This window comes from Apium graveolens, chromosome 11 (assembly GCF_009905375.1).
Source record: "Apium graveolens cultivar Ventura chromosome 11, ASM990537v1, whole genome shotgun sequence".
NCBI classification, from domain to species: domain Eukaryota; kingdom Viridiplantae; phylum Streptophyta; class Magnoliopsida; order Apiales; family Apiaceae; genus Apium; species Apium graveolens.
Window position 1 is genome coordinate 170,028 of NC_133657.1, and position 54,742 is coordinate 224,769.

At 34.7% G+C, this 54,742-nt stretch overlaps 5 protein-coding genes and 1 pseudogene across 8 annotated transcripts; 4 read left to right on the forward strand and 2 right to left on the reverse strand.

Moving 5' to 3' along the window:
• Positions 1–10,865: 10,865 nt before the first annotated feature.
• LOC141697499 (secreted RxLR effector protein 161-like) lies at positions 10,866–11,768 on the forward strand. The gene is made up of 2 exons (XM_074501905.1): positions 10,866–11,234; positions 11,700–11,768. Exons 1-2 carry the CDS (start codon positions 10,866–10,868, stop codon positions 11,766–11,768), a joined length of 438 nt encoding a protein of 145 aa, XP_074358006.1.
• A 1,700-nt stretch (positions 11,769–13,468) lies between these two features.
• On the forward strand, positions 13,469–18,046 carry LOC141698040 (mediator of RNA polymerase II transcription subunit 19a-like). Of its 2 annotated transcripts, XM_074502642.1 has the most exons (7): positions 13,471–13,729; positions 15,402–15,468; positions 15,792–16,081; positions 16,288–16,485; positions 16,789–16,848; positions 17,037–17,175; positions 17,700–18,046. In XM_074502642.1, exons 2-6 carry the CDS (start codon positions 15,438–15,440, stop codon positions 17,085–17,087), a joined length of 630 nt encoding a protein of 209 aa, XP_074358743.1. In that variant the 5' UTR covers positions 13,471–13,729; positions 15,402–15,437; the 3' UTR covers positions 17,088–17,175; positions 17,700–18,046. The 2 variants fall into 2 exon arrangements, with proteins under 2 accessions (XP_074358744.1, XP_074358743.1); XM_074502643.1 differs by lacking the exon at positions 17,700–18,046 and having other exon boundaries at positions 13,469–13,729; positions 16,982–17,175.
• A 2,729-nt stretch (positions 18,047–20,775) lies between these two features.
• LOC141696865 (formin-like protein 1) lies at positions 20,776–25,895 on the forward strand. 3 transcript variants are annotated; one of them, XR_012564516.1, is made up of 5 exons: positions 20,776–22,858; positions 22,956–23,161; positions 23,489–23,733; positions 24,190–25,053; positions 25,133–25,173. XR_012564516.1 is itself a non-coding variant. In XM_074500998.1 (4 exons), the coding sequence occupies exons 1-4, from the start codon at positions 21,243–21,245 to the stop codon at positions 24,991–24,993; spliced, it is 2,871 nt and encodes a 956-aa protein (XP_074357099.1). In that variant the 5' UTR covers positions 20,779–21,242; the 3' UTR covers positions 24,994–25,173. The 3 variants fall into 3 exon arrangements, 1 of the variants encoding a protein (XP_074357099.1); XR_012564515.1 differs by lacking the exon at positions 25,133–25,173 and adding an exon at positions 25,447–25,895 and having other exon boundaries at positions 20,777–22,858; XM_074500998.1 differs by having other exon boundaries at positions 20,779–22,858; positions 24,190–25,173.
• A 1,362-nt stretch (positions 25,896–27,257) lies between these two features.
• LOC141697993 (acyl-coenzyme A thioesterase 2, chloroplastic) lies at positions 27,258–30,675 on the reverse strand. The gene is made up of 5 exons (XM_074502583.1): positions 30,119–30,675; positions 29,789–29,966; positions 28,488–28,951; positions 27,795–27,923; positions 27,258–27,640 (listed from the first exon to the last, which is right to left on the reverse strand). Exons 1-5 carry the CDS (start codon positions 30,485–30,487, stop codon positions 27,455–27,457), a joined length of 1,326 nt encoding a protein of 441 aa, XP_074358684.1. The 5' UTR covers positions 30,488–30,675; the 3' UTR covers positions 27,258–27,454.
• Positions 30,676–36,973: 6,298 nt separating this feature from the next.
• On the forward strand, positions 36,974–38,191 carry LOC141697500 (F-box protein At3g07870-like). Its single transcript, XM_074501906.1, has one exon. It carries the CDS (start codon positions 36,974–36,976, stop codon positions 38,189–38,191), a length of 1,218 nt encoding a protein of 405 aa, XP_074358007.1.
• Positions 38,192–40,251: 2,060 nt separating this feature from the next.
• On the reverse strand, positions 40,252–45,564 carry LOC141698183 (probably inactive leucine-rich repeat receptor-like protein kinase At5g48380; annotated as a pseudogene).
• Between the last annotated feature and the right edge of the window lie 9,178 nt (positions 45,565–54,742).

Genomic DNA, 54,742 nt, shown 5'->3' on the forward strand with positions numbered 1-54,742 from the left:
TTTATGTACTTGTTTCATGTTGTTGTTTAATGTACTCGGTTTATTTTTAATAAAGATGTTTTTCATTTATATATGTATAGAGATGGAAGATATATGCATTGTTGACTGCGCAACCACACATACTATTTTACAGAGTCCTAAATACTTCTCACGGTTGACTAAAACCAACTCACATGTCTGGACGGTATCGGGTACATCAAATATAATAGAAGGTTTTGGGAAAGCTAGTTTTCTTCTACCAAATAAGACACACATACACATACAAGAGGCTCTATACTCTAGCAAGTCAACTAGAAACCTACTGAGTTTTAAAGATATCCGTCTTAACGGGTTTCACGTTAAAACTATTAATGAGAATGAAAAAGAATACCTTCTCATCACCTCAAACACCGTTGACAATAAAAGGGTCCTAGAAAAATTCCACTCGATTTCTTCATGATTATATGTTACAAGTATACGAGTTCTTGAATCTCATAGTGTCAACATCCCCAAAGTCATAGACCCAAAACTATTTTCCCTTTGGCACGAAAGACTCGGTCATCCAGGAGTATCTATGATGCGTCGTATCATTGAAAATTCTGTGGGACATCCTCTTAAAACTCAAAAGATAATATCCCAAGATGAACTTCATTGTTCAGCATGTTCTTTAGGAAAACTTATTGTCCGACCATCCCCAGTTAAGCTTCAAACCGAGTCTCCGAAATTCTTAGAAAGAATTCAAGGAGACATTTGTGGTCCTATACATCCATCTTCTGGCCAATTTAGGTACTTTATGGTTTTAATTGATGCGTCAACTAGATGGTCTCATGTATGTCTACTTACAACCCGAAATACAGCCTTTGCCAAATTACTTGCCCAAATAATTAAACTTCGGGCTCAATTTCCTGACCATCCCATTAAATCAATCTGACTAGATAATGCTGCTGAATTTACATCTGCAAATTTTAATGAATATTGTATGTCAGTAGGAATCTCAGTCGAACACCCGGTGGCTCACGTACATACATAAAATGGTTTAGCAGAATCCTTAATTAAAAGATTTCAACTTATTGCCCGTCCCTTACTCCTAAGGGCAAAGTTACCTATATCTGTTTGGGGTCATGCAATACTTCATGGTGCAAATATAATTAGAATAAGGTCTTCTGCTTACCACAAACAATCCCCTCAAGAATTAGTTCTTGGTTAAGTACCTAATATATCTCATTTAAAAGTATTTGGTTGTGCTGTGTATGTTCCTATTGAAGGTATTTACGGATGAGCGGAAGCGTGAAATAACATTTATTCCGTAAAAACCATATACCGCACATATAGAAAAACGTATAAAAGGGAAAAAAAACTGAGGAATCGAAATCATACCTCGTGAATCGAAGCTTTATAAAAATGGAGTACTAGCAGTTGCTCCTCAATGTGTGAAGCACTCTACCGGTATCCACCAAGAACGATCCTCTTCGATGAACCTTTTTATAAAACTGAGCTTTTATAAAAATGGAGTTTTTGGGAGAGAGAGAGAGAAGAAGAAGATGGAGGCTAGGGTTTTCACAAAACCAAAATTATGTGTTATATCAAAAAGAGCCATCCATCTCATTCTATTTATAGGGTTCTCCTAGGGTTTTATAATATATCTTTATATATATATATATATTAACCCCACATTTTATCTTCATAAAATGCTTTAATAATAATTAAAACTATTTTAATCATTATTTCTTTTTCTTAACTATTTAGAAAATAATTCTCTCTCTCATTATTTCATCAAAGAAAATATTCTTTTATGGTGTGACCCTGTAGGTTCAATATTATGCCGGTAGTAAAAATAAATAATTATTTACATGAATACTAAAATTCACTAAATATAATTAACTGATTAATTATATTTATTCTACATCGTGAGTGATGCTTCTCAACATATCGCGACTATCCGGATAATATGAATTCACTGCTTAGAATACCAAGAACCTATCAGTGAATAGTTACCATACAATCAATTCCTTCTACCCTCCAATGTCCTGATTAAATACAAGACATGGATCTTGTGTCAAGCCTATCTAATTTAATCATTTGTTTTCTCATTCACTATGCTCAGTTCTATGTAAATTAGAAACTCCTTTCTAATTTCATTCACTCTGGCCAGAGATTCCTGAACTAGCATAAGTGGATCAGCTTTGAACATTCTCTTCCTTCACTGGAAGGGGTAGATCCTTTATTGATCATACACTATCTTCGTGTACAAATTCCTATACCCAGTAGAGCCCTAATAATTGTCCCTGGAGACTAAGAACTAAACCAAAGCATAGTTCAGTGTACACAAAATGACTATGATAACCTCAAGTCTAAGGATACTTGTACAACTATCACTATGTGAACAACTGCTGACACGTGAGTGAACTCCATCAGTTGTTCAGCTGTGCAAGTCATGTTCGGTGAACTTATTCTATAATAAGCACCTACATACTAGCTATAGTGTCACCACACAAATATCTATGAGAACAGACATCCTTCAGAATGAAGCAAGCATAGTATGTACTGATCTTTGCGGATTATTAATTACCAGTTAGTAATCCTATGACCGGGAACTATTTAAGTTTAGAGTTATCATCTTTTAGGTCTCACTATTATGATCTCATCATAATCCATAAAAAGCTTTACTCTAAACTATGGTATATCTTATTTAAACATTTAAATAGATAGAGCCCGTAATAAAAACAAAACAAGTCTTTTATTAATTATCAATGAAATCAAAACAAATAACATAAAAGTTATTCCTAAATCCTCATACGTGATTGGACTTAGGACATATCTCTTTCAATCTCCCACTTGTACTAAAGCCAATCACTCTGGTATCTAATACCCATCTTGTCTTTATGATGATCAAAGTGACTTTCAGAAAGTGGCTTTATGAGTGGGTCTGCTATGTTGTTATGTGTGTCAACTCTCTTTCAATACAATACAAGAAATGTTACCGCGCTCCCACTAACCCTTTTGTAGACACATGGTTCATCTACGTTTTTGATAAAACCAAACTCTTTGATTGTCTCATCAAAACGGATGTTCCATCTACGAGAAGCTTGCTTTAAACCACATATGGTTCGCAGCAGCTTACACACTAGGTTTTCATTTCCCTTGGAAAGAAAACCATCTGGCCATTTTCCAGATCTCATAGTCGTAGTAAGCAGCAATCGCAAGCAAAATCCGAACTGATTTTAACAGGGCTACAGGTAAAAGGTTTCATCAAAGTCAATCCATTGCCTTTCTTTGAATCCTTTTGCCACAAGCCTGGCTTTAAAGGTCTCCACCTGACCATCTGCTCTAATCTTTCTTTTGTATACCATATACATAGATTCCATTTCGGATTTTATGGCACTTTGCCATTTCTCTGAGTCAACACTACTCATAGCCTCATTATAGGTCACAGGGTTGTCATCATCAATGATTGACAACTCATTGTCATTCTCAATGACAAGGCCATAATACCTCTCAGGTTGGCGAGACACACTCTCTGACCTACAAACGGGCTGTTCCACGGAAGGTTGTTCAGTCTGAACAGGTGTTTCCACTTGATCCGTAGTAGTTTGTGCTTCTTGAACTTCATCAAGTTCAATTTTGCTCCCACTGTTTCCTTCAAGGATAAACTGCTTTTCCAAGAAAGTAGCATGTCTGGAGACAAACACCCTATGATCGGTGTAAAAGTAATACCCTAAAGTCTCTTTAGGATATCCCACAAAACTACATTTTACGGATCGAGATTCCAGCTTATCTGGGTCAACTTTCTTGACATAAGCTGGACATCCCCAAATCTTAACGTGTTTAAGACTCGGTTTCCTTTCTTTCCATATCTCATATGGAGTTTGAGGAACAGATTTGGAAGGCACCTTATTCAGTAAATATGCTGAGGTTTCCAATGCATAACCCCATAGGAATACTGGAAGATTCGCATAACTCATCATGGACCGAACCATGTCTAACAAAGTTCGATTTCTCCTTTCAGATACCAATCTGAAGGAGTCCACTGGGAGACTATACCCTTTTCTTTGAGATAATCCAGAAACTCTCCATTCAAGTATTCACCACCTCGATCTGATCGAAGAGTTATAATACCATTTTTGGTTTGTTTCTCCACTTCATACTTATACTCTTTGAACTTTTCAAAGGCATCAGACTTGTGTTTCATCAAACACATATCCGAATCTAGATCTATCATCTATGAAAGTAATGAAGTATGAAAATCCACCCATGGCTTGCGTAAACATTGGTCCACATACATTTGTGTGTACCAATCCTAGCAAATCTGCAGCACTCTCTCCATGTCCACTAAATGGAGATTTGGTCATTTTACCCAATAGACAAGACTCGCATGTAGGATATGATTCAAAATCAAAAGGGGTCAAGTAACCCTTCCTTATGCAATGTCCGCAGTCTATTTTCACTAATATGACCAAGTCTGCAGTGCCAAAAGAAAGTGAAATTTTCATCATCCCTTTTCTTTTATTAGTTTGTTCAATCTGAAGTAAATTATGTCACATACATACAGACCATTATTTAAAATACCACGTCAATAAAGAATATTATCTCTAAGGATAGAACATTCATTATTCTTAATAATAAAATGAAAAACCATCCAAATCCAACATAGGAATAGAAACAATATTCCTTACAATCGAGGAAATAAAATAACAATTATTTCAAATAATAGTCTTGCCCGTAGGCATATGTAAATGAAATGATCCTACATCTTCAGCAGCAACTCTTGCTCCATTTCCCATCAGTAGAATCACCTCCTCTTCCTCAAGAGTCCTACTTCTCCTTAGTCCCTGCAACGAATTACAGATGTAAGAACCACAGGCGGTATCTAATACCCAAGTAGAAATTTGACTTAATGACATATTCATTTCTATCATGAACATACCTGAATCAGAAGCGGTAGTCTCACTCCCCTTCTTCTTCTTCAACTCTGCAAGGTAAACCTTGCAGTTCCTCTTCCAGTGCCCCACCTTGTTACAGTGAAAGCAAACAACTTTGCTCTTGGGGTCTTCAGCTTTCGGTGGAACCGGCTTTTCTTCACCTACTTTCTTCTTCTTGGAAGGGTTCCTCTTCCTTTTCTTAGGATTGGAACCTTCACCAATTAGAAGAACAAAACTCTTCTTAAGGGGAAAATTCGATTCCGCAGTCTTCAACATGTTGTGGAGTTCAGGCAGGCTGACATCCAACTTATTCATGTGAAAGTTCACAACAAACTGCGAGAACGAACTCGGAAGCGATTGCAAGACCAAGTCTTGGCTCAACTCCCCATCCATGGCAAAACCAAGTTGTCCAAGACGTTCAATCAAATTGATCATCTTAAGTACATGGTCATTCACAGATGATCCCTCGGACATCCTACAACCGAACAGCTCCTTCAATATCTCATATCGAGCTGTCCTCCCTGCCACATCATACAACTCTTGTAGATGCATAAGGATAGTGTGAGCATCCATATGCTCATGCTGCTTCTGTAGCTCAATGTTCATGGAAGCTAGCATGATGCATTGAGCAACATTTGCATCATCTATCCACTTACGATACACAACATGTTCATCATTATGTGCATTGTTAGCAGGTTCAGTAGGCTTAGGTGAGTCAAGCACATATTCCAGCTTCTCAACCCTGAGAACAATTCTCAAGTTTCGAAGCCAGTCCGCAAAATTAGGACCAGTCAACTTGTGAGCATCTAGTATACTCCGGAGTGATAGTGTAGAAGACATAACGAATATAGTAAATATGTAAATGATAAACACATAACAACACTTAGCAAATATTCAATTTCATTTCAAAATACTATATGAATCGGGTCTTTATTCATAAGTGGCTCCCACTAGTTTATCTAATTTATACACCCCCTAAGTCAAAATTAGGCATTCATAATGCTAGTGGGAATAGGGATCCTACATTTCATTAAACAACCTCGGCTGTAGCACGAAACGTCATGTGATGTTCAATAGGCAGACAACTCTTGTCAATTACATCTTATGTTATTCCCTAATATAATTTTAGCCTCTTGAATAATTGAGTCACGGCTGTAGCACGACAAACTCAATATTCTAAGTCAAGTCTAACCCAACATTTCGTACAATTGAATCAGTCTCCAACGGCCCACGGCTGTAGCACGTAACGACCTTTAGATTCTAATTCAATGTACACATCTCTATGTAATAGACAAGTATTTCTTATTTCGAAATCAAAGCCCTCGACTGTAGCACGAAACGACAATGATTTAAAAATAAGAACCACTTTCTATCATGTTGGAAGGCTATGACCGACACAAGCCCGTTGTGTCATTGGCCAATTACTACTTGATATTATTTAATTTTAGAGGGATTATATTACGTTACAATCATAATCATATTATAAAGAGATTCTTCCTTTTAAATTAAATATTTCAAATCAATAATCGATAATCAGATGATTCCCAGATCGGGTGGAGCATTGTCAAGAGGCGTCACTTAATAACCCTTTCTTACAGATAGCTTTCTCTCAAAATTGAAAATTCATATTTAATTACGTGTTTCATAAACACAAGAATCTCATGATTATATTCATAATATTATTGTCAAGGCAAGAAACGATTCCTATTCTAGATTTTCTAGAGCACGCCTTATATTGATTTTAGTTCACCTAAATCTATCATCGCATGGTAAACACAAGAATATATCTCATATATAAAAATAAATAAACAAGTAAGCATGCAAGTAATATCATGTCACACATTGATATAATGATGTATGGATTTATTATAGCATTTAAAAGCAATTAAAACAATTAAAACATGCTTTAAAACACTTTCGGGAATATAAACAGTTCAAAACTTTTATATAAAAATTATTTGACCACTCCATTAGATTCGTCTCGGAAAAACGAATCCAACGATATATTGCACGCCCAAAACGGAGTTACGAAACTCCCAAAAATTAAATTTTAAAAAGACAGATTGGCTGTAATGCGTTACTGTAATGCGTTACAAGGTCTATAACGCATTCACGTAATGCGTTACAACACTGTTGAGCCATTTACGTGTGTAACGCATTCCGTAAATACGCAACAGTGTGTAACGCATTCACGGAATGCGCAACACACCCCCCACCCCACGTGCGCTGCACGCGCCTGTAGCAGCCGATAACAGGTTTTTTTTTTCCTGTTGTTTCCTCCTTCTCCTGCGACCTGTCTGCTTCCAGCCGTTACTATTTGCTGCTGTTACAAACAAAAAGGTAACCCCCTTTTTCTTTTACTCCCTTCCTTAATAACTCTTTATTAATTTATTATTTTAATTTTATTATTAATAAATTAATTAACATTTAATTAATGAATTAATATAAATCAAAATAATATGATTTCTCAAATCAGGGAGTAGCAGAAAAATACCAAATCGGCCATGGGTCCTTGTGCAAATTTTAATCATAATTATTCACATGCATAATTATTTCATGAATTTTAATTAAAACAATTTCAAAAAATTCATAACAAATAATCTACACATCACAAAATTATGAAAAAATACATATATGATCTACAACACTTGTAGAACCCAGATCAGTAGTCAAAATCTCATGCAAAAATTATTTCGAATTAATTCATAATTAAATCTAAATAAACTTGCAAAAATCATAATAAATCCATACATGCATAAAAAAATCTGATTTTTTTTATATGAATCTCTATATGCAGAACCTAGCTCTGATGCCAATGAAGGTATTTACGGATGAGCGGAAGCGTGAAATAATATTTATTCCGTAAAAACCATATACCGCACATATAAAAAAACGTATAAAAGGAAAAAAAAACTGAGAAATCGAAATCATACCTCGTGAATCGAAGCTTTATAAAAATGGAGTGCTAGCAGTTGCTCCTCAATGTGTGAAGCACTCTACCGGTATCCACCAAGAACGATCATCTTCGATGAACCTTTTTATAAAACTGAGCTTTTATAAAAATGGAGTTTTTGGGAGAGAGAGAGAGAGAGAAGAAAAAGATGGAGGCTAGGGTTTTCACAAAACCAAAATTGTGTGTTATATAAAAAAGAGTCATCCATCTCATTCTATTTATAGGGCTCTCATAGGAATTTATAATATATCTTTATATATATATTAACCCCCACATTTTATCTTCATAAAATGCTTTAATAATAATTAAAACTTTTTTAATCATTATTTTTTTTCTTAACTATTTAGAAAATAATTCTCTCTCTCATTATTTCATCAAAGAAAATATTCTTTTATGGTGTGACCTTGTAGGTTCAATATTATGCCGATAGTAGAAATAAATAATTATTTACATGAATACTAAAATTCACTAAATATAATTAACTGATTAATTATATTTATTCTACATCGTGAGTGATGCTTCTCAACATATCCCGACTATCCGGATAATATGAATTCACTGCTTAGAATACCAAGAACTTGTCAGTGAATAGTTACCATACAATCAATTCCTTCTACCCTCCAATGTCCTGATTAAATACAAGGCATGAATCTTGTGTCAAGCCTATCTAATTTAATCATTTGCTTTTCCATTCACTATGTTCAGTTCTATGTAAATTAGAAACTCCTTTCTAATTTCATTCACTCTGGCCAGAGATTCCTGAACTAGCATAAGTGGATCAGCTTTGAACATTCTCTTCCTTCACTGGAAGGGGTAGATCCTTTATTGATCATACACTATCTTCGTGTACAAATTCCTATACCCAGTAGAGCCCTAATAATTGTCCATGGAGACTAAGAACTAAACCAAAGCATAGTTCAATGTACACAAGATGACTATGATGACCTCAAGTCTAAGGATACTTGTACAACTATCACTATGTGAACAACTGCTGACACGTGAGTGAACTCCATCAGTTGTTCAGCTGTGCGAGTCATGTTCAGTGAACTTATTCTATAATAAGCACCTACATACAAGATATAGTGTCACCACACAAATATCTATGAGAACAGACATCCTTCAGAATGAAGCAAGCATAGTATGTACCGATCTTTGCGGATTATTAATTACCAGTTAGTAATCCTATGACCGAGAACTATTTAAATTTAGAGTTATCATCTTTTAGGTCTCACTATTATGATCTCATCATAATCCATAAAAAGCTTTACTCTAAACTATGGTATATCTTATTTAAACATTTAAATAGATAGAGCCCGTAATAAAAACAAAACAAGTCTTTTATCAATTATCAATGAAATCAAAACATATTACATAAAAGTTATTCCTAAATCCTCATACGTGATTGGACTTAGGACATATCTCTTTCACCTATATCACCACCACAAAGAAATAAAATGGGACCTCAAAGAAGAATTGGTATATATGTTGGTTTTGATTCTCCATTTATTATAAGATATCTAGAACCATTAACTGGTTATGTTTTTACTGCGCGCTATGCGGATTGTCATTTTGATGAAATCATGTTCCCTAAATTAGGGGGAGATAATGATTTGCATAAATTAAATTCCGAAATATCATGAAATGCATCAGGATTAAATTCTATTGATTCACGTACTAATCAATGTGAATCTGAAGTTCAAAGAATTATTCATATGCAAAATATTGCTAATCAAATGCCGACCTTTAGTGACTCTAGACATATTATAAGGTCACATATACCTGCTGTTAATGCTCCGGCACGAGTTAAAATCCCTACTAAGAAATCAATTCCTGGAGAATTGATTGGTGATTCAAAGCCACGCCAGAAGCGTGGTAGACCTATTGGTGCAAAAGATATTGTACCACGAAAACAGAAATTGATTGGAATTGCCCCAGAAGTGACAAAAGTTTCAGAAAATACCCCAGAAGTGGTATTTCCTCCTGAAGAGGTTCAAGCCCCTGAAGTGGCTGTAACAAAACTCCTAGACGTGGGATTGCCTCCAGAAGAGAATGTTGCCCCATAAGTGGCAAATGCTTCCACGGAAGCAAATGTACCTGAAAATTATGAGATCTCAATGAATTATGTCCATAACGCGAAATTACTGGATCGTGGGAGTATTGAGGTTGATGATGTATATGCTTTTTCTGTGGCATCTGATATTATTATGAACTCCGATCCTGAACCACAAAGTGTGGAAGAGTGTCGACACCGAGATGATTGGCTAAAATGGAAAATTGTGATTCAAGAAGAATTGCAATCATTACGCAAGAGAAATGTATTTGGACCTGCAGTCCAAACACCAGCTGGTGTAGTCCCTGACGGGAATAGATGGGTGTTTATACGAAAACGAAATGAAAGGAATGAAATTGTGAGATATAAGGCCCGACTAGTAGCCCAGGGATTCTCTCAAAGACCTGGTTTTGATTACCAAGAAACATACTCTCCTGTGATGGATGAAGTTACTTTTCGTTTTCTAATGGGTATGGCTTGTATGGAAAAACTGGAAACACGTTTGATGGACGTTGTGACAACATACCTATATGGATCACTTGATAGTGATATTTATATGAAAATTCCTGAAGGGTTAAATATTGAGGACACTAAGCCTCAATATTTATATTCTGTTAAATTACAACGATCATTGTATGGTTTGAAACAATTTGGTCGTATGTGATACAACAGGCTTAGTGAGTACTTATTGAATGATGGATATGTTAATAATCAAGTGTGTCCTTGCATTTTTATTAAACAATCATCAACTGGTTTTGTTATTATTGCTGTATATGTGGATGATTTGAATATTATCGGTACTACTGAAGATATTACTAATGCTGCTAACTATTTGAAAAATGAGTTTGAAATGAAAGATCTTGGAAGGACAAGATTTTGTTTAGGTATACAGGTGGAGCACTTATCTTCAGGAATATTTGTTCATCAATCAAACTACACTGAAAAGATTCTTGATCGGTTCTACATGGACAAAGCTCATCCACTAACCACACCAATGGTTGTTCGATCACTCGAGGTTGAAAAAGATCCTTTATGTCCTAGAAAACAAGATGAAGAGACTCTTGGACCTGAAGTTCCATATCTCAGTTCAATTGGCGCTCTCATGTATCTTGCAAACAACACACGGCCTGATATTGCATTTGCAGTGAACTTGTTGGCAAGGTTTAGTTCTGACCCTACTAAAAGGCATCTGGATGAAATAAAACATATATTCAGATATCTTCGAGGGACAATCGATCTTGGACTATTCTTCCCAAACAATTCAAGATCACGGCTAGTTGGATATGCAGATGCTGGTACATGTCAGATCCTCATGTTGGGCGATCACAAACAGGTTACCTATTTACATATTGTGATACTGCTATCTCTTGGAAGTCTACAAAACAGACAATGGCCGCAACTTCATCAAACCACGCAGAGTTACTAGCAATTCATGAAGCAAGCAGATAATGTATTTGGCTAAGGTCGGTCATTCAAAATATTCGAGAATCATGTGGATTATCAAGTATTTCAGACAGTCCTACAGTTTTATTCGAGGATAACTCGGCCTGCATCAAACAACTTAAGGAAGGATATATTAAAGGGGATCGAACAAAACACATATTGCCAAAATTCTTCTAGAACTTCAAGAAAATGGTGATATTGATATTTAACAAGTTCGCTCATGCGATAATCTAGCGGATATACTTACAAAGTCACTACCTACATCAACATTTGAGAAGCTAAGAAATAATATGGGTATGCGGAGGTTAAAAAGTTTGCTACATTAAAATGTCAAAATGTGGGACATTTTATTCAGGGGGAGGCTGTACTCTTTTTCCTTCGTGAAGGTTTTTATCCTACTGGGTTTTTCCTGGCAAGGTTTTAACGAGGCAGTCAATCTTTGCAATAACTCGCATTTGACAATCAAGGGGGAGTGTTAAAATATTTGAATAAAAAATAAAGTGATTGTCAAAGCGTATCGAGGAAGTCTCTCAAATCTTACCAAGGAAAACTTGTAAAGCTTATCGAGGAAGTTTTGTAATACTTAATGAAGAAGATTTGAATAGCTTACTTAGTAAGCCTTATAAACCACTACTATAAATAGCTCATTTAGCTAATGAAATACAACACAACTTTCTCTCCATCTTCTATTCTCCTATACTTCCTCTACATTAAACATAACTAATCAGTCAAGGTTTATAACAATAATAATTATTTTAGGTATCCATTCAAAACACATTGGCGTAGGGCTGTAGTGAATCGGAAATCCAGTCCAAAATTCGAAAGCTAATGGAACGGATATGGATCATTAAAAAAGAAATCCAATTCGGAAAAAATTTGATCCGATAATAATCCGATCCGATAAGTAATGGATATGGATTTCGGCCGATCCGATTCGATAAATTTATTATATGTAAAAATATATTTTTTAAATTTATTTTTAGAAAAATAGAATTTTCAAATATTTTACAGAAATATTTTTTTTTCACCAATCGATGCACGCTAGAAGGGTTTCAACAAGTAAATGCAACCAAAACCAATCTCGAATGCACCGAAAAAGCTAGATGCTATTATTCTTAAATCTAATTGATTTTTTTTTTGCAAATATTATTAAATAAATATTAAAACTGGAAAAGAAAAATTTAGAGAAAATTGTATTTTTTTGGTAATTTATCTTTTTAGAATACTATTATTCTCATTAAAAAAATTACATTTTTTACTTCAACAATTATTAAAACCTCTCGAAATTATAGAAATATGGTGTATAAATTTATGATTATTGCTCTTATTCTAATTTAATGATATCATAAAAAAGCAACTTTTATATAACTAAATCCTCTTATAATCATAAGAATAAGATATACTCCATAAATTACGATGTCGAATTGGTTTATATTATTTTTATTACATTTTTCATCTTGAAATTAATTATATTCAGTGTTCCAGAAATCGCTAGACGTGCCAGGGCGGTGAGGGTACCTTCGAGAGATTAATCGGCAAGTCGGAGATTAATCGGACCGATTAATCGGAACATTAATCGGAAGAATATAAATATTATTTATAATTTTTATAATTATATAATGATCAACATGTCAAATATTTGTTTAAAAAAAGAAATTAGAATGGTATCAAACAATATCTACAAATTTGACATGCGTTACGTAATAATTATTGAGTTTACAATATTAACTATATTTTAATTCAAACTTTTAAATTAATTATAAGATGTTATTTTTTTATTTTAAGTAAGAAAATAAATATATTAGATTACTTGTTATTTATTACCAATACTTTATATTAGAAATTGACATAATATTGTGTGAAATTATAAAATTAATAAATTAAAATTATAAAAACGTAAAAAAATATATTTTTTTTAATTATTTTCCGCCTAGACCGCCTAGGACCAATTTTTGACCGCCTAGCCCGCCTAATCCCGATTTTGACCCGATTTTTTGAAAAAACGCCTAAATCACCGCCTAGATCCGAGTCGGACCGATTTTTAGAAACTGATTATATTATATCTCAACCGCATAAATTTTTAAAAACAATAAATCCTTTATAATTATTATTTACATAAAGGAAAAAGTGAAACAAAGAGAAAAGAGGGGAGAAGGGTGAATTTCTTCGTGTTATGAGCTGCTGCTGCTTCCACTTCCAAACCTCCAACTCCCCGACAAGACGCCGACGACGATATTAATTAGGGTTTACAAAACAGCTCAACACGACGACGTTTCGTATCCTCCTCTCTTCCAAATATATTTGTACTCTAATTACTCCCCTCGCCACTCTAATTTCGTAATTTAGGGCTACAGTATCAATCAATCAATCAATCTCCTCGATCTGGTAACTCTTTTCTATTAAATCCTCCTACTTTATTCTTCATTTCTCTATTCATGTTAATTTCAACATCACCACTTTCTTATGCTTTATTCAATTAGGATACTATTCCGTTTATTTACATTATCGTTATTGTATGATTTTGTTACATTTTAGACTCGTAAACTACATCCCCCCTTAAGTATACACAATTTTGGTGTCCGTAAATACGAGATCATGTCTTTCACCTTTTCCCCATAAATGTCGAACTGTTAATTAGTTGGTACTAACTGTAGTAATTAGTTGGTAACTTACCCTACAGTCGAATTCTTATCTTCAATGCTGTTTCTCTCCCCCTCGTTGTCATAAATGTCGAACTGTTAATTAGTTGGTACTAACTGTAGTAATTAGTTGGTAACTTACCCTACAGTCGAATTCTTATCTTCAATGCTGTTTCTCTCCCCCTCGTTGTCCGTTTATCTTTACTCTATTAACTAATATCTTATATCTTATTTCTTTTTTGGATGTTCTGTTTTGCTAGTGTTGTAGTTATAGCTCTTCTTCAATTAAATGAAGATTCTAAGAATAGTTAGATTCAATATTTCAAATTTTCAATGTGTATTTAATCGAACTTGTCTACCATTACCCGACTTGCTCCAAAGCTATGATGGCATTAACCTTTCATTTTAAATTTGATCATTAATGCAGGACAAACTTTAAGGATAGGAAATCAAGAAAGAATAATTCTGAAAATAAGGAAGTGACTTGCATGGTCTTACTTATTAGATGTATATAGCTTATTCATAAATTGTTAACACCTATTATACTTTTAACATTCCAAATTAATAGGTAATAAAGAAAAGAGACTCGTGTATATGTATGTAAATACTATTACTTTACAAAGAACAAGAGATTGTTAAATTTATGTAAATTACTAAAACTAGAACTAAAATTGAAAAATTTATGTAGATATTATCATATTAGTCAAGGTCCCTACTGGTCTTATTCAGGTCTTACAGGTCCGTTCTGGGCCTAAGACCAGATATAACAGGTCCGGTCATAAATTCCGGTCTTTGTTTGGTCCGGTTAATATTTTGTAGCTTTTGTGCAGCCTTATTAAATATAGTAGTCCCTATTTAATTTTGTAAGTTGGTATTAGATGCTTGAACATTATACATGGAAGCTGGTGTGTTTCAGATGCAAAACACACTCACTCACACACACATACATGCATACACACTCACACACACACATTATATATATATATATATATGTAGAGATCCACATGCAGAAAACATCATAGACGATAATGAACCTTATATACTGTGGAATATTAAATCACAATTTGATATGATTTACTAATATGAAGCTTTGTCATATGTTGCATCTTGGAACCTTTTCACCCATACCATCAAATTAAATGCATGGGCGTCTTCTTGCCTACGTCCTTCTATCTTATATAAAAATTAATTGTAAAATAATGCAATTGAGATGTGCTCAAGTAAAATCCCCTGTTGCCATCTTACATTTGAGGACTTTGATGTGTCTTTTTGTGATTGAGAATACATGTTCCATCAGTTCCATACTCTAATTAACAATTTGTGAGAGAGAAAAGCAATACTTTTGTTGTATTTGAAGTATTTCTGCTGCATTACATTGAAAAAGTATTAAATATTCTGCTTTCTATGGCCATTGTCAGGAAATAATGATCTACCCTTGTATAATTTACTGACTGATGGATCACGAGAGCAAGAACTTTGGAAAAGGTAAGGCTTTTTAAGTTGCATTTGGCAGTGTATTCGTTTTGTCAGAATTTCTCTCTCCTGTCTGTAAAACTAATTATTTGGTAAGATAATTTTCGGAAACCTAAATCCAAGGCTTGCAAAATTTTACCCTTTTTATGTTTTTCCTATGAAGATACTTATAAAAGCCAACCTATTTAAGAATTATCCAACGGATTTACAAAGTTATCAAAATGCTAAGAAGCATAATAGCACTAGTATTTGAAGGTTTACTTCTCTGTTTTAAGTTTCCCTGGCCAGTAAGTTTCTGTTCATAATGTGGTCGATTTACCTTATTTGGAAATTAGGGCCAAGAGAACTTACAGGGGCTGTGGATCTTATAAATCATTACAAATTACTGCCTCATCACGAGTTCTTCTGCAAGAGGTCACTTCCTTTGTCAATTTCCGATACACACTATCTTTACAATGTGGTGGGCGACACAGAAATTAGAAAGGGAGAGGGAATGCAATTGGATCAGCTCATTCAAAGTGCATCATATCCAAGGGATTCAAATGTACGCATCCAGCCTTTTGACATTGATGTCCTTAGAGAAGCATTTCAATTAAGAGAAACTGGTCCACTTGATCTGCCTGCTGTAAGAAATCTACTTTCCGGAAGTATTAATTCATTTTTGTAGTCTTTTAATTCTTGCTGGATAATTTTATTGTTATCGTTTAATTTTCTAGTTCTTGCTGGATCATGTTACCTTATGGCTAACCTTTTGTAGTTCTATTGAATTGACTAAGTACTTCTGTTTTCCTGAGCCGAGGTAACTCATTTGGATAATATGATTGTTGATAGTCTGACAAAGGAACTCCCACCATTGCTGGAAAGTCCAGAAGTGAGTCCAAGGACAAAGAGAAAAAACATAAAAAACACAAAGATAAAGACAGAGAGAAGGACAAAGAGCATAAGAAACACAAACATCGTCATAAAGATCGAAGTAAAGACAAGGACAAGGAGAAGAAAAAAGATAAAAGCAGTCAGCACCATGAAAAGGTATTACTATTTTCTCCTTGCAAATATTTTGGCATCAGTACAAAATTACACTTCACACAAAATCGCTACTTTTGACTTGTGAACCTTCTGCTTATTCGCTAAGCGTGAAAAAGTTTACTTTCACAGCACTGGTTTATATTTTATAAGCACAGCATTGATTGGAGACTGGACTGTTATTATTCTCTTTACAGCATCAATACAAGCTTGAACATTTGTTTAAGATTCTAGTTTGTTAGACTGCTTTGTAATGGCTTTCCATCATCTTAGACGGTGAATTAGTACAAGTTTGTTTTTTTAATACAGAAAAGGAAGCATGACGGAGACGAAGATATTAATGATATTCACAGGCACAAGAAAAGTAAGGTAATTTAGTTTACCAATCCATTTCAGTTTTAGTTCAGTAAACAAATGGAGCCAGCCTAAGACCAACCTTGCCTAGCTTGTTGATCGATGCCGTGAACGAGTATCTTACTTCAATCTTTATTTTATACAATAGGTCTTATCTTCTGTTCCTCTGTAAGTTATCTACTCTGATTGTAAATATGCCGCAGAATAAGAGCTCAAAGATTAACGAGATGGGTGCAATAAGGGTAGCAGGCTGAGGTTTATGTGTTATTTGTATTTTTTGTCCTCAAAATGTCGCTGTTGAAAATTTGGAGGAGCCATTGTTTACCTAACAGATGATATGAGGTATGCTCCATATGTCCCTAATGGCATTTTCGATTTCTTTAATTAAGTCCTGTTTTTTTTCCAAGTGCTTATGCTAGCTGCTGGGATCAGGGATGGTCACCGGTTACTGAATTCTATCATGATTTAGTACTCGGCATTATTAGTATTGGTGTTGGGGGATGTAGGTTCGAGAAGGTTATTTTGTTTCCAGTTTTCCTAATTCTCGTGTTCACTTGTATGCATTTGTGTATTAAACACGATCTGTTGGAGAAGAATGAGAGAATCCGACTATTCTCTAGTTGAGTAAAATATTGATTAATATACTGGATAAATGAATGATTTAACGATGATGTGCTGAGCATGTGTAGAGTTTTCTACACCAAGTACTTTTTAATCCTTAGAATGGATAGGATATAAGAAAAGCAAATTTTATGACCCAGGGTTTGAGAATTTTGGATTTTAGTCCAGAGATTTATCGTTATGCAATAATGCTGCTTTACATCGTTAGACTTGTACATAATGCTTGCTCTTTTCCTTATATGCAGAACCAGTTCTGGACTAACAAGGTTTTATGAAGGAGGTGAACTCACCTGTAGAAATTAAGATTGATGCAAGGTACAAGTTGCTGAGATGAACTTTATTGTGTCATACTGATGGCTCCAATATATTTGCAGCGGCATACAGACAATTGCCTCTTTTTAATTTACAGTGCTTTTGATGTATGATTATATAGTCATATACTGTTTTGCCTGGTCTTGTCTTTTAGAACTGTTGCAAATATTTTTAGATAGAGTGGTTTTAATTCATAGCTTTTTGGGTGGTAGGAAGAATTGAAGATTAAGATAAGTAAATTGTGTAATCTTATCTGTGTTTTGTTAAAATAGATTGTGTATATCAGTATATGTATATGTATACAGTAGAACGTAGAGATGTTCCTTTATAGCTTAACATCATCAGCTAGATAATTGGTCATAGGTTTGGCAATGTTGCAAGTATCTTAAGTTGAATAGAATTTGTGGTTATGTTGAATATTTGTACAGTAGTTACAGTACTTTGAAATATGATTTCTGTCAATAGGAAAATTAACAAAAAAAAGATTTCTGTCAATAGGAAGGACTGCCTTAACATGCGAAGGCATATCATCGTTTGGAAAACTCCTATCCTTGCTCTTTTAGTTTGTTCTTAGTTCAACTGAACATCTTAGTTCAACTTTGTTCATTTCCTATTTTTACCCGTAAGATAGGCATTGCATACTACCAACAAAATTAGAATATAATCATAATATATGTAGTTGAAGCATATTGTCGTAAAATGCTAGGATAGTTTTGTTTTCATCTATTTGGCACCGGAAGTCTAGTTCTAAACTCAATTAACAGTCAAATAGTAAACTAGTAAACCGACAAGTGATCTATCAAATATTTGAGCGGGAATAAGTATTTTCTGTATAGTATCCCAATCAGTTCATTGTCTTTATCATTTTTATTTGTTGGTATCCAAATTGCTTCATAATCTTGGACAAACTATTAATTAATTTGGATGGTAGTATAATTTAGGAGTCAAGATAATTGACAGAACTAATGTTTTTTTCTAGATATGAATTTGTAAAAAAAAATTAATATTTAATGATGGTGATTATTGTAATTTTGTCGGCCATGTAAAAGTGGGGCTACTTGTACCAAGATTCATGGCAATTCAAAATTCTTGAATGCATTACTTTTTACAAGAAAACAAGCTGCAAAAGTATGCACCCACCAATTTGTCTTGTGGGGAGTAATTTATATTCAAGCACAGTCTTCGTGACATACTCTAAAAGGTTTCTTTCATTGAAATGTTTATACTAGCAATATTCTTCTATAAAGTAGTACTATATGTTTATAACCTTTAATCCTCGAGCTCTCTTTATAATGTTATTCAAAGATCATTTACATATGATCTTTTACTCTGTCGGACAGTGTGAAAGGACTATTAGTTTTAGTCAATGCAAGTGTTGTCTATCATTTTGAATTCATTTATTCATATTTGGTTAGTATTCGTATCTTTACTTCAGTAATCGTGTCTCTTCTTTTTCTTCCTTGTGAAAAGTAAGTATTAGCCTATTCAGGTAGCATGAAATAAGATGACTTGTACTTTGTTACATAACTATGTTAGCGAGTCATTGTTTTTGTCAGTTTTTAGTCGCCCATCTAGAGTTTCAGGTGGTGTTTATCAAAAGAATAAAGAAACAGGTCTGTCAATAGATCGGGAATTCGATCCAACCTGGTCCGAATGATGTGGCTCAACCTTAGGCTCAGAGCATAGTAGCATATATAACTAGATTCAAGGTGAAGGAATCGAGAAAGAAACGACGTTAGGGAAGCAGGAGGGGAAGTTTGTTTCAAGTGGGGGAGAGATTCATGGCTTATGAGAATGGCTATGGGTCGGTCTTGTTATTGTATTAGTATATAATAATATACATTGATTAATAGACATGCATGAATGTGTACACTGTGACATAAAATGGTGGTCAGTGAGATGAGGGAGAGGCAGTGGTTAACGTACATATATAGTCGTTGCATAATGCATGCTGTATGAGTGTATCCATAGCAGGTTCTCATAGAAAGATTGTGCTGTAGTATATTATTTGCAGCATATATTTCTACAAACTCTGCGGTGTGTTTTGGAGGTGTCTGTCGGTGCCTTATATATGGGCTCCCCCCCAATGTAAAAATATAATCAAGGGGGGGTTCCCTCTCTACCCAGCACCCACGCCTGGGCCTATTATATTACTGCCTTAATTTGATTCCATTATCCACGTTGATTCTCCTCGGCACCTCTCGTGATATTCAGCTGAGGATTAGAGAATTATGAATAAGTTTCGATTTTAGATTAGGCTTTGCTTCCATTTTGAGTAAATTTGAATATTGATAGTTTATTTGAATAATAAATTGTGAGACTTATAGTGTAATTGTTAATGCAATTAAGTCCTAGTATTGTTTTTCACCATGTCCATGTCCATGTCCATACGCCCATAACAAGAAAGTTCAAGGCTGTGTTATTGACTGACTGTTTGATATTAGTGGGTAGTGGCTGAAAGTATACTTTGTTTTTATACTTTCTATTATAAAATTGTAATCATTTCACTACTTTATAATTTTATCAAGTATTTTGTGTGTAGTGGAAAAATTATATTTGAATTGACTGCGTATCAATATAATGACAAACAAATGCGTATGTTGTAAAGTCGCTCTATTATTCTTTCCATGATTTTGAATTTCTTCTCGTTTAATACTATTATTATAATTTGGCTCCCTTCCTACTTGAACACTAATTTCCCTTTTATTTATTTAATTATATTAAATTTAATTCCCGATAAAAATAATTATTTTCTCCATGTTTTTGGTTAAAGAATTCTCTGTGAGTAGCTTTTTGGTTATTTCCACTCATTTTTAAAATTTACAAGTATTAATAAATGAATTAAATATAGCACTGTAACAAAATTAAGTGAGTTGTCAAAATGGGTGGCTAAATAAAAGACTAATGGTCGTTGCTATTTGAAAATTGAAAATGAAGAGTTTGTTATAATGGGCGGATTTGTTGCAACAATTACGGAACATCCATTGGCTTGCAATTACAAATAATTGAACAGAGGAAGAAATCAAGAAAATGAAGGAAACACCACAGATAGTGAGATAGTAATAGTAGAAAGAATCTTAGCTGTATCCAAGTAGAAACACACTATCATTATAGGACTACTCAAATAGACATCTAGTACTGGATGATCATCTACTAAAATCTACTCTTGTAGTTGTTGCAGCACAAACTTTTCACCATTTCACACCCTCCATTCTCTCCTCTCTCTCTCTCTCTCCCTCTCTTACACACACAGACACACACATTAAATCTCATAGTGACAAAACACAGTCCCCACAGGCAGGCAGGCAGCTCTATCATCTTCCTCATTTACACAAAAACACCTCAAACACAAGGGGGAAAAATGGCACATTCTTGATTCTAAAAAGATTGTTGAGGTTCGCCAGTCCCCACAGCTCAGACCACTGCATTTACTCTCTCTCTCTCTCTCTCTCTCTCTCTCTCTCTCTCTCGCTAAAATGCAAACACAACTCATCTTCTTCCTCTTCCTTCTCTTATCCTCCTCCACACCCAAATCCTCCACCACCGCCCACAGCCATCGCCACCGTCGCATTCTCCACCAACCATTCTTCCCACAAGACTCAATCCCACCTTCACAACCCCCTAATCTCCCAACCACTCCTCCTGCAGACCAACTCCCCTTTTTCCCAAACTACTCTTCACCTCCACCACCACCACCACCACCGACACCTGAAACCACCACAACCACCACCTCTTCCTCCGTTCCGGCCAACGTCTCATCTCTCTCACTCCCTAAAGCCTCTTCTCCAAAACCCATCTCCAAAAAACTCATCTTTACCGCCGTAGCCGCCGTCATTGCCGCCATCGCCGTCGTCGCAGTTGTAATATTCCTCCACATCCGTAAGCGTAAAAATCAAAACTTTTCAAACGCCCATCAAAAACCACAAACACCCAGTAATCTTAGCTCTATTTCAAGCATACCCACCAATCCAATTCCAAGAATTCCTCCCCGGAAATCACCTCAAACCAGCTCTGAGTTTCTTTATTTAGGCACTCTCGCAAACACCAACATTTCGAATAGTAACAATGCCAATAGTTCAAGAAAAATGGAATCACCAGACTTGCAACCACTACCACAACTTAAACTCAGTGGCCAACAACCCCAACAACAAAACTTTCAAAATGCAGATTATTCAGGGCCTTTTATCGCAGAAGAAGAAGACGAAAATGATGAATTTTACTCTCCTAAAGGCTCAATTGGTACTGGATCAAGAAGGACATTGTATGAGCCAAAGAATTTCGAAGATGAGAGAAGAGAAATTGAATCCACTACTTCATCTTCATCTTCTTATACTCCTTCTGATTCGGGTGGTTCGCCAATTAGGTCTGTTTCTTTGAGTATTTCTCCTCCAGCTAGTTTAAGTCCTAAACACTTTTCAAGAACTAAGTCACCTGAATTAGTCCCGCTTCAAATGAATGATCTGAGTAATGTATCATCTCGAGCTTCTTCACAGCGAGCTTCCACTGAATTATCATCAGTAGATCGAGTAACTAGTGCATTACATCCACCACACCTTGGTTTTACAGCTGCATCTTCACCAGTTTCTTCATCACCGGAAAGATACATTAGTAGAAGTCAGAGCTCATCACCAACATCATCTCATGTATCTTCTGATCAGGTTTTACACTCACCTGCTAAAATTGATAATTTTAGTAAAAGTCAGAGCTCATCACCAACATCTCCTGTAGCTTCTGATCCGATTTCGCACTCACCTGCTAGAGTTGACAATTTTGGGGATGTTTCTAGTGCTCCGTCATTGCCTCCACCACCACCGCCGCCACCCCTACCACCGGCAAGACTCTCTGAAAGTCCGAAAACACCTAGTGCCAAAAATGCTCAGCCGGTGTTGAGGCCACCGGTTTTGGCTGCACCTTCTAGACCTGTGAATTTAGCTACTCCAGCATTGATATCCCCTATAGAAATGCCTCAAAGTACTGACAACGTGGATGAAGACACTCCTAAATTGAAGTTGAAGCCGTTGCATTGGGATAAAGTTAGAGCAAGCTCTGATCGCGAAACCGTGTGGGATCACCTTAGATCAAGCTCCTTCAAGTAACATTCCTTTACTCGTTCAATTTTAACCGTATTGTTGTAGTTGCTTTATGTCATTTGGTTAGTTAATCATGTATTGAATTTATGATTGTTGCAGATTGAATGAGGAGATGATGGAGACATTGTTTGTTGTGAATAAACCAACTCCAACTGTGATTCCAAATGAAACAGCTTGGCGTCCAGTTCTTCCCTTTTCAGGCCAAGAAAATCGAGTACTTGATCCCAAGAAGTCACAGAATGTTGCCATTTTGCTAAGGGCCCTTAATGTTACAATAGAGGAAGTGTGTGAAGCTCTTTTGGAAGGTATACCCCATTCCCCTACTTGTTGGTGCAACGACATTTTTTCTTGTATCATAATCTATTGTAAATTTGTAATATACATGTGAAGTTTAAGATCTCAAGTCCGTCGTATATTTGCCACATAATACATTCATCTACTATTAGATCATATGCCGTGAACAGTAGAAACATAATGGAATTTGACAAGAAGCTTTTGTTGAATAGGTAGAAAAGGAGAAAAATCTCTTACAATAAGAATATCACCGGTTAATCAATCACAATCAATATTCACCGAATTCAAGTATTATATGAAGAAAGATATCAACGTGTTCTTCTTCTTCTTCTATGCAGGCAATGCTGATAACCTCGGAACTGAGCTTCTTGAAAGTTTATTGAAGATGGCTCCTACGAAAGAGGAAGAACGTAAGCTCAAAGAGTATAAAGATGACTCTCCTTTTAAGCTTGGTCCCGGTGAGAAATTTTTGAAGTCAATGCTTGATATACCTTTTGCATTCAAAAGGGTCGAGGCTATGTTCTACGTGTCCAATTTTGAATCCGAGGTTGAGTACCTCAAAAAGTCATTTGAAACACTGGAGGTAAGCTATTGATATACCTTTTGCATTCACTATATTATTTATCTCGTAGGTTTAATTATGTAAGTGGACTTAAAATTTAAATTTCCGAGCTAAAATTTGATTTTGGATCAAAGCAAGTTAGATCATATGTTCGAATATCTGATTGCCTAAGTACTGATAGTTCTAAGCTGTTCTGCAAGAGCAAGTCAGATTTATTAACTTGCTACATTTAGGTCCCAATGCAAGTAGGTTAATTACTTGTGTTTAGGATTAGAATTCTAAACAAATTCATGCAAAATGTCAATGGGTGCTTATTCAAATTAGTTCTCTTTCTTTCTGACAAAAAGTACTCAGTTATATGCAACGGTTAATTTATTGTCAAGATTCCTCGGTCTCTTATTGATGTTTTTATTAATGTGAACTAGTTAAGAACAATGTATTTTTTATTTATACGCTTTAGATTTTTCAATTTAACAGGCTGCATGTGAGGAGCTTAGGACCAGCAGGATGTTTCTAAAGCTTTTGGAAGCTGTTCTGAAAACGGGAAACCGCATGAATGTTGGTACAAATCGTGGTGATGCCCAGGCTTTTAAGCTTGATACTCTCCTTAAGCTCGTTGATATAAAGGGTGCAGATGGGAAAACGACTCTTTTGCATTTTGTGGTCCAGGAAATAATAAGAAGCGAAGGTGCTCGCCTTTCTAATTCCAACCAAACTTTGCAACCTACTGCCGCAGATGATGCCAAGTTGAGGAAGCTTGGCTTGCAGGTTGTATCAAGTATCAGCTTGGACCTTACAAATGTGAAAAAAGCTGCATCCATGGATTCAGAAGTGCTTAGTGGTGATGTCTTGAAGCTTTCAAGAGGAATTGGAAAAATTGCGGAAATTGTACGGATGATACAGGCATTGGAATCTGATGAGAGCAGTCGAGGATTCTCTAAATCTATGGGCAATTTTGTGAAAATGGCAGAAGAGGAGATCATAAGAACTCAAGCTCAAGAAAGTGTTGCACTTTCTTTGGTGAAAGAAATCACTGAATACTTCCATGGAAACTCCGCAAAGGAAGAAGCTCATCCTTTCAGAATATTCTTGGTTGTCAGGGACTTTTTAACGATTCTTGATCGTGTTTGCAAGGAAGTAGGGTTAATAAATGAGCGAACAATAGTCAGTTCTGCCCACAAATTTCCAGTACCAGTGAATCCAACCATGCCTCCGGGTTTTGTTGGGTTTTCAGAAAGGAGGCAGTACAATTCTTCGTCTGATGAAAGTTCATCTCCTTAGTGGTTACATATTCGTAGGATAAGAGGAGCCTTTTTAGGATGGTCTCCTGCCAGAATATAGGTAAATGTAATCTTGTTACTTCGTTGTTTGTTTCCTTGTATTTATATAGATCCATATAAAAGATTTTGAAAAATTGTAGTTACCATCGATATATATATAGAGGAAATTTGTTGCTATGGAGATGACAAACACCAGACCGATTCCAACGTCGTAATAAATTGGATTTGGATGTGGAAATCTCTTATGTTAACGAGGTAGACCCCAGACTGATTCATGGTTATCATTATTTAATAGGACTACTTTTGCACAATAACCCTACTTCAGTCTGTTGAAATGAGTAGTTGGTATAATGTAGGAGTTGAAACTACTTGTTATCTTCATTTCAGAAAACTTGAGAACTTGCACTTTATGTTGTAATTTTTTTCTGAACAAGTATTACATGTTATTTTGTAGTTGACATATTTTAAGTGGAGGGGAGTGGAGAATCAAATTCTGGACCTCATTTAGCAGCAGGACCACTCGATTTTCTAGTATAGCATGGTGTTTTCCCTGGTACAAGCATAACATCTCACCAGTGTTATCATAAATTTTAGTTCTTCCCTTAAGTTCTTACTTGGAGTTTGGTATACTGGGCCGATTTTCGGGATTCTTGTACTACATATATGTGTGCTTGGCCTTAAGAAAAGGTGCAATGATGAAGAAGCCATTTGGCACCTTTCTTGAATGGTAGTATATTGATAATTAGACAATGTTGTGGGTTCAAGAAATGGGAGTGGTTGGTGCATGTAAAGGGAATCCCAAGTGGTGGTGGAGTGCAATCAAAATGATGCATAGATCTACTGGTATCCCCTAAAGCTCATAACGTTTTAATGTTTTTACCCTTTAACTTTTAAAGTGGAGACCGTTGCCTTTTAATTCATTCATATCATTAAAAACTACAAGAAGAAAAGGGCTAAATGTTCTCTCAATATGGTAAAGGGGAAAGATACAAACAAAAGCTGAAAGTGATCAATCTAGTGGAACCAGTTTTGATACTCCCTTTAAAAAAGAAATTGCATCAACATTTACTTAAACAACAAATATTTGTACAATGATATAGTACAAGTTAATAATTGTATTTAGTAACAAAAAGTTGAAAGTTTAACAACTGCTCAAAAAGCAATCACACAAAAACAAGTGAACAAGATTGACACTTCATGAGCATGATTATAGGGAGTTAAGGCTTGTGCATGGTAAGAAGTAGCTTTCTAATATTCACTACTTGTTTTTCACTCGAGTTTTCGAAAACCATGCATTATATTATACAAAGAACAAGCTAAAATTCCTGGTTAACATAATATAAAAACCCAGTGTTCCTGCAGAAGCATGTGGCTGAGAAGTTGAGAGATGGCTTGATTCTAGCTGTTGGAGGAGGACTCCATATAATAATAACATGTGCTTGTGTTCACATATTAAATTAACTTTGGATCCATGCCAATAATGAAGGATGGAATATCAGAATGCAGAAGGATATATATATGCTATCATAACTAACAACTCTAGTAATTTTATTAATCCAATTAATTAAACTGGCCATGATCATATGTTCCTGAAAACATAATTTTTATTTTATACAATAGAAGCAAGACTACCACTTTGTGAGATCTAAATCTTATATAAAAATATGTGACTTGCTTAGCAAACACAGTGTTGAGAAGGTTCAATTTTGGGCTTGTGTTGTTGGAGCACGTTATAGCCATGATTAAATTACAACTGCTAGTGACAGGGCCTTGACATTTTGTATTCAGTTGTTTATAATGGTAAAATGCTGCAGAAAATCAAGCGAAACTATAATGAGTGTTGCAACTTGCAAGACACCCCCCCCCCCCCTCCAACATAATAAAGCTAAACAAGAAACTCTATAATATTCAAGGAAACAGAGGTTAGAAGAAATTTAGCATGTGTAAACTGAGACTCAACTTAAGCCAAGTCTTTTACTTAAACCTGTAACTCTGCAATGCATACCTCAGCTCAGGTTCTGAGCTTCTTGAAAGTTTATTGAAGATGGGCTGCTACGGAGGAGGAGGAAGAATGTAATCACAGAATTTAAGAGGGTGTGTATTCAATCAAAATTTTAAAACATTTTTTACGATTCTTTAAATCAAGAGGTAAAACAAGTTAAAACTCCGTAATGTACAAGAACATGGATTTGCAATTTGGCAGTTGTAAATCGAGTCAACTTGAGCTAAGTTTTTTACTTAAACCTGTCATTTTGTAATGCTCAGTTAGTAATTGCAGATGCTGTATTCAAATAAACATATACAAGCCAGTAATGTGAGGTATTGCAGTCTTGTACTACAATGGATGCATATGTTAATATCAAATAAATAAACTCCAATCCTTCTCCCTGCACCCATGGACCATGGTAATACTTTCAGATACATTACAAACTTTTGAACCTTGTTTTCTGTTATCATGTTATCTAACAGTTATTTATGTATATATCTACTCTTTCATATTTTTTATCAACTGGTTCGGCATCCAAGCGTTCTAAAATTGTACGTGCTTCCTCCTCTGTAGCAGGGACTACCTTCCGGATCTTAAATCCATTAGACTTGGCCTTTGCTTCTGTGCACACGGTGAATGTGAAGTAGAATTTGTTCGACACCTGTTCCAAAGGTACACAGACACAAAGTTAAACATAACAATCTCGGTTGCATACATAAGAAGTCATTTAGTTTTACAAAAATCAGATGAATGAAATGCCATTATTATTTTTTGCTACCAAGTAGCCGAATATGTATATCGGGACAACGGCATACCTCACTGGACCTCAGCTCAGGCTTTGTAACATGTGCGACAACTTCAATATTTATTAAAGGTTTATCTGAATTCTCATATTCCGTGTACAAGACACATGATTTGAAACGTAAAAAATCTCCAACATCCACCTGATCCAAAGAAAAAAGGGGGATCATTAATTTTAATAATGCAAACGCCGAAGTTAAAACGTGAATGTGTGTAGAGATGTGTTCCACCAGCTGTTCCACTGATTTAATACTGTTTAGAGAGAACCCTTGATGTTTGTCTAACATAACTCGGTAATGCCTGTCTTGTAATTACTACAATGAGGAATAGCCAGACACCGAACAATATAATGAGAAGATGAGGAAATGTCATGATTATAGAGGTTAGTACAGGGGTCTCATGATCTGAATATGTTGGCATATTTACCATCGAGCTCATTTATCAGCTAGTAAAAAGGGCATGTGAGAGAAGAAGCATGTTTCTCTCACATTTAGCAAGGATCATTTTCCATGTTAGTGAAAGAAGAACATTTCTCTCTCCCATCAACTTCTGTGGACTTGATGTGAAGAGAAGACTTAATGCCAAATAAAGGGAGGAAACAAATCTGTTAAAGCTTAAAGTTATACTCTTTTTTAAAAAGCATTGCTGTTTTTGAGCTAACAAATGTAGATGATGTCTAGATATTAGCTTTACTTGGCAATACTCACCGGTCTTAAGAAATCTACGTGATCGACTTCAAGAAAGCATGGCATCATGCCAGCAAAAACATATGCTGTTGAAAATGCCAATTCAAATGCTCGGTGCATTAGAAATCCTCCGAAAATTCGGCCATGGATATTCCTTTGTTGTGGTTGGCAAATCAAAGAGTTCTCCAAGCGTGTATCCCTGAGAAGAATACTGTCTCGATCTGCCAAGGCTGGCATGTCAGAGAAGATACGGCCTTCACCCAGTAAAGCTTTAAGTCTATCCCCGTTCTCGATATCCTTTCTGTCACCTCCTCTCTTCTGTTTACGCAGTTCATTCCTTGCTTCTGCTTCTTTATAAAGCAATGTCTCTTCTATAGTTTCTGGAGAAAGTCGATTCACTGGAGCAGCTTTCCCCGTCTTCGAGTCACGAGCCACAAATATGAAATTGGCCATAAGAGCTACCGATTCCAATGTATCAGTGCTCCCTGCCATAACATTTTTCACGTCAAAAGCAAGTCAATTGAATCTACTTCTATTTCAGGTAAAATACGAGAGGTGATGCAATTGGAATTGGTGTTATCACAGGTTTAGATCATTAAATTAGCCACAACAAAGGAACAAAAATTATATAAGATGGCCATTGTCCATTAGTATAACCATGATTGAGGAGGGATCAATGATTTAAAAATGAAGCCATTCGAAGTCATCAATAAAAAAGCATATAAATATACCGTGCACTTCTACAACATGCTACCATTTTCATAAACAGGGTTGAGAAATAACTAGAAGTAAATAAGAAGCTAGAACAATTTATGATTAAGCTGGCACTGTTTTAGTGCAACCGGAAGAATCCAACTTCATGGTTTATCGAGACTCCAGCTATGTTTACGACGTTCTTGCAGTAACCATATATCCAGATATTGTATCCAGGTATGTCCACAATGTTTGTAGATATTTTGTCCAGGTATGTTTATATTGTTCGTGCAATGACCATATATCGAGATATTGTGTCCCCTTATGCATAAAATTATTAGTGGATATCCAATAGAATTGGGTGATAGGGAGCCAATCGGGCTCAACAAGTGAGTTACCTTTTAGTCGCATCACATACTAAAAAACATTTACTTGATTATAGTTCCTCTATAAACATACATAAATAGTCACATGGCCAAATGCAGGTTGGTAGGAAAGTAGTACAAACTCCACATTGAAGACCTTACCTTTCTTTTTTAAAAAAGGAGGAACAACTCCATATAGAGTTGGTTTTAAGTATATTCTAACTATCCAGTAGGCAATTTGCAATGCCAAAGTCAACAGCTTACCATTTGTGAGCTGAGTGACTTCCAGTTGAATCTCAATGGAGGATCTCCCAACCCAGATAACAGCTCCCGCAATTTTCAGATCAACGTCGACACTGATAGACTTCTTGAGAACCATTTTGTCAACCGAAGCCGTAACCAGCAACAGAGGCCTTGTCATGTGATCATCATCAGAACAATGCTAGTTCAACAGAATTAACACAAGTCAAATATCAAAACTGAAGCAGATTGTAAAAACCCCTTTTCTAAAACAAACATCTGGATCACTAAAAGTCCAAAACTAGCACAAATAATCAAAAAAGGGGAAAAAAATAAAAATTAAAAAGATGGTACCTTTACAGAAATGGTGCCAGCAAGAGCATCAAGGTCTTCAAGCAATTTACCAATTCTGACCTCATTCCAGGGATCCCTGTATTGTTCTCTGAGGATATAATCAGAAGAAAAATTGTAAAGAATTGCAGTGCGGCTCTGAGAAGGAGTTCTTGTAAGCAATTGACTCTGAGGAGGAGCATCAGATGGTAAATCAAGAAGTCTTTCAAAAATACTAGACCTTGCTTCCCACAGAGCATTTGTGACAGGTGAATGATACATTCCAGGCCACAAACTCAGGGGCTTTCTGTTTTCATCTGGAGATTTTTCAAAAGGTGATGTCAAGGTTGAAACAACAGGAATTGCATTTGAAGGACAAGAATTTGAATTCATTTCAAGAAAATTTCAAGAAAGATCAAGTTTTTGACTTTTTGGTCACCAACTTTTTGGTTGGAAGTTCACAGGTTCATGAATTTTCAAGATCGAAGAGGATGATGAATTGGTGCTACTTGGTTCATTGTTCAGGTATGATCTTTATTAAGCATATAGATATTTTTATGAATTGAATTGATTATGCAGGTTTTTTAGAAACCCAAGTTATTATCCCAATTATCCCAACGGCCAATAAATTTGCAGCTGTGGGCTGGGCTGGGCTGGGCTGGGCTGGGCTCTGCATGCAACGGCCTATAACTTGACAAATTGTTTATATTAAAGAAATCAGTGCTTTAGAAGTTACATATTTTGAAAAAAAAATATAAATTATGCACGCGCGCGCACGCTCGTGTAAAAAGAGTAATTGATTTGTATTTTTTAATAAATAATTTATTAAATAAAATTATATTATAAATATCATATTTCACTAGAATACAAATTGTACGATCTGTTTTTAATATGCAACCCTAATTTTCTTCACATACTACTAACTTCGTCTTCAACGCCTAATTTTTATTCCTTCAAAATCACTAAAAAGTTACCATTTGCATCTTAAATTGTGAATCATGTTTGTTTCTATAATTCTCTAAAATCTTAAATCGGGACATGAAAGGTATCACAGGCGTATTCTTCTTTTCTCTTCTTTGAATCGCCTACACGGCCTACTCTCGTACCTCTGTTGTTCAGCAATTTCGTCAGCCCCGACAGTCGCGTCTACATCAGCACCATAAGAACAACAAGTTTCCTCACATAAGTATAAATAGACTAAGTACGTAACATTTACAGCAAAAACCAACCTTTATATTATTATTTCAATAAATACAAAGAACACAAAAGTTATGGCAGTAGTTCATAACGCTATTACTCCACCAATTTCTATCTCTCATGTAATCTATCCACAATACACTTAGATTTTTCTCCATACAAGTGTTTCCCACATTATTGCTTATATTTCTACTATACAAGCAATACATGTTTACATCTAAATGCGTAATATACATAAAATTCAGTCACGAATTTAAACTCCAAGGCAGTTATATAACTTCCGAACAGTTTATAAAACTGTCCATATGCTTTGCAACAGCTCCTTGAGTGTCTGCCACTTGTGCCCATCTTATCTCCCAGTTTCCCTTATCATCCAACAATTATGACTCATCGAAATCGTCATCAAGTGATTTGCTACACACACACTAGCTGTTGTTAAGACTGTCACCAGTAGCACCAACATGTCCAACAGAACCCGTAGCCCCGGTCACCCCAGTTAGCCAGACTGCGCCCACAATTGTCGCCGACTAAGAGTCGTCATGCCCAGTCGCCTTGGCTTTCACCGAGCGACGTCTCATCCAACTCAAGTTGTCGACGCATGTCCAGCAAAGAAGTCTTACAACCCCCCTCCACATTACTTGAGTCAATGTCCTCGTTGACTTGAGTTTTTCCTCAACATCATTACCATCCTCAATTCCGCCTTCACCATGTTAACAACTCAATCAAACGCCTCAATGCTAGCTCCCCTTAGAGGCTGTGATGTCGCTGCCCATTTTATGAAGTCACTCCACTAACTCGAACGATCCAAACAAACCAAATCAGTATTTTTGCATGCCTCCCACCAGCCTGACTTTGTTACCCATTAGACAAGAATCTGATCACCCACTTGTTGCCTATTTCCCAAACAATTAAGTCAACCTAGGTGTTGTCGCTCAATTATGAAGGCTCATTAGGCTCGCGTGCTAGCCTCCAATAAATGTTTACTCTATTTCAAACGACGCCCCCATATTTGGAGTATCTTCAACAACCTGCACAACATTAACCAAACGCAATGATCCAGGCCTTATCATTGGCTGTTCCTCAATTTTTTAACCAACAAGACATTGATATTTTTTCTTGTAGGATATTCCCACATAAAATGTGCGCCGCCACAAAGATAACAACCCTTTTTCACTTATCTAGGCCATCCTCATCGCCCCACTTCTCTTTGCGCTTTTTCTTCTTGTCTTTTTTAGCCCCTTTGTCGCCCTCAACAGTGGCCACAACTTTAGACCCATTTTCTGAACTTGAAAGCTTGTAATCTACTAACCCATCCCAGCAGCAATCGACGTTGCGAAGTCCTTGATAGCCTTCCCATGTAACTCATTTTGAGCCCAAGGCTTCAAAACAAGCATGAAGTTAAACAAGTTATCCTCCTCATGTTCTTGATATTTAGTAACTAACTACTGAACTCTTACACATAATCCCGAATATAAGCACTATGTTTCAGCGCTTTCAGATTCTCTTTTGCAATGCAAGCCATATTAAGAAGTAGAAACTGATCTTTCAACTCTTACTTAAGTGCTTCTCATGCCATAATCGTCACCCTCTCAGCTCTTACATCTTTCATTCGAGTGCACCACCAAAACTTTGCATTCTCTAGTAGATACATACTTGTTATTGACTAACAATTAACTTAAGTTAATTTGTAGAAGGGGGTTGAATATAAATTAAATTTTTTAAATTAATGTGTGCATGGAAAAAGAAATATGAACACAAATGTTTATAATTTCAGGTGGGTTGTTTTTCGACTTGCCACCTGAGGTTTATTTTTGAAGAAATAATCTGTTATAATTACAAATATAATCTCACAACTGCGGTTTTCAGTGTTTCACTCAGAGGAGAATATTTCTCTAAAGTCCTGTGAAAATGAAGAACCTATTTTTTCAGTGAAACACTGCTACTACTTGGTTTATATATCACTAAGTTACAAAGTTTGCTAGACTAAAAATATTGTAGTCTTCGAGGCCTTGCAAGATTGCTTCCTCATTCTCTTTTCCGCGATACTTGACAAGTGAGGATAGATATTATCTTGATATACAATCTTGAATATCTCTCCAAATTACCATGCACGCAAATGGATATTTCTTCTTCTTCAGAATTCAAGATCACATGCAAAATTTGTCTTGGTTTCTCATATTCTTTTCTGAGATACCTATGAGCCCATGTGTCGTGACAATATTAGTTTTTGACCACTATCACGTCACGATCAGTAGCTATAATCTGCATTAGCTATTGATAGTTGTTAGTCATAGAACTCCTTAGCCATTGGAAGTCATTTTGTTAGAGCTTACCTTAGTCATTGATAGTCACTTGATTAGCAGTTGATAGGCTGGCGTATATAACAGTTGATACTTCTCTTTATTTACCAGTTGAAGATTCACTCCACTTAATCTGGATTACATGGCTTCGAATATTTACACTCAGACATCATATTCTAGATTATATATTGAGTCAACATGACTTCTAAATGAATAATTGCATTGATATTTGTTTATTGAGTTCTCAGATAAGATGTTACAATGACCACATCATTTGATGGGCTACTCATTTAATAAATATTTAATAATTAAGTAATAACTATTAAATAATTATATATCGAATAATTATATTTTAAAAAAGTATTTGAAATAATATTACTCAACTGATTCGTGTTTAAATATTTAAATTAATCTTTAATTAAATATCAAATAATTGTAATTATTAATAAAATAATCGTTGGAGAATACTTCTTCTTTTTAAATGAACATTTGAGTTAATATTTATTGTTCGAATAATTAATATAGTTGAGTGAATACGATCTTTGAAAATTAGTTTAAAATAAATTCGAGTTATCTAATATTTCTCAAGAGAATATCGAATACCTTGGACTAAAACAATTACAAATTTTAATCGTCCAAAGCATCTCTGAAGTATTTTTCCGGTTTTTTATTAATACAAACTGACCGACTCCCGATTTATAAATTATCATCACGCTATTTACTAGCATTAACATATAATATAATATATACATTATATTTCTAATCAATATTGATACATAAAACTCGTAATTTACAAACACGAAAACATGCCATTTAAATATGTAAAGAAAATTTTTATAATCTTAGCCTCATTAATCTCTTTGTTTTACACTAAATGATATGACAAGAAACACACATTATACATATAAAACCGAATTTGTGATTTTTTAAACATATAAATATTCCACCTACTCATGTAATTAATTTTAAAAATAAATTAAGTGCTTGATATCGCTAAATAACTGAACCAACTCACATGAAATTATGTAAATTAGATATTTGAAATAAATAATATAATTGAGTTTGAAAAAAAATCATATCCTAAACCTAATTATTTCGTATTGGACTGGTCAATATCATGAAAATTGTAGTAAATTATTTGTCTTCCAAATTTTCTTTGTAAGTTACGAAGCATAAAGTATTATTTTTTCGCAATTCAAACCAAATTATTATAAGTATCCAAGCGTAATGTGTTAATTTTTGCTTCTCAATTATTCAGACCAAATTTACCGTTTATTTTTATTAATAATGTACCAGTGAAAATTTAATTTTTTTAATTTGCTAACCTTAAAATGTGTTGTAACAATAATTCTTGGGGTTAATGAGAATCGAATATATTATATCAATTTTAGTTATTTTGATTGACGAGTAATTATTATCTAAAAAATCTAGAAGGATGTATTAAATATAAACTTTAGATGACCGATAATAATCCATATTTTGAAAATTTTACACGTCTTTTGCGGCCTGGATTGTTGAAGAATATTAACGTATTAACTTCTCAAGCATCAAAGATTAGCTATATTTTGTTCTTCACAAGTTCTTTTTATGTTTGCAGAGATATGGAAAATTGAAGTTATTCCTTCAAATTTCAGTTTTTATAAAATTTGGATATAGTTCAAAATAAAAAACTGGAAAAATAGAGAACACGGTTTTCCGTGTTTTCCAAATTATAACTACATATGTGAAAAGTGTGGAAAACAACATTTTGATATTTTCTAAATCTAGAAAAGTGATAAACACGACTTCTCGTTAAACACCTAACCCACTTAAATACTTACCACACAAACATTTTTAGTTTTTTATCTTTTTAAATTTATATGATCAATTTACAATTTTGTAAGTTTACTTTAAAAGTTAACAAAAAAATATAGTAAACAACCAATATACTACTAATTTAACTTATGAACCTTATAATTTTTTTATAATCTAATATGATATTTTTAAATTAAGGATAATACATATTTGTATTAAAAATTTCAGAATAGTTTAATTTTTAACAAATATTTTGTAATTTGATTAATATTAAAATTTACATTATAAGAGAAAGCTTAATAATATTATAACTAAGAACTTATATGTTTGAAAAATAAAGAAGAAACTCTTGATTACAACTTAGTTATGAGTTATTTCGTATAAGATTCTTTAAAAATTTTGTATATAATTATTAATTGAAATATTTAATAAAAGCTACAAAATCTTTATATATTTAGAGTCATATAATTAGAAAGTTTCATTATTCAACCTATTTTAAAAGACTGCTTTTATACTTTATTTGTCATCTTTAATTATATTTTATGTAAAGAAATCTTTTAAACATGTTAAAAAAATACGTATATACAATTAAAATGTGAAACGTTAAAATTATTTTATTAGTTGCTCTTCTATATATTTACTAAAATTATCTTGTCATCTATATTATGTTTTTAAGAAGACAAAAAACTGACCATGTATTATTTTAGCATTTGGAACATATTCTCTCAATTTTCAACTGTTTTCTTAGAAATGAAAATTTCAGAAAATTTTAGAAAAACAGAAAAATGGAAAATGTCTGAATCATACAATTTACCTTCATTGTAAAAAATAATACCCCCATCCTTCCCAATTTTATCACTTCTGAAAAAATGTTCGGCACATATTTTTAAGATAGATAGAAAATATAGTTTTATAATTTTTTTTATATATTTTTTTCTGAAAAAAAGTTTAAACATTCTATTTTAATTCAGAAAAAATATTTTTTTTAAAAATGATAGAACTTATATTCAAATGTATGTCAAACACTCTCTCAAAAAACGATAATAATCGGGAGATACGTGCAGTTCAAATTCAAAACCGATAGAGACACAAAAAGTAGCTACATGGAGTATATAAGGTGGTTGAATAAAAGGACAAACTTATGCAAAAAAATACAAACTTAAATTTAGTGTAATCTCGGTTTTCGTGCATAACGGTTTGAAAATAGTGAAAAAGATATCTCTAAATTTATTCTTAACGCAAGATATAATAAATTGAAAAACGATACAAATACAAAAAGTAGCTGCTGGAATATATAAGGTGGTTGAATAAAAGGACAAACTTACTCATAAAAATACAAACTTAAATATAATGTCATCTCCGTTTCTGTGCGTAACAGATTGAAAATAGTGGAAAAGATATCTCTAAATTTATTGTTATTGCAAGATCTAATTAAATTGTTCCATCTTTTTGATTAAATAATAAAATCTTATACAATCTTAAAGAGATTATCTTAAACTTTTTTAACCATAAATAGGACTTGATTGTTCCTGGGTCTGTCCACAAATTAGTCTGTCTTTCGAGCACAAAAATAAAAATTACAGTAGAAATGAGGGCCGCGAAGGAAGTGAATTTGATAGACGCACTGCCAATTGGACTCCTTTTGTCCATCTTAGCCTTGCTTCCAGTTTCATCCATCCATGCATGCAGGTGTGTATGCAAATTCTTCAAAACACTCATCTCAGATGAATATTACACCACAATTTGCATTGATTCCCCATTTACCACCATTGTGTTCGACAATCCTTCTGGGGTTCACTTGCTTGAGTTGGCAAACGGATATCGTAAGTCTTATATATCTCGATTTCCCAGACAGACCAAAGTCATCGGATCTTGTAATGGTTTGCTTTGTTTGTCGGTTTTAGCTAATCATAACGATACTTTCATACTAGATAGAGATCCTAGTCATATACATTTGCTAGATAGGTTTGTTGTAGTGTGCAATCCAATTTTGGGACAGTATTATAGCCTTCCAAAACTCAAAATCGAGTCTGAGAATCCTCTCAGTACTTTTAATCAAGAGGTTTACGGGTTTGGTTTTGGGTCACGTTCTCGTTCCTACAAGGTTCTGAGAATTTCAACAAGAAGGAATCCGCCACACCTAATTTATAAAAAAAGAGCAGAGGCTGAGATTATTACTGTTGGGACTGATCACCATAAATGGAGAAGTGTGGGATATCTCCCCTACCCAAGCAATCAGGAAATTATTGCTGCTGCTACCTTGGAAGGAGCTTTTCATTGGCTGTTTGATAACGAGTTGCAAAACATCACATCTCTCATTGCATTTAACATTGAGGAAGAGCGTCACTATCAGATCCCGATTCCTTCTAATATCAAAAACTGCAAGGTTATGAGCGTTGGGGTGTTCCGCGAGTGTCTCTGTGTGTTTGATAACTCCGTTTCTGGCCAATTTAGCATATGGTCGATGAAGAAATATGGAGTGCTGGAGTCTTGGACTTTAGACTGCAATTTCATCGCCTCGATTCCCGGTGGACTGAATGCTTCCGCGTTGTACCCCATAGCACTTCTGAAGGATGGATCGGTTTTGATGAAGTCTGAGAGTGGTAATTTCTATACTTACCATCAAAAGAACAAGATATTTACCAACTTTGAGACTGGTGACCTGAGGGTGCTGGATGATTTCAAGGGTCACATACTTCACTCATCAAATTTCCGTCAAGAAGTTATGTTGGAAACTGGATGTTTGAATTTAGAGGAGTCGGTAGAGGCCCTGGTCACTTCAGCTAGGTATAACTGGAGTCGATAGAGGGCTATTGGGAAGTATGATGTATTTTTGTACTAGCCATATTGAGCAAACCTTGTCGTAGTTCTGAACTTTTAAGTAAAATCTAATTGATATAAATTAATGATTGCTTTAAACTGAGATGTTGATGAATTATCATTTTTCCAATATTTTTGAGAGAAACTTCCTTTCAAATATTCAATGTCAGCAGGTTGTTTATATGATTTGTTCAGCTTCTTGTTGACGTATCTGTCTACTCAATTTCAGATACTGAACTGAAACATTTGAGGTAAGTTAACAAAAGCACACAGAAGACACTAAGAGTTGTTGTCTTGGTGCAGTACGCATTAGCTATGACTTTAAACCATCCATCAAACTCAACTGGTTAACTTAGGAACTATGCATTTTATATTGGATCAACTCCAGCAATCTGTCAAACAGTGAAGAATTCATCCTGCTTAGCATTTCAAGTTGTTCAGGTTCCAAATCAAGACTTCCCCAGACCTACAGTAGTATGGAATGTTTAAAACCTAGTTAATTATGCTTATAACCCTGGGGTGACATCGACTTTCGTTAGCCACCCTGTGTTTATAGCCCTAGCAGTCTTAGATGGTTATAACTTATAAATGCTTATATTCTGGGTGTGTTTATGTGTATATTAACTTATTTAAGTACTCTATAAGATCTAGCTAGATCGACACATCCAACATTCCAAACATATGTTTTTTCGACTGCTCAACACCTCCGATGAAGATGCGAATCTCAGCAGTTCAGAAACACATCATAAGCACTCTAAAGTATTCGTCAACTGCAAAGTGTATGCAATGTTTGTCGCTGTGCATGTCACTAGCAGCAATGCAGCAGGAACACTTAATATATATACTGTATCTGTAATTTTGTTACAAACTAAAATAGTCATCAATTTTTCCTTCTCATCTTTCTTTTTGATGGCTTCCAACGGAATAAATACGTTGAGAATAAGTCAAAATTGACATCGAGAAAGATGAGAAGTAAAGAGACCGATATATATAGATGAATAACATATATGGATAATCTTTAATTTTGTTTGATCATTGATTTTGAAGTAGTGAAGTCATAGTATAAACTACTTGACATGGGGCTTTTTAATTATGGTAACTAAAAAATTGGAATCTGGATAAAAGTAAAATCCTCATTTTTCAAATTTATTTCCATACCATAGTCGTATACACAGGAAAGCAAATTCTTGTTGTCCGAAAGGCAGTAATATCAGCTTCTACGTTGAATATGGAGCCAAACACATGCAATGGAGAGAGAAGCAACCCATAGCTCAACCAGTTCACTGCACAGAGAAATAGACCATTTCTCCATCTGAAATGGCAAAAGATTCAAAAATTAAGACAGAGGTGCAGGGTGCAAAGACCTAGTATTTGCCTAATTGGAATTTAATATGCAGACGGGAGAACTTATTTAATCGGTAGCAAGGATACGATGAACATGAGCACTGCTAATGTATAAGCTTTTGAGACCCACAATTACAAGGGTTAAATCACTCTTCCAAAACCGAATAAATAATGAGTTCAATTCATTATGTAAAATAATCTCAGGCACCCACCCTTAATTGGTTGTGATGATTTTCTGGAAGAGAAAGAGAGAAGGATTAGTTGAACTTGACTATAGGCAACAGTCGTCCAAGTCGTTCAAGTGCATAATAAACTAAACATGAACTATCGTAACTATAAGCGGTTAACAGAAAAGCACAGTTTCACAATTTCAAATTCCCAATTAACTTTAAAGTTTAAATCAACTACTATTATCAACAAATACCAAACCAGATATCTAGCTCGATGAATAGATTATTTAAAAAGCTGCATCCAGCATCGCATCCAATGAGAACAACAAACTTGGCCAATATAGTTGATTGATGCAAGGAAGGTAGTTCTTTGAAAACGCAAAAATAGACCGAGATAATATAGAGAAATCGGCAAAATTTACTTACTAATATAAACATAGATTGAAAAAGGAGAAAAAATAAAATTACATCTACACATAGATTAGGTGGAGAATCTTAGTTTTTACCATGTCTCTATTACACAAACCTTTTATTAGTGTTTCTCTTTGACTTCTTGGACAACAATAAGTTCTTCAAAAGCAGCATCACCCCCGGTATCTGATAGCACTCAAAATATCATCTTTAGATTTAAAATTGTATCTTTCACCAACAGCTCTAAGAAGCTGGTATACTTCAAACATAGTTGGTCTCTCTTTCGGACCTGGAATCACACAGTCACATGCAACCTTAAGAAACTGGAAAAGTTCACTCTCATAACCTTTTCCAAGCAATGGCTTGTCAATGGCATCTTGAAGCTTGGAGTCTATGAAAGATCTGTAATCCATTCAGCTAAGCTTCCTTTAAAGCCTTCTGGGGCTTTAGCAATATGAATAGGTCTCTCCCCTGTGACCAACTCAAGAAGCACTACTCCAAAACTGTATATGTCACCTTTTTGTGTGGCCACGAGAGTTCATGCATACTCAGGAGCAACATAACCCAAATCCCCAAACTCACCATTCACAAAAGTACTTAAATGAGTGTCGACTGGATTCATGAGCCTCACGAGACCAAAATCAGTAATTTTGGGCTCACATTCAACATCTAGCAAGACGCATTTAGAACCTATGTTCCGGTGAATGATGCGAGGATTGCAGCTTTGGTGGAGCCGGGCAAATCGTTTGGCTGCCTGAATACCAATTTTGAGCCTTAGAGGCCACTCCAAAATTTTATCACCATCACCAACAAAATGCAACTTATCATGGAGAGTACCATTAGGCATGTACTTATAAATGAGTAGCCTTTTCTTCTTAGCCACGCAAAAACCAAGAAGAGGGACCAAATTACGGTGTTTTACCTTTCCCAGAGTTTCCATCTCTGACTCAAATTCTTTCTCTGGATGCTGAGTATCCTGCAACCTTTTCACCATAAGGGAATTGCCATCTTCAAGCACTGCTTTGTATACCATCCCTGTTCTCCCGGTACCAATTATATTATCTTTGCTGAAGTTATTAGTAGCCTTCATGAGATCACTTAATCTCATTTTTGAAATAGACTTCTCGAACAGAGAAAAGCTGAAAATTGCAAAGGTACTAATAATTAATGCAAAATAAAATAAGCGACTAAAAGGAGAGTCACGAAATTTTTAAAAACAGGAAAATATCAAAAACAGAATCATTAGAATATAATTCTACAATGATCATGATTGCCTCACCTGGATTCCTTTTGCACCTTTGAGACTCTTTGCCCATTTATTTCCATCGGGGTCATCGTCCTTTCGACGGAAAAAGAATATCAAACTTACGCCTACCAGTAATGCTGCAACAACCACTCCTCCAACAGCTGCTGCAGCAACGACTGCATTATTACTTTTCTTTCGAGAGCCTTTACAAACAGGCAAAGGCTTTCCACAGAGCCTTGGATTACCTACATAACTATCGGCTAAGACGACTCAATCCTTAAATTGTGGAACTTGCCCACTCAAGCGATTGTTTGTCACAGTAAACGTTTTAATTCGACCAAGCTGACCAAGTTCTGGAGGAATCTGACCCGAGAGCTGGTTCTTGTCTAGCTTAAACACATTCAGATAACAACAATTTGCAAGGTTTGCCGGTATTGTTCCGGATAAACTGTTGGAGGAGAGATCTAGATTTGTAACAAATGGGAGGAGTTTAGAGATATCTGTTGGAATAGTTCCAATGAGCTCATTACTTGAAAGATCTACTCCAGTCACCGATGTACAATCTACAACACCAAGTGGGAACTCACCTTTGAGCCCCATATCTGAAAGCTTTATATTCAAGACCCTATTTTCATTTTCATGCCAACACTCAATTCCATTAAATTTACAGATAAGCCATCGGTGTTATTATTAAAATTCCAATTGTACAAGCTGTTCACAGGATCTTTCATAGAGTCTTTTATAGATCTTAAGCAGTTAACGTCACTCTGAGCACCATAGCTAATATCGATAATAAAGAACCACCGGATAAAGATGCCAATACAAACAACATGGGCTCTGCTAGTAAGTTCCATCCTCATTAAGCAAAAAACTTTACTTCAAAAATCTAATGACTTAGGGTTGTTGCTTCTGACATGCCATAGCTGCATGGTAATCTATAAAACAATAAATAATTTAAACTTAAAAGAGGAATCACAAAAAACAAAACCGCTATGTTCCTTTATTCCAAATATGAACCGTGGAGAACACAAATTTGACTAACATAACTAAGAAACATGCGAAGTGCCAACTTCCAACTAAAGATACTTACTTATGAATAATACATACTATATACTAATACAATCTACAAAGTCACCATTCCGGGAAAAATATTCATCACCCAATATGTTAATTTTCCCGTGAACAAAAAGTCAAAAAACACAAGGAAAATAACCTCAGAGGTTATAACAGAAAATTGCAAAGATTGTTTTCTAAATCATAGAGGCAAAATTGGGGGAAAGTGAACTGACACCTCAAAAACATCCTTATCATATTCGAGAGCTATTTTTTTGCCCCAGCATACATGAAATCAGATCACTAAACTATTCAGCCATTATTAGACAATTAATCAGCTAAAAACAAGCACAAGAAGCTACTAGTAATCAGTTGTATAATTACTGGATCTTTCATCTCAATAAACAAAAAGCCAAAAAGCAATTCACATGAAACATGAAAAATTGAAACTTTATGAAAGATGAACTAAAGATAACATGTTGAAAATACCCCACCTCAGAAATCATATCTCCAGCAGCTCAATACAATTAAAAACCATAACTTTCTTAAAATTGTATAAAAAATAGTATACACTATTTTTCTGAAAATATAGATATTCAGTTGGTCCTCAAAGGCAATGATCGGAAAGAGTAGAAACAAAGAAGATATACACTATGCTGTTTGTTCCAATATGATGAAGTCAGACTCTACTATATGATCGGAATTTTGTGGGTCAGTTAATATAGTGATCTCCCTTCTATAAGTGAAGCACTTGATGTGAAACCTAAAAATCTTGATAGCATGTAGATATCTCTTCCCGAAAACATCCTTTTTTCTAGAATTAAACTTGATACCTTTTCCGATATAATTTCCACTTAAATTACATCGGATGTTCATGGACAGCACCGTAAAAACCTTTAACTGGTTGTTTGCATGTAGTTTTCTCCTCAGAATTTTCCAGAATCGATTAGGATTCGGATTTCTAGTATATCAAAACTGAATCCAATTCAATTAGATCAAATTTGTCCATACATTATATTTCCCCGTAGGAATATTTTCTGACATTTTCTAATCCAGAAAAGAAGGAAAAAAATTGAATATTTAAATCTTTGGTTTAAATAAAAAATATTCAAAGGCATTACCCTCTTTCTTGTTCTCTCCATAAGCCCATGCCTAGATAGCTCAGAGACTATGACCATTGACCATATTCCGAATTCAGTGGTTTCAATAAGACTTTCTGTTGCCAAAGGGATATTAAATGAGTGGAATTGGGAAATGGATGGAAGGATAGATGGGGCGCCAGGGGATGAGCAAAAGAAATCATATGCAAGAATTATAGCATTTCGTGAAAAAAAATCTTTAGGCCATTTATTTCTTATCGGTCTCTCTCAACGAACTTCTTCACTTATTCATAATGATATCAGCAAATAAAGTAAGAGAGCTTATCTAATTGATACAACTAGCACTATCTGCAAAGATACATATTCCTATGGTAGAAAGAAATGCACAATGCAGAAAAAACTTGGTCAGCCAATGATAATGAAGTTTTAATGCTATCAGGAACTACTTAATCGATCAAAGAAAATGAGAGAAACTATCATCCTTTTCCATTAGAACTCATGCTTGTCAAGGTAAAACGACACTGGTAAGGGTGACCAAAGTCTCTCTGTCAATAGGTCCAAGGTAGAGCTCCAGAGCGAAATCAAGCTGGCCTAAAGGACCTAACAGTCCACTAAGACTTGCATGATGTCACCAATCTGATGTAACTATCAACTATAACTCCCAGAGTTAAGCTATACGCGGCCCACTAAATCTAGAGCACTAGTTACATACTTGACCCCCCAATCCAATCACTTTAGCGAATAACTCAACATGTTAACAGCCACATAAAAACAAAAATATGTGGATTAGATACTTGTAAGCTGAACTATGAGCAAGTTCATGCTTCGTTAAACAGCCACAAACTTCTTGAGTTTCATACTACTTCCATAATTTAAATATCCCATTTGAGGAATGTTACGCTAATAACTTCCCAGGATAACACAGATGACACTGAAAAACTCTATCAAGTACAGCCAAACTAAAAACTGACCTTGTCACAGAATTACATATTCTGTACATATAAATGATAGATTATCCAGTCATTTAAATTCCCTTGTATAAGAGTGGCTGTTAGTTTCCAAGTTCAATAACCGTGCTGGACAGTCACCCATCACAGCACACACGACACTGCATATCTAATCAGCTTATTACTTTTCCTCTTCTTTTAATCATCATTATTTTTAAGGCCTAGCTATCAAACTGCTAATATGAATTAAGATTATTATTGTGCAAGGTGGAAAAATACAGAGTGACACAATAACGGAAACAATTCAATAACAGTGATTGCAATTAATTTAAATGGCTTGACTATTAAAATTGGATAAACTTGAAGAGCCATTACCCTTTGACGTAGGTGATACCATTCTGCTCAATCCAAAAATTTGTTATGGTTGTATATGATAATATGATTCCAGCCGTTCAACTGATGCAAGAGGCGAATTACTGCTGAAAAACAATAGAAATGAGTTAAATAGTAAAACCAGATGACAGTAAAAGTATCCCATTAACTGTTAGCCAGTTGTATACACACATATTGATAATAAATAGAGGGCTAATTTAAACAAACAAATCTTGATTAAATCACAAATCAACAGTGATCAACTGAATGAACAACCTTTCAGGGGGATAACTAGACACACAAAACTTCCCATCCTACTCATTTCGCCCCTTTGATCCTATTCACAATATTCCGTTTCATTCTAATACATTCCATTCTCCCAGCGCATTGGACTGCTTGAGGATAACAACAATCACAGTTCTAAGCATATAAACAGGTAACAATAAATTAACAAACCCATATATCAAAGCAAGTAACAGAAGCAGATAAAATAAAACCAAATGATGGATCAAAAATCAACGCATGCATAAACAGATCCAAACAAATACATATATCCAAAAAAAAAACAAGCAGTTACACTTATTTAATCAAAGCTTCATCATCCTCTTGACACAATTCATCCTTCTTCTTCTCGGGCACCAGGTGATTAATCAATGCATCAAGACTAACATCTGCATGTCTAGATTTGATAACACTAAGCAAAGCACACTGCAAACAGTTCCTTCTCCGGTTATCCACAAGAAGGATAAAATGAAATGTATAAAACATTTCCCAAACAAACAAAATGATCATGATCTTAATCATGATGCTCGTATACTCATAGCACTTATACGAGTTAGTGCCGAGAGCACCAAAGACTGCAAAAACTCCATGTGTCTCGTCTGTGATTTACCCACACAGATAAGTTTAAGAGCCCATAACAAATGGTTACAAAGTGTTTCCAATAATATTGAAAATAAAAGTTGCATGTGACAAATCAAGTATACTGATAGGCAACATAGATCAAAATGGTTAAGCAACAACATGGATCAAAGATGGCTGAGCAAAAATTAACAAGTGTACATATACACTTAACAAAATAAAATTTGATAAGATAAATATGATGGTACAATAAGTACAGGGAATAAAATATATTTTAAATGAAGAGAGAATGAAAGATACTCAATGAGTCTAAATTATTAAATCACTACTTAGCTCCAAATCAACCTCCAAACCAATCTATAATATCAACACAAATATAATTTATAAACGCCAAACTCTAAAACCCACTAAAAAGTAAGCTAACAAAATTATAATATTTTATACAGCTACCACAACTAATACTGATTATCACCATCTCATGCTAGAGTAGTATAAACATATAACTAACAAATAATCTGAATAATATACAAGCTGGTTTACAAAATATAAAAGATATTTTATTAATTTATAAAAGTAATGTAGAAAACTTTAAATATATGACTTTATAAAAGTAGACAAACTTAAATTATACATTAATATAACACATTAAATTGTAAAAACAATTTAAGAAAATGATAAAAATAAATATAGCATGCTCTCTGTCTATCAACACATACCGACAATATTTATCAAATCCACCTCTCACACGTTAGTACTACAACAGTACTTACAAAATTTAAATTATTAATTAATAACATATTGGTAAAAAAAAGTAACAAATATGTTATGAGGAAAATATAATAAGATTAACAAATGTAAACAATTTATAATTTTAGATAAACAAACAACCAACTGTTAATTACTAAACTTATTTAACAAAATATTTTGACTACATATCTCCTGTAAAATAAAATACTATGCATATCATTAGTCCTGCAAATACATATTTTGTCAATTTTAATAAATTTCAATAAACTAAATCTTGTAAAAATAGATTTTATTTTACAAATATTTTTACATATTAACAAACTAGCATAATATAACATGATAATATTGTGAACAACTCACACACATAACTAGTAAATAATAATTAACAAAACTAGCCAGACACTAACAATATTAAAATGTACCATATCATCCACTTAATAAAATGTAAAAAAAAAACCTGAGAATCATATAATTTCTTAAACCAACTTAATGACATAAAAATTAAAAACAAAAACAACAGGAACATGACTAATTAAAATACTACTAATTAAACATCTTGTAGCCAATACAAATAACAATTAATCAATTAAATCAATTAAACATGCATTAAACAATAATCTAACACAATATATAAACACATAAACAAATAATATAATATTTTGATAAAACTTACCTGAATTTAGAGCCTGATTTAATATGTAAAAAAAATGTGTACAAATAATTATAAACCTGAAAATAAAATGATTAATATTAGTATACAATATAAATAGTAATCATCTTAAATTACATAATTAAATTTTAAATAAACCTCCTCAAGATGTACACTTCTTTGAAAGTTTTGGCCGACCTAGCTATCTTTCTCCTCCTTTTGATCTTTAATAACCCAAAAATCTATTTCTCCTTCTCTTAATCTTTAATAACCCAATATTTTAACAGTGACACTCCAGTTAGCTCTTCTCTGACCTTCTTGCACATGTAGATCCAAAGCTTCCTTTCTTATGCACCAACTTTTCTATCTCACTCATAAGTTATATAATATAACTATTTTTCCATTTTGTTAGCTATCGCTCTAAGATGAGTTCTTTTTGTGTGTGAAAGCACTAACAGGGTGACTCTGTTTATATAATAAGTAGCTCAACAAACTATTAACTATCACCCGGTTTGACTCATATTCAAATTTTAAACAACTAAAAGATAGCTTACAAAATTCAAATTTTTAACAGCCTATTATCTACATAAAATATTATCCATAATTTTGAATTCTAAAATCAATTAATAAATATTTACTAAGTTATTGCACCAACAAAGTACCAAATAAAATATGGGGTGTTATATTCTTCCCTCCTTAAAATAATTTCGTCCTCGAAATTCTCGTGAAGTACCTGATTCGAAGAGGTACGGATATCTTGCACGAACTGAATCCTCGGTTTCCCAAGTGGCTTCCCGAACATCATGATTTTTCCATAAAACTTTAACAAAAGGGATCGTGTTCTTGCACAACACTCTCTCCTCCCTCGCCAATATAGCTTCAGCTTCTTCTTCACAAGACAAATCTTCACGAAATGCATCTAAGGGATACTGAACAACATGATTAGGATGATATACATACTTCCTCATAACCGATGCATGAACACATTGTGCACTCGTGACAATTGTGGCGGTAAAGCAACTCTATATGCCACAGCTCCAACCCTCTCAAGAATCTCAAAAGGTCCTATATACCTCAGACTTAGCTTACCCTTCTGACCAAATCGCTGAATGCCTCTATGAGGAGATACCTTAAGGAAGACCTTGTCTCCTACTTTAAATTCATATTCTCGCCTACCCTTATCAGCATAACTCTTCTGCCTAGATCGAGCTTGTTCAAGTCTTTCTGGAGCAACTGCTACCTTATCTGTAGTGACTTGGACTAGATCGGGACCTTCTAAAAGCTTCTCTCCTACTTCATTCCAATAAATAGGTGTTCTACACTTGCGCCCATATAGTGCCTCAAAAGGAGCCATACCAATGTTGCTCTGCCAACTGTTATTATAAGCAAATTCAACCAAAGGCAAATAATCATCCCAATTTCCATACCACTCTAATGCACATACTCGCAACATGTCCTCCAAGGTCTGAATTGTCCTCTCTGACTGCCCATCCGACTGTGGATGAAAAGCTGTGCTATAGTTCAACTTGGTGCCCCATGCCTTTTGAAATCCTTTCCAAAATCTTGAAGTGAATCTGGGATCTCTGTCGGACACAATCGAAACTGGAATCCCGTGTAGTCTAACAATCTCATTCCTGTATAATAGCGCTAAGCTCTCCAAGTTCATGTTCTCACAGATTGCCAAAAAGTGAGCAGATTTAGTGAGTCTGTCTACAATCACCCATATTGCATCATGTTTCTTAAAAGTCTTAGGCAGTTCTGTGACAAAATCCATGCAAATATTCTCCCACTTCCAAGAAGGTAACTCCAATGATTGTAATAAGCCACTTGGCCTCCGGTGCTCAATCTTCACCTGTTGACAAGTTAAACACTTCGAAAAAAAATCGGCAATATCTCGTTTCATGCCGCTCCACCAAAAGTGTTCCTTTAAATCTCGATACATCTTTGTCTCACCTGGATGAATAGAAAATGGTGATCTATGAGCCTCTTCCATCAATTCCTCCCTGAGTTCCTTGTTAGCAGGCACACATAGACGATTATATATCCATAGAATGCCATGATCATCAAAATGAAATCCTGGTTGCTTTTCAGGATCAATATTCTGGACAAAAGACCACAATTCTCCATCTCCATCCTGAGCTGCCTTAATCCTAGTGATAAGACTAGGCTCGACATGCAAACTTGCTACCATACCAACTGTATTCTGATGATAAAACTCCAAACCAAATTTCTCAATCTCACGTTGAAGAGGTTGTTCTTGCGTCACCAAAGCGGCCAAATTGCCAAAATCTTTCCAGCTTAAAGCATCTGCAACCTTATTAGCCTTGCCGGGATGATACTGAATGCTCATATCATAGTCTTTCAATAATTCAATCCATCGTCTTTGCCTCATATTAAGCTCCTTCTGCGTGAATATGTACTTCAAACTCTTATGGTCAGTAAAGATCTCACACTTATCACCATACAAATAGTGTCTCCATATCTTCAATGCAAAAATGACGGCTGCAAGCTCTAAGTCATGTGTCGGATAATTCACCTCGTGAGGCTTTAATTGTCTTGAAGCGTAGGCAATCACATTTCCATGTTGCATCAATACAAAGCCAAGTCCCTTCTTCGAAGCATCGCTATAAATCATATAGCCTCCCAATCCTGATGGTAGTGTCAATACTGGTGATGTCACAAGTCTCTTTTTCAATTCTTGAAAACTAGTCTCACACTCATCGGTCCATATGAACTTGTTGCTTTTTCGAGTCAACTGCGTCAATGGCATCGCAATTGTCGAAAAGCCTTCTACAAATCGGCGATAGTAGCCCGCGAGTCCCAAGAAACTCCTCACTTCCGTCACAGTGCTAGGTCTTGGCCAATTGGTAATAGCCTCAACCTTGGCTGGATCCACCTTGATTCCATCTGCTGATACAATATGTCCCAAAAATGCAACTTGATCAAGCCAAAATTCACACTTCTTGTATTTTGCATACAATTTGTTATTCCGTAGTATTTCCAACACAATTCGAAGATGCTCTTCATGTTCCTCCCTTGACTTTGAATACACCAATATATCATCAATAAACACAATCACAAACTTGTCCAGAAAATCCTTGAATACCCTGTTCATTAGGTCCATGAAAACTGCAGGTGCATTTGTCAATCCAAAAGACATAACAAGAAACTCGTAGTGTCCGTAACGAGTCCTGAATGTTGTCTTCGGAATATCACTTGCCTTCACTCTTAGTTGATGGTAACCTGACCGTAGATCAATCTTCGAAAAGTATTTTGCTCCTTGAAGCTGATCAAATAAGTCATCGATCCTCGGTAATGGATATCTATTCTTTACTGTGATTCGGTTCAACTCTCGATAATCAATACAGAGTCTCATCGAACCATCCTTCTTCTTCACAAATAGAACTGGTGCTCCCCAAGGTGAAACACTGGGTCTAATAAAACCCTTATCAAGTAACTCCTCCAGCTGTTCTTTCAGCTCTTGTAGCTCTAACAGAGCCATTCTATAAGGTGCCTTAGAAATAGGTTGTGCATCTGGTAACAAATCGATAGAAAATTCCACCTCTCTTTCTGGAGGAAGACCCTCCAAATCGTCGGGAAATACATCTGAAAACTCACAAACAACAAGAACATCTTCTAAGTCTGGCTGCACTTTGGACGTGTCAATCACATGAGCCAAAAATCCTTCACATCCATGAGCAATCATCTTCTTAGCCTTGATGGCCGAAATGAATTTTCCACAACCACTAGGCTTAGAACCCCGAAACACGAACTCGGGCGAATTGGAGTCGCCAAAAATTATTCTTTTTCCTGGACAATCAATTGTAGCTTTGTGTCGCTCCAACCAATCCATCCCCAGTATGATATCAAAGTCCCTCATCTGAATAGGTAAGAGATCTACAAGTAGTTCTCTATCGTCTACTCTAACTACACAATCAAGATACTGAGAATTTACAAGTATAGTTACACCCATAGGAGTGCCAACAGAAAAATCCGATATAAGTGCAGTGGATGCAATGTCTAATTGTTTAGCATAAGATGTAGAGACAAATGAATGTGTAGCTCCAGTATCAAATAAGACTATAGCATTTCCATTACCGACAGAAAGTGATCCTGAAATGGTACCTGGAGTACTTGCAGCATCTTTTGCAGTGATGGAAAACACACGACCGGAAGTCTTCTGGTTGCTTTTCTCTCCCTGATCCTTACGATCCCAAGGCTTCTTTGGTGGCATCTGACAGTCTCGAATAGTGTGACCCTTCTTTCCATAATTGAAGCATGCTCTAGTAGCCCAATAGCAAGTGCTTCCTTCATGCATCTTTCCACAATGCTCACACTTAGATGCTTCCTTATTTCCAGTTTGGTTGAAAGACCTCTTTTGCTCATTTCCTTGATTTCCATTCTTTTGCTAAAAATTCCGAGTATTATACCTCTGATCATTTGGTTTGAATCCACCTGAAGAACCACCATTTTTCTGAAATCCATGTCGACGCTCGGAAAAGTCATCTTCTCTTTTTCTTTTCTGATTTTGCATGTCTCGTTTCTTGAGAAAGTCAGCCTGATGAAGCTCTTGATCTCTGGCACTGTCAACCAAGGTGTCCATAGATGTATAGCGGTTAGAGATGATATGGTTGCAGATGGAATTCTTCGATGCCCACTTAAACTTCATGATTTTATCCGCTTCTGACCCAACCACAGATCTTACATAACCAGCTAACCTCTGAAATCTGACTTGAAAGTCTGCCACCGACTCATCATCTCTCTGAGTAATACTCTGATACTCCCTTACATATTCCTCACGTATGCTGGCTGGAAAATACCTCTGGTCAAACTGAGTTTTGAATACCTGCCAAGTAAGAGTATTTTCATAGCTAGGTGCATGCGACGCTACCACAGACTTCCACCAAGTATTAGCATCCCCCTCAAGATGATAAGTAGCAAATCGAGCCTTTTCCACCTCTGAACACTCCAAGACCCTGAAAATTTTCTCCATGTGATCTATCCAAGCTTCAGCATCCATGGGAGTCTTGGCCTCCTTAAAACAATTGGGTCTTTGCTTCATAAAACGATCAAACATAGTTTGACCATCTCGATCTTGCCCGTTAGCAGTGGGATTCTGTCCACGTTGAACTTCCCGCAACATCTCCATAAAAGTACTCCTATCCATAACAATCTGCTGATTATCATTCCCCCCAGTATTTCGACTACTGCTACCTCTTGCCATCCTGCACAAAATTTTATGAGTGCACAGACACATATATCACAAAATCATATCCAAAATCTTAAATCTACCCGTATGGAGTCAACCCAAAACTCACAGGTCAAATCCTAAAGGACAGTCTACAGAAACTATAACCTAAGCTCTGATACCAACGTTGTAACACCCCACTTAAACAAGTAGATGCTACACAAGCTAAGTCTTATTTATTAATGAAAGCAAAACAAGCTAAACATAATTTATTAAACTAATAAAAGTTCAAAATCTTCAAAATAAAGTTCTCTAACAAGATCCAAAATAATATGGAATAAAACATGTCCTTCACTTTATTTTCAACTAGATAACAAGCTAAAATCTGGGCAACACTCATCATACCCCCGCTTTACCCCCGACTACCTGTGGAAAGAAATAAATACTAGTGAGCCAAATGCCCAGTACGAATATATCATTAAAAGGTAAAACAAAAGAATATATTTGATTTTAATAATTAGCCAAAAAGATGAGTAATATGACAGTAATTATTTAGAAGCAAGGAACCAACTAATCCAAACAAAATCAAAGAAATGGCTGAGAACAAGTAAGGTGGGTACTAATAAGGGCATCTTATAAAACCTCTGCTCGCTAGTAAACACTAAGCAAAACACAGTGCAAACAGTTCCTTCTCCGGTTATCCACAAGAAGGATAAAATGAAATGTATAAAACATTTCCCAAACAAACAAAATGATCATGATCTTAATCATGCCTCATACCCCAGAGACATGCTCGTATACTCATAGCACTTATACGAGTTAGTGCCGAGAGCACCAAAGACTGCAAAAACTCCATGTGCCTTGTCTGTGATTTATCCACACAGATAAGTTTAAGAGCCCATAACAAATGGTTACAAAGTGTTTCCAATAATATTGAAAATAAAAGTTGCATGTGACAAATCAAGTATACTGATAGGCAACATAGATCAAAAGTGGTTAAGCAACAACATGGATCAAAGATGGCTGAGCAAAAATTAACAAGTGTACATATACACTTAACAAAATAAAATTTGATAAGATAAATATGATGGGACAATAAGTACAGGGGAAGAAAATATATTTTAAATGAAGAGAGAATGAAAGATACTCGTACCTGGAATGAGTCTAAATTATTAAATCACTACTTAGCTCCAAATCAACCTCCAAACCAATCTATAATATCAACACAAATATAATTTATAAACGCCAAACTCTAAAACCCACTAAAAAGTAAGCTAACAAAATTATAATATTTTATACAGCTACCACAACTAATACTGATTATCACCATCTCATGCTAGAGTAGTATAAACATATAACTAACAAATAATCTGAATAATATACAAGCTGGTTTACAAAATATAAAAGATATTTTATTAATTTATAAAAGTAATGTAGAAAACTTTAAATATATGACTTTATAAAAGTAGACAAACTTAAATTATACATTAATATAACACATTAAATTGTAAAAACAATTTAAGAAAATGATAAAAATAAATATAGCATGCTCTCTGTCTATCAACACATACCGACAATATTTATCAAATCCACCTCTCACACGTTAGTACTACAACAGTACTTACAAAATTTAAATTATTAATTAATAACATATTGGTAAAAAAAAAGTAACAAATATGTTATGAGGAAAATATAATAAGATTAACAAATGTAAACAATTTATAATTTTAGATAAACAAACAACCAACTGTTAATTACTAAACTTATTTAACAAAATATTTTGACTACATATCTCCTGTAAAATAAAATACTATGCATATCATTAGTCCTGCAAATACATATTTTGTCAATTTTAATAAATTTCAATAAACTAAATCTTGTAAAAATAGATTTTATTTTACAAATATTTTTACATATTAACAAACTGGCATAATATAACATGATAATATTGTGAACAACTCACACACATAACTAGTAAATAATAATTAACAAAACTAGCCAGACACTAACAATATTAAAATGTACCATATCATCCACTTAATAAAATGTAAAAAAAACCCTGAGAATCATATAATTTCTTAAACCAACTTAATGACATAAAAATTAAAAACAAAAACAACAGGAACATGACTAATTAAAATACTACTAATTAAACATCTTGTAGCCAGTACAAATAACAATTAATCAATTAAACATGTATTAAACAATAACCTAACACAATATATAAACACATAAACAAATAATATAATATTTTGATAAAACTTACCTGAATTTAGAGCCTGATTTAATATGTAAAAAAAAATGTGTACAAATAATTATAAACCTGAAAATAAAATGATTAATATTAGTATACAATATAAATAGTAATCATCTTAAATTACATAATTAAATTTTAAATAAACCTCCTCAAGATGTACACTTCTCTGAAAGTTTTGGCCGACCTAGCTAT

What these genes read in the sequence shown, in the direction of transcription:
- LOC141697499 (XM_074501905.1), top strand. Translation starts at nt 10,866, where the DNA reads ATGGACAAAGCTCATCCACTAACCACACCAATGGTTGTTCGATCACTC. An exon ending in TGTTGGGCGATCACAAACAG is followed by an intron (nt 11,235 to 11,699) that starts GTTACCTATTTA and finishes CATTTTATTCAG; the next exon opens with GGGGAGGCTGTACTCTTTTT.
- LOC141698040 (XM_074502642.1), top strand. Translation starts at nt 15,438, where the DNA reads ATGGATCACGAGAGCAAGAACTTTGGAAAAG. An exon ending in GAGCAAGAACTTTGGAAAAG is followed by an intron (nt 15,469 to 15,791) that starts GTAAGGCTTTTT and finishes TTTGGAAATTAG; the next exon opens with GGCCAAGAGAACTTACAGGG. An exon ending in GCAGTCAGCACCATGAAAAG is followed by an intron (nt 16,486 to 16,788) that starts GTATTACTATTT and finishes TTTTTAATACAG; the next exon opens with AAAAGGAAGCATGACGGAGA.
- LOC141696865 (XM_074500998.1), top strand. Translation starts at nt 21,243, where the DNA reads ATGCAAACACAACTCATCTTCTTCCTCTTCCTTCTCTTATCCTCCTCC. An exon ending in CTTAGATCAAGCTCCTTCAA is followed by an intron (nt 22,859 to 22,955) that starts GTAACATTCCTT and finishes TGATTGTTGCAG; the next exon opens with ATTGAATGAGGAGATGATGG. An exon ending in GTGTGAAGCTCTTTTGGAAG is followed by an intron (nt 23,162 to 23,488) that starts GTATACCCCATT and finishes TCTTCTATGCAG; the next exon opens with GCAATGCTGATAACCTCGGA.
- LOC141697993 (XM_074502583.1), bottom strand. Translation starts at nt 30,487, where the DNA reads ATGAATTCAAATTCTTGTCCTTCAAATGCAATTCCTGTTGTTTCAACC. An exon ending in CTGGCACCATTTCTGTAAAG is followed by an intron (nt 29,967 to 30,118) that starts GTACCATCTTTT and finishes CTGTTGAACTAG; the next exon opens with CATTGTTCTGATGATGATCA. An exon ending in ACGTAGATTTCTTAAGACCG is followed by an intron (nt 27,924 to 28,487) that starts GTGAGTATTGCC and finishes TCTTTGGATCAG; the next exon opens with GTGGATGTTGGAGATTTTTT.
- LOC141697500 (XM_074501906.1), top strand. Translation starts at nt 36,974, where the DNA reads ATGAGGGCCGCGAAGGAAGTGAATTTGATAGACGCACTGCCAATTGGA.